Source organism: Schistocerca cancellata, chromosome 6 (assembly GCF_023864275.1).
Source record: "Schistocerca cancellata isolate TAMUIC-IGC-003103 chromosome 6, iqSchCanc2.1, whole genome shotgun sequence".
Taxonomy (NCBI): Eukaryota; Metazoa; Arthropoda; class Insecta; order Orthoptera; family Acrididae; genus Schistocerca; species Schistocerca cancellata.
In genome coordinates, this window is record NC_064631.1 from 687,575,067 (window position 1) to 687,647,155 (window position 72,089).

A 72,089-nucleotide genomic window follows, 5' to 3' on the forward strand; every position below is an offset into this window, starting at 1 on the left:
CGGTTCGACCCCTTGAAAAAAGGCGGTATACACGCGACGGATTTCATTAAGAATTGTGAGAGTTTTACCCAGATCATGGACTAATGAGAGAAAAATTAATGCGGTTATTGATGTGCTGGCTGGTGATGCCAAGCGTTGGGGCTTAAACCTCAACATTACGAACATGACTTTTGACGAGTTTAAAAATTTGTTTCTCGCTGAATACTGGTCAGAGCAAAAACAGCAAAGTGTCTGGCGCGAATTTGTCGTATCGAGGCCTTTCGATGCGAGTTCGCGCGGCTCGATGAAGGAGTTTTGTGAGGGCTGGATCCGCAAGTTGGAATATTTGCGTGATTGCCGCACGGAATCCGAAATAGTCTGGGAACTCTACAGGAAGCTTCCAGATGACACAAAACGCTACGTAGGAAGCAATCACAGGACAATCAATGATTTCCTGGAAAGAGTTGAGGACGAGGACAATTGGCGCAATAATCGCGACAGTGGTAGAGCCGTGGTAACAACAACGGGTACCACAGCAACCACAACAATGATAACTATGGGAATAATGCATACCGCAATCTTGGCAGCAATAACAATAGTGATTGGGGCCGTAATGACAATCGGTACAATGCAAATAATAACAGGAATGACGGAAACCAGTATCACACTAGCGTGATACGGGCTTCGCAGAATAGTAATAACGCCAGAGGGTGTGATCAGCCGCCTCAGCAGCATCCGGGGAGCATATCTGCTGGGACGAGACAGGGAAACCATTAGCCGCGCCGGTGAGGGGCCGACTGGGCGTGGAGAAATTTTGGCGGCCCAATAACAGGAGAAAACCCAGGTGTCGTCATTATGAAAATTCCGTATGGAATAATCAACGGTGGGAGAGTGTGCCAGTGTTAGGAGAAAGGAGTGCGCCCACAAGTAGTAGATCAGCTGTATACACGGCAGTAGAAAATACATTCACTGTCAGTGAGAACAATTTAAGTAGTGTTCCGGAAATCGATCATAAAGTGGCAGCTGTAATACCCACAGCGGAACTGGAGATTGAGTTTAATAATGATTCACAAGTGTTGAGAGAAGATCAGATGTCGGGTAAAACGTCCGTCATCGAGCGAGGGGATGCAGAGAGGGATGAGGTCTGGTTAAGGCAGTTCGGTCGCTTATACGACGAACTAAGAGATTATAGGGGCCTGTATGGGAGAAGTGTTTATGGGGAGCGCGTGCAGGATTTTCCGCGTCTCGTCCCGCAGGAAGATAGTGTTTGTGAAATGATAGAAAGTTCTGGCCCTAACCGGCAGACTTTACTAGAAGTAGTTGATGTTAATGGGGAGCACGAGCAAGATTCGTCGTATTTCGTGCCGCAGGAGTTAGATGTTGAAGTAGTAACGGAAAGTTCTGGCCCTAACCGGCAGACCTTACCGAAAGTTCCAGTGGTAGAAGTAGCCGACCCATCCGACGCAAACCTCCAGTTTAAACATTGCGAGAGTATTAAGGAGAAAGATTGCGAAAATTTTAGTGATAGCCGGACACGATTGGTAGAAAAGCACATAGATTACAGCGTGTATGAGGTTAGAGCTGACATTATACAGTCAGACGATAGCAGTGTGGGTTGGGCAGATCTAGCGGAAGTAATTGCAGAAACTACTGGGCACATTCCTCCAGGTAAATTGGCGGATGAGATCAATCTGGCCAAAGAGGAATCAACGAAGGTGACAATTAGTGAAATGATAGCAGGGCAACACTCACTAGGTGACGAGTTAAAGGAAAAGGTTTCGGTATTGGAGGCGAAGCTACAGACTAAGCCTCAGGACAAAAGTGTTGAAATTAACACTGTATGTGAACAGAGGCTGAAAAAGCCGCCAGATAAGCCGGATTTAGGATCAAAGCCGGATGGTTTTTTCTGGAATGACCTGGATATAGACGAGGATTTACTGTGGGAAAATAAAGAAACAGTCGAGGACATGTGTAGACAGATAGTAGTGTCTGTTAATATGCATGACCTACAACTAAACGTGTTGATTGACACCGGTGCAGAATTGAGTGCTGTATCTGGTAAAATATTTGAGTTACTGAAAGACAGACCTGGCATCGTAGTTATGCCAGTAACAGGAGTGAAAATTATCGGTGCTACTGGGAAGGCCAGTAAACCGGTGACAAAACAGATTTTTGTCAACTTCGAGATATGTGGGGCACGATTTCAACAAGAGTTTGTCGTCGTGCCAGACTTGACTACGGAAGTAATTATCGGGTTAGATTGGCTATTAAAGTACGGTGCAGTGATTAATTGCGAAAGTAAAACTTTGACATGTACGTCACAAGATAAAACAATAGTAGTTAGTTTTGACGAGGCAGGAGACGGTGTGCATAGGCAATACCAGCCTATACACATTGTTAACTGGCCGGATGCTATTGACGTAGGTATGAATTTGAACTACTGTAATGTAAGGAATCTCGGAATTGACAATAGTGTAGAAAGTGAATTGGAAAGTATTGTAGGCGGTGTGTCAAACGTAATACACGAACAAAGACGAGGCCTGTATGAAGTAATAATGAGGAATAAGAGTGTGTTTTCAGACAAACCGGGACTTGTGGAAGGATATAAATGCAAGTTGCATGTAATTTCGCATGAACCATTCTTCGTGAGACCGTATGCTATACCGCTGTCCAAAAAGGAAGCAGTGCAACGGGAGATAGATAAGATGATCGAATGGGGAGTGATTGAAAGAAGTACGAGTCCATACAATAACGGTTTGGTCATTGTAGCAAAACGGGATGGTAGTGTGCGTATTGTGATTGACGCACGCACGTTGAATAGGGTCGTTCAATGCGAAACAGACAGACCAGAGAGTATGGAGGAGATTTTGCAACGTTTTCATGACGTTAAGTTCATGACTAGCCTCGATCTGACGGCTAGTTACTGGCAAATAGAACTCGAAGAAGAATCTAGGCCATACACCGCCTTTTATTTTGCGGGCAGCTGTTATCAGTATAGAGTACTGCCGTTTGGACTTAATATATCTGTGTCCGTATTCATCAGGGCCCTAGATAAAGTGCTAGGACCGGCTTTGAGTTCAAGATTAACTGTATATGTTGACGACCTATTGTTGGCCCATGCCACTTGGCATGACCATTGTGACCTGTTAGATGAAGTTTTTAGAGCATTGCGCCGTGGCGGAATGACTCTAAAGCTAAAGAAATGCGAATTTGTGAAGCAGGAACTGAAATTTTTAGGGCATGTAATTACTACTGCTGGTATTACGAAGGACCCAGAGAAACTAGAGGCAATAAGGAATTGTCCTCCACCCAAGTCTAGGAAACAGTTAAAAAGTTTTCTAGGGTTAACAGGATTTTACCGCAAATTTGTAAAAGGACAAGTGTTTAATGATGAAAATTTGAATAACCTCTTACGCAAAAACGTTCCGTTTGTGTGGACTGGCGGGTGTCAGGCCGCTTTCGAGAGATTAAAAGACGAGTTGTTAAGATCTAACATACTATTTCATCCTGATTTATCGCTACCCTTCCATCTGGGAACGGATTCGTCGAATTACGGGGTAGGGGTAGAACTGTTCCAAGAAGTTGGTGAAGGAGAGGATAAGGAACACTGGACGATAGAGTTCGCGAGTCGAACTTTTTCAAAAAGTGAGCGAAATTACACGATTTCTGAGAAAGAGTGTCTCGCTATCGTGTGGGGATTCAAGAAGTTCAAGGGTTACCTATGGGATCGTAAGGTGATTATTCATACGGACCATAAGGCGCTCACTTATCTGAAGGATTGTAAACTACTTCACGAAAGACTGACTAGGTGGTCGCTGTATTTACAGCAATTTAACTATGACATCTGTTACGTAAAAGGGACCGACAATTGCGTAGCGGATGCGCTGTCGCGGTTGCCCGAGTCTAATCAAGATGTATTGAGAGATGAGTCAGATGGATTGGTCAAATTATACTATTTTAAAGAAGCTTATGGACGTAAATTAGTAGTGAACATCTGTAAGAATCTACGTCGTCATCAGAACGAGGACGGTTGTTTAAATATGGTGAAAACCCGATATGACGAAAGGAGTCCAGAAGGAGAGAAATTAAGAAAGTATTACAAGATATGCGATCATATCTTGTACATACGTAAGGGTGAAGATAGTAATATTTGGCGGGTATGCTGGCCCACCAAATACGTCACGGAAATAATAGACTACTACCATTTGGCGTATTGTCACTGTGGACCGAAGAAATGTACGGAAAAGCTGAGTGAAGTAGTGCATTTTAACAACATGTTAAAACGCGTTACTGACAGAGTGAAAACTTGCGATTTATGTCAGAAGGTGAAGGTTACCAACTGTACGAGTCGTGGTCCTATGCAAAGTATAAGGCCTAACGACACCTTTGAATTACTGTGCGTGGACTTGTACGGACCTTTGCCCAAGTCATCAGGAAACTTTGCCTACATTTTAGTAGTCCTAGAAGCTTTTCCCAAGTTCATCAAACTATACTCGATTAGGAAAGCTACAGCCAAAGCGGTCTATAGTAAGCTTGTGAACGATTATTTTGTTCATATTGGCAAGCCCAAGGCGATTCTATCAGATAATGGGGCACAATTTACTTCTAAGTTGTGGAATGAAGGCATGGAAAGTAACGGGGTCGAGGTGATCCATATTTCAGCTTATTGTCCGGCTGGGAATTCCGCTGAGAGGTATATGCGCGAGCTAGGCCGACTTTGCCGTACCTATTGCCATCACAATCATAGGGCATGGCGCAAATATGTAGCAGTATTTGAGAGAATTATGAACACCTTGAGACATGAATCGACGGGATTTTCTCCAGAGGAAATCCTGTTGGATGACAGAAGTAAAAGTTTAGTGGAAGAGATAATCAAATTCCCTCCACGGATTGACATTAGTATTGGTGTGAAAAAAGATCGTTTGCGAGAAGTAATGAAGCTAAAAGCCGATGCTCGCATACGTCGTCATGACGCTAAAGTGCGTTTTGCTAAGTTTGCAATCGGAGACTTAGTACTTGTAAAAGCTCATGAGAAATTGAGCGAGATAGACCATGAAATCTCTAAATTTAAGTTTGTTTATAATGGACCATATAAAGTCATTGGTATACCTCTCACAAATGCTTATTGCTTAGAGTATCCAAGCTCTGGAAAACTATTAGGTATACGGAACATTGTAGACTTGAAATTGTACCAACCTAGGATCGATTAATACCACACAATGGGTAATTTGTACAGTAAGTAAAATAGAGTGTAAGATTTAACGATTTGCTAGATTGCCATGCTTTTGACTGACCAAGGTCATTAAAGAAGTTGTAATTAATAAGTAATTAATTTTGATTAATCAATTTAATCATGATCTAATCAACTGAAAAATCCAAGCTGCTAGTTTAAGTTTTTAGCTGAGTCACAGTAGATTAAGGAATGTAAATATGATTTTGTAAATAGCTGTAAGATTTCATGAATGTGTGTTTTACTAGTCATTGCCGATGTACTTAGACGCTGTTTTAAGTTTCAGGCTAGTACATGCGTGTGATGATGGACAGTGTTGAGTTATCCACTGTGATAGTATTGAGGGACTCCTTGAGATTACTCGGGAGTGAGTTTTTCCTAAAGAATTCAGTGAAACGGACGTTCTGGAAATGCCGTTACACAGGCGAGTGAGATCAAGCGTGCCGCACAGGCGGGCGCAACAATAGTGGCGAGGCGGAGCCGCTGTCGGCTCTTGTGCCGCTGTCGGCTCTTGTGCCGCTGTCGGCATTCTTTGTACTTGCGAGTACGGAAGGCGGAGTTGTTTTTCTTCCCAGACAGCGGATGTGAAAGAATTCTGCTGTCAATATTTATGTTTTTGTCGATCTACTGTATATTATTTCTTGTTTAGCGTGAACTTTCATGGCGAGAGTATTAATTATGAAAAGGTTATATAAAATGTGTATTCTATGTAATTAATAATTAATTTGCATATTTTGATCTACCTGTTTTTATGACCATGTACTCTGATTAATTTTGTAAATAGTATTCCATTTCTTGATAGTGTTACGGATGTTGACGATTTTGGAATAGCTAAACCATTTTCTATATTTTCTATGAATTTTAATATGTTGTCAACCTGTTTTATTTTGATCAAGATGACAGAGTGGAATAAGATTAGGAGTGTCTCCGCTCAATTATTATCGTCTAAAAATTGGTTTAAGGTTAATTAGGCGAATGCTAAATTTTGTTGATGTTTTGAGCATATGCATTTCTGCTGTTTCTTTTTTGGGACATTTTCTGAGTCTGTTTAGGTTACACGAACATCCTCAGACAATGTGGGGCACGTGTAACGCCGGAAATGCATATCCTCCTATTTCCATCTATTGTACTGTAAATTTGTTTTCCTTATTTTTGTTACCTGAATATATAACATTTCTGTGTTTTCGTATATTGTAATTGTTTTACTATTTGTATATATATATTTATGCATTTATGTCGATGTATAATTGGTTTGTTTCGTAAATATTATTTGTATTTTTGCGCTGGGTCTTGCCTAGGGAAAACTGCTATCGAACGATTACATCGATAGGTTGTGTGAAGAATCAAAGTGTGTAGGATCTTTGGGAGTGTTAACTCTGGCGCGTGGAGCGCGGGCAGAGAGAGTCTGGCTGGAGTAGCGAGTGGAGCAGGTGTGTTGTGTGATGCTCCCGCGAGTTGCCGCGATTTCGGGGTTTGGCAGCATGTAACTGCACTCGACTCGCGATGATAGTTTCTGACACGGTGTCGCGGACGGGAAGCATTAGCTGGCACACATCAAGAGCCCGTTTCGCCTGGTGACCGTGTCGAGAAGAAGGCGCGCATACATCCAGCTTCTGCAACAGCGACGGCCGACAATGAGTGACTGTCGCCACCTCCTCGATCGACGGCTTCAAACCTTCAACCAACCAACAAGGAAGACTGGAAGCACGTAAAGTTTTAGAACTGTATGGCACACCTCAGCTTTTCAAACTGTACCATTTTCGTAACTATAATTACAGCAACTTAGCATGAACCTTTGTTGCTCATTGTCCCAATTGCATTGCCAAGCAGGGTCCCTTCCTTTTCCAGAATGAACCCGAGTGTCGTTGAAATTCAAATGCCAGCATTAAACTAATAATATAGCATTTCACTGCTTTAATTTCAAAATTCAGTTAAAGTATTTATAGCTGGCTACAATATTTAGATTACACAAGCACGAATTAAGAGTGCAAATTTTGTTACCGTATTTTAGCTTACCTGTGACTGCAGCTCAGCTTGGTATGTACTAAATTTTACTATTGTTAATTGTTCAGAATCATTTAATTCAAGTTTAAAGTTAAATCTCTTCTTTCTAAATTGTGTAGATTCAAGTAGCTTTTGAAATGATTGTTGAGGTCGTCCAAGACTAACTGTGTTTTACTGAATTTCGATGTGCTTCAGAAAGAAAGCTCACTATTAACTTCAGTCACTAAATAAACTTTCGATTTTCCTGTTTTATTAATTCTTTTGCTAAGTTAAGTCAGAGTGTAGCGAAATTTATTACTTCTGACAAACTTTCAGTTTTCACACTGCACGTGTCAACCTTCAGTTGCCACGCTTCTAGTGCTAATTATATGTGTAATAACCTTTTTTTTCAGTTACTATAGTAATTGTCGTTAGGACTGGCGACCGTAATTTCCCCCAAATCTCAAATATCTAATTACCGCTAGTTGATTGTTAACGTAACAGCCGTACATTTACTTTCTTTATTAACTTTACCCCTTTTCCAAAATTAATTTCCACCAGTTTCATTTGCATTTTTCCTTTCATTTAGATGTAACCCTTTCCTCCCTCTTTACCGACAGGTTAACTTCGGTGACGATTGCTTTTCCAAAATTCCCATTAGGTACACGCGGTTTCATTTTTCACTGTCATTAAGGTCGATAAGTGAGGGGGAGGTTACAACCCCTATCTCTAGACTGTTGCCTGGTCTGCTTGCTGCGCGTGGTAGCCGCGCGGTCTGAGGGGCCTTGTCACGGTCCGTGCGGCTCCCCACGTCGGAGGTTCGAGTCCTCCCTCGAGCATGGGTGAGTGTGTTGTCCATAGCGTAAGTTAGTGTAAGTTAGATTAGGTAGTGTGTAGGCTTAGGGACCGATGACCTCAGCAGTTTGGTCCCGGAGGCCCTACCATAAATTTCCAAATTTTCCGGGTCTCCTTGCCTACGGTGCATTTTCCGTTGTATTAGGCTAGTACGTAAGTTAGTAGCATTTGTCTATAAGTTTAATAAACACGACAGAGACACATAACAGAGACCTTAATAATCAGTAATATAGTCTCCTTCACTGTTTGCAATTGTCCGCCAACTCGGGGCTAACTTTTTGGTTCTGCGGCTGTGAAATCATTTGGTTGTGAGGCGAAGAACTAGTCGAGCCATGTTCGGAGTACATTTTCATCCGGAAAGGAAGTTCCTTGAAGCCTGTTCGATAGAGAGCGGAAAAGGTGAGCCGGCCGCGGTGGTCTAGCGGTTCTAGGCGTGCAGTCCGGAACCGCGCGACTGCTACGGTCGCAGGTTCGAAACCTGCCTCGGGCATGGATGTGTGTGTGATTTCCTTGGGTTAGTTAGGTTTAAGTAGTTCTAAGTTCTAGGGGACTGGTGGCCATAGATGTTAAGTCCCATAGTGCTCAGAGCCATTTGAACCATTTTTTTGGTAAAGGTGAATATCTGATGGCGCAAGATCAAGCGAATAAGGTCGGTGCGGAATGATTTCCCAACCTAACTCCTGTATAGTGTTTATCGTCAGTTTAGCATATTGCAAGCGGGCGTTATCTTGGAACAGCATCACTTCACGCAGTCGTCCTGCTCGTTGTTCTTTGACTGTGTCTGCAAGACGTCTCAGTTGCTGACAAATGTCAGCAGTGATGTTACACATCTGGGAAGTAATTCGTAGTACCCAACACCGTCGCTTTTCCACCCGATGCATAAAATTATCTTTCGTGTACGCGCGCATGTCTCTGTACGTGGAGTTGCTGCTTAGTTTGGGCCCAGCCACTCGTTTCTTTTCCTTATGTTAGCATAGAGACACCATTTGTCGTCACCAGTAACGACACAGGATAGCAATGGTCGGTGTTGTTCACGAGCCAGTTGACGGCCAGCAAGTAGAGATGCACGAATGGTCACCCACTGATTTGTGTGACTTTGGCCTAGAGATTTTGGTACCCATACACCAGATTTTTGAACCTTTCCCATTACATGTAAATCTCCCACGGTGCTAAAACGATCTCAGTTCATCCCACTTGCTAGTTCTCGAGCGCACTTTCGTGGATCACTGTGGATTAATGCGTTTAAACGATCTTCATCAAACCCCGAAGATCTTCCTGAGCGTGGATAGCCACTAATGTCAAAACGAAGCTCCTTCAAATGATAAAACCATCTTCTTGCCGTGCCCTGCCCAATGGGATTACCCCATACAAGGCGAAAATGTTTCTGGCTGCCTCTGCCGCTGTCACTCCTCTATTTAACTCAAAGAGAAGAATATATCGGAAATGTTCCGATTTCCCCTCTTGGCACTCCATTTTCTACCGTGCAAAGCTCCGCTCACTATCTGCAAAAGACAAAATGTCAATACGTGAACTCAGTGAACAACAAATAGAAAACGACATTCTACAACTAAAACCACAGCAACCGGATGGCAACATGTAAAACAAAAACGCTGCGAACTTATGCACCATCCTAACAGAGAAGGCGTTCAACAAACGTAGCTATAAAGGTAGAAACTGAGCCTTCCTCAGGTTTAATGACTTCCTTCCTCTTCTGACAAAATTTTTCACTTTTCCTAATAATAAATGATATCTAGTTAAGGATGCGCTTAGACCATATAGAAATGATTTGTTTTATGTACTCAGTTATAGAACAATAAAATAGTTGTGCTTTTCTCATTCTAATCAATCTTTTACAGAATCATCAAATAAATACATCAGGCCTCTCTAACACTCTATGCGCATGGAAATTAACAATGTTCGTTTGTAAAAGTCATTCCATAGTCATTATATTTGGACTTAACACAATTCAGTTGCATCGCTACTCACGAACGCAGGTGTAGCCACAGCAATTCGTATTATAACTGTGCCACACTTTCCTTAAAGTGCATGTTTTTAACTGTCAAATATTTCCATTTAATTCCCGATAAATTACTGTTACTTCTGCTTGCCTACTGAGTTAAACACTTGTTGAGATATCGCCTATGGCTGAGAATATTCAAACGTGAACGAATTAAAGAATGCAAAGACATTTTTAACAACAGAATGTAGTACCTCGCCGTGGATTAAAACTTACTGAACCTGTAAATATTCCTCACGGGTCACCAGTGATCTGCAGCAATTAGAAATTATACAGAACTTTAGACCACGAAAAAGAATAAACCGACAAGAAATCAAACTGCAAAAAAATTCAATAAATGAGTAAAAACGAAATATGCTTATGGTTTAACATTAAAGTGTTTCAAGACTACTGAATGAACATGGAGTAGCAGGAAAATTGAAATTTCATACACTCGTAATGGGCTGGCATTAGAGTTGTATGTTTTTTACACCCATGTAAAAAAAGTTTTTTTTAAATAAAGACTAAGTTTCTTACCAAAATCGATAGTGGTGTTTATCGACGAGTGGCGCTTTAATACACGGGATCACCAGCTCGTCATTCGTGAAACACGTTTATCAGCGGTTGTTCTATTGACTTTGCTGTAGGAATAACTGATTTCTTTAGTTGTGAATACAGAAATTACAGTTTGCACATTTTGATTCTTTATTGCAGTTACATGTTAAGGTGACCAACGTTGCTTGTGTCATGTGAAGTTGTCCATGTGAAGTTTTATAATGAGAACTCCGAACGTGAGTGGGTGGCTCTGCCTTTCAGTGTTATGTTTTACAAGTGCGAACTGGTTGAGGTCTTGTTAGACACTGAAAACTATTACGAAAAATTGTGAAAGTGTTTGGAAGCACCCACAACAAACAGGCGAAAACATTCATCTGCTGGAGCTGAAGACACGAGTCTAGAGGTTGCGGGAAACCTGAACTTTATAGGGATCATCATCATCATCATTTAAGACTGATTATGCCTTTCAGCGTTCAGTCTGGAGCATAGCCCCCCTTATACAGTTCCTCCATGATCCCCTATTCAGTGCTAACATTGGTGCCTCTTCTGATGTTAAACCTATTACTTCAAAATCATTCTTAACCGAATCCAGGTACCTTCTCCTCGGTCTGCCCCGACTCCTCCTACCCTCTACTGCTGAATCCATGAGTCTCTTGGGTAACCTTGCTTCTCCCATGCGTGTAACATGACCCCACCATCTAAGCCTGTTCGCCCTGACTGCTACATCTACAGAGTTCATTCCCAGTTTTTCTTTGATTTCCTCATTGTGGACACCCTCCTGCCATTATTCCCATCTACTAGTACCTGCAATCATCCTAGCTACTTTCATATCCGTAACCTCAACCTTGTTTATAAGGTAACCTGAATCCACCCAGCTTTCACTCCCATACAACAAAGTTGGTCGAAAGATTGAACGGTGCACAGATAACTTAGTCTTGGTACTGACTTCCTTCTTGCAGAAGAGAGTAGATCGTAGCTGAGCGCTCACTGCATTAGCTTTGCTACACCTCGCTTCCAGTTCTTTCACTATGTTGCCATCCTGTGAGAATATGCATCCTAAATACTTGAAACCATCCACCTGTTCTAACTTTGTTCCTCCTATTTGGCACTCAATCCGTTTATATTTCTTTCCCACTGACATTACTTTTGTTTTGGAGATGCTAATCTTCATACCATAGTCCTTACATTTCTGATCTAGCTCTGAAATATTACTTTGCAAACTTTCAATCGAATCTGCCATCACAACTAAGTCATCCGCATATGCGAGACTGCTTATTTTGTGTTCACCTATCTTAATCTCACCCAGCCAGTCTATTGTTTTCTGGCTTTATAGGGATATATCACCAAAATACAAACATCGCTTATTTTGTTGTGCAAGACAGCAAAATGGTCATTGGTCATTTTTCTAGGAGAACCTTTGTAGTGAAATGCATATTTTAGGTGCTATTAAGCCCAGTAGTTTAGAGAACGATGACTTTACAGTGTTTTGGCACTGTTTTTAGTAGTCTAATTAGTTGTACAACTTGCTGGTCATCGGAATAAGGTTTTTTTTTCCAGAAGTGCTCATGCAGCCAACTCCACACTGGGAAATACAGGACGTTCGTTAGGGCCAAACCGTACCCTAGTAGGGAGTTACATAGGCTTAAACTTATCATGTGACGCCATGTGTCTACTGTGGCGGTACGAAGATAAGGTCAACGGAACACCCACGTCCCGAGCGGAGAAAATGTTCTATCCGGCCCTTTTGGTTATAAATCTGCTGCATTGACCTGGTAGCTAGCGAGGCATACCAGAATATGCTGGATACACTGACTGCACCTGAGAGTACTCCGAGGCGTACAGCGCATCTTTGCGTAGTCGTTTCTTCTCAGCATTACTGTGTAGTTGTGTTGAGGAACGGTATAGTAGCTTTGCTGAGAGCAGTACGATTTGTAACATATACAAGTATTAATAACAGCATGACCAATGCGCTGATGGCACATGACTAAAATGATTTACTGACAGAGATTCTGTACTATGGCAAGCACGTGCGTAATCTAACAGAAATGTTCCACGTCATTCGACGTTCACGGCAATTAAGTAAAGGTACAGTATATTCCGCCTGTAGTTTTTTTCCCCAAAACGTTCGCATCAAAGTGCTGATAAGTCTGTCTGCTTATTAAATATCATTGTACGAACGGTAGCACTATGTGGCACTGGGATTTTTTTTATACATGTGATAGGACTTTTGGATATTCTATAATTTGTTTTTGTTAGATTACAAAAACGAACGGCGGTCGATGAAACGACTCCAGACAAGATCGCAAAAGCGTGGGGCGATATAAACTACAATCTGTATGTTTACCGTATCTCCGGTGTAGGGAACAATGAAAAGCTGTAAAAGGTAGCTAAAACTTTGATATTAAACGTAATTGTAAAAGATATCCCTGGGTTGTGTGTGCATATGTGTAGTAGACGTATCCCTTGTAAAATCGAAGGGTTCTGATGGTTGGTTGGTTTAAAAGAGGGGGGAAGGGACCAACCTACAGGCCATTGGTCCCTTGTTCCTAATAAAACAATGCCACAAGTGTGGGAATGAAACGGTCGAGACGTATAACATCAAACGGAAATAAAGGAAAAACCACAAGAACGAACGAAAGGCAACGAATGGAATACTAAAAGGAACAAAGAGGACAAGAAAACAACAGAGAGACGCTAAAAACAGAAGAGAGTAAAACAAGAAAGCAGATTACAGTGGCTGGCCGACCACGAGAATAAAAAGGAAAAGCCGGCCACTCTGCAACACATTAAAACTTCCACTCTAAAAGCAATAGGGTGGAGGACACAGAGGGACAAAGGACATGGCGCTAAAACCTAGCTAGAAGTATAAAATCCACTTTCACGGATAAAACGTAAAACTAAAGCTGCTGCTGAGGCATCGTCGCCCAACACCGAAGGTAGGGAGCTGGGAAAGTTAGAAATTCGCCGAAGAGTCCGCAGCTCGTGGTCGTGCGGTAGAGTTCTCGCTTCCCGCGCCCGGGCTCCCGGGTTCGATTCCCGGCGGGGTCAGGGATTTTCTCTGTCTCGTGATGACTGGGTGTTGTGTGCTGTCCTTAGGTTAGTTAGGTTTAAGTATTTCTAAGTTCTAGGGGACTGATGACCATAGATGTTAAGTCCCATAGTGCTCAGAGCCATTTTTTTGAATTCGCCGAAGAGCGGCTTAAAGTGTGCAGTCCAGCAAGCGGTGGACGATTGTCATTTGGGAGCCACAGCGACACTGAGGTGGGTCCTCGCGACGGAGAAGGTAACCATGCGTTAGCCACGTATGGCCAATGCGGAGCCGGCAGAGGACAACTGATTCCCTGCGAGAGGACCGCATGGAAGACTTCCACACATTAATAGTCTCATTAATGACAAGCAGTTTGTTATGCGTGCTTTTATACCATTCCATCTCCCAAAGCCGGAAAACCCTGCGGTGTAAGAACGCAGGTCAGCTTCGGAGAAGCCAGTCTTCAGAGTCGGTTTCCGCGTCGCCTGTTTGGCCACCCTGGCGGCAAGTTCGTTGTCTGGGATTCCGTCGTGTCCAGGGCTCCACACAAATACCACTGAACGACGGGACCGTTCCTGGAAATAGATGGACTCCTGGATGGACGCTACCAGAGGATGGCGAGGGTAGCACTAGTTGATAGCTTGTAGTCTGCTCAATGAGTCAGTACGCAGGAGAAATGACTCGCCAGGGCATGACTGGACGTGCTCAAGAGCACGAGATATGGCCGCCAGCACTGCAGTGAAAACACTGCAGCCATCTGGCAAGGACTGCTGTTCAATATGTCCTTCATGAACATACCCAAAGCCTACGTGACCATCAACCATCGAGCCGTCGGTGTAAACCACGTCAGAGCCCCGGAACACGCCAGGAATCGAGAGGAAGTGACAGCGGAGAGCGGCAGGGTTAATGGAGTCCTTAGGCCCATGCAAAAGGCCCAGACGAAGCTGCGGCAGAGGTGTACACCATGGAGGCGTACGTGAACGGACTGCAAGTAGAGGTGGTAAAGAGAAGGACTCCAGTTCGCAGAGAAGGGACCGAACGCAATCGTTAGCCCCGACCTGGGACGCCGGTGCGGGAGATTGACCACCGCGGGCGGGAAAAGGAGACGATAATACGGATGTTGAGGAAAACTACAAATGTGTGCAGCGTAATTGGCGAGCAGTTGTGCACGTCTGATCTGCAGTGGAGGGACACCAGCCTCCACCAGTGCGCTGGTCACCGAACTCGTCCTAAAAGCTCCTGTCGATAGTCGAACACCGCAGTGGTGCACAGGGTCGAGTAAATGCAACGCTGAGGGTGCTGCCGAACCATAAACCGCACTCCCATAGCCAGTTCGGGATTCGACAAGGGCTCTGTAGAGCTGCAGCAGCGTTGAGCGATCTGCACCCCAATTGGTGTTGCTCAGGCAACGGAGGGCATCGAGGTGCTGCTAGCACTTCCGCTTAAGCTGACGAAGATGAGGCGTCGAAAACCAGTCCTAAGAATCGATATGTATCCACTACAGTGAGTGGATCGTCATGAAGGTAAAGTTCTGGATCCGGATGAACGATAAGACGTGGACAGAACTGCATGACACACGACTTTGCGGCTGAAAATTGGAAGCCGTGGGCTAGAGCCCATGACTGCGACTTGTGGATGGCTCTCTGTAGGCGCCGTTCACCAACACCAGTACAGGACCAACGGTACGAAATGCAGAAGTCGTCTGCATACAGAGAAGGTGAGATGGAGGGCCCAACAGCTACTGCTAGACCGTTAATGGCCACTAAAAATAGAGAGACACTCAAACAGAGCCCTGCGTTACTCCATTCTCCTGGATATGTATGGAACTATGGGAGGCACCAACTTCGACACGGGAAATACGAAGCGACAGGAAGTTTTGCATAAAAAACGGGAGCGGGCTCCGGAGACCCCACTCATACAATGTGGCAAGGATATAATCGTCGCCAGGTCGTATACTTTGTTGTTGTTGTTGTAGTCTTCAGTCCTGAGACTGGTTTGATGCAGCTCTCCATGCTACTCTATCCTGTGCAAGCTTCTTCATCTCCCAGTACCTACTGCAACCTACATCCTTCTGAATCTGCTTAGTGTATTGATCTCTTGGTCTCCTTCTACGATTTTTACCCTCCACGCTGCCCTCCAATGCTAAATTTGTGATCCCTCGATGCCTCAGAACATGTCCTACCAACCGATCCCTTCTTCTAGTCAAGTTGTGCCACAAACTTCTCTTCTCCCCAATCCTATTCAATACCTCCTCATTAGTTACGTGATCTACCCACCTTATCTTCAGCATTCTTCTGTAGCACCACATTTCGAAAGCTTCTATTCTCTTCTTGTCCAAACTAGTTATCGTCCATGTCTCACTTCCATACATGGCTACACTCCATACAAATACTTTCAGAAACGACTTCTTGACACCTAAATCTATATTCTTGAGAATCGCTTTCCTTGCCATTGCCAGTCTACATTTTATATCCTCTCTACTTCGACCATCATCGGTTATTTTACTCCCTAAATAGAAAAACTCCTTTACTACTTTAAGTGTCTCATTTCCTAATCTAATTCCCTCAGCATCACCCGACTTAATTTGACTACATTCCATTATCCTCGTTTTGCTTTTGTTGATGTTCATCTTATATCCTCCTTTCAAGACACTGTCCATTCCGTTCAACTGCTCTTCCAAGTCCTTTGCTGTCTCTGACAGAATTACAATGTCATCGGCGAACCTCAAAGTTTTTACTTCTTCTCCATGAATTTTAATACCTACTCCGAATTTTTCTTTTGTTTCCTTTACTGCTTGCTCAATATACAGATTGAATAACATCGGGGAGAGGCTATAACCCTGTCTCACTCCTTTCCCAACCACTGCTTCCCTTTCATGCCCCCCGACTCTTATAACTGCCATCTGGTTTCTGTACAAATTGTAAATAGCCTTTCGCTCCCTGTATTTTACCCCTGCCACCTTCAGAATTTGAAAGAGAGTATTCCAGTCAACATTGTCAAAAGCTTTCTCTAACTCTACAAATGCTAGAAATGTAGGTTTGCCTTTTCTTAATCTTTCTTCCAAGATAAGTCGTAAGGTCAGTATTGCCTCACGTGTTCCAACATTTCTACGGAATCCAAACTGATCTTCCCCGAGGTCGGCTTCTACCAGTTTTTCCATTCGTCTGTAAAGAATTCGCGTTAGTATTTTGCAGCTGTGACTTATTAAACTGATAGTTCGGTAACTTTCACATCTGTCAACACCTGCTTTCTTTGGGATTGGGATTATTGTACTCTTCTTAAAGTCTGAGGGTATTTCGCCTGTCTCATACATCGTGCTCATCAGATGGTAGAGTTTTGTCATGACTGGCTCTCCCGAGGCCATCAGTAGTTCTAATGGAATGTTGTCTACTCCCGGGGCCTTGTTTTGACTCAGGTCTTTCAGTGCTCTGTCGTATACTTTACGTAAGTCAAAAAAGATGGCAATCAGGTGTTGTCGTCTGGAAAAAGTCTGTTCGGGTGGCAGACTCGAGGGACACAAGATTATCAGTGGTAGAGCGGCCCTGGCGGAAGCCGCCACGTGACTCCAGGACCCAACCCAACCGCCGACACACCATAGGTTCTAGCAGCTTACAAAGAACGTTGGTGAGGCTGATGGGCCGACAGCTATCCACCTCAAGCGGGTTTTTACCGGGCTTGAGCACAGATATGGTGGTGCTGTCCCGCCATTGCGATGGAAAGACGCCATTGCATCAGATCCGGTTCAAGATGACAAGGATATGTCCCTTTTAGTCTGAAGAGAGATGTTTAATCATCTGACTGTGGATCCGATCTGGCCCAGGAATAGTGGCGGGGCAATGTGCAAGGGCACTGAGAAGCTCCCACTCTGTAAATGGGGCGTTATAGGATTCACTGTGGCGTGTAGTGAATGAGAGGACTTACCCGTCCAGGAGTCGTTTGAGAGTGCGAAAGGCGGGGGGTAATTGTCCGACGCAGAGGCTCGAGCAAAGTGCTCAGAAAAGTGCTCGGTAATCGCGTTTGCGTCGGTGGATAACACGCCATTTATGGTGGGAACACCTGTTGGAGTCTGGTACCCGAAAAGACGTTTGATCTTTGCTCAGACTTGGGAAGGTGACGTATGGCACCCAATGGTCGAGGCGTATCTCTCCCAACACTTCTGCTTCCGTCGTTTGATAAGTTGGCGAACGTGGGCACGGAGCCGTTTAAAGCCTATGAGGTGCTCCAGGGAAGGGTGCCGCTTATGCTGCTGCAGAGCTCACCGGCGATCCTTAATTGCTTCAGCGACTTCCGGCGACCATCAAGGGGTTTCCTTACGCCGGGGACACACTAAAGACCGAGGGATCACGTTTTCTGTCGCAGAAACAATTGTTGTAGTCACCTGCTCAACCATCATATCGGTGTTACCTTGTGGGGGAGATTCAACGGTGACAGCAGAGATGAAATTTTCCCAGTCCGCCTTGTTTAAAGACCGCAGCCGACACCGGGGCAGTGACAGGTAGATGGGGAAGTGGTCACTACCACACACGTCATCATGTGCTCTCCATTGGATAGATGGGAGGAGTCCTGGGCTGCAAACTAATAAATCAATGGCCGAGTAACTGCCACGAGCCACACTGAAATGTGTGGCGGCCCGAGTATTTGAGAGGCAGAGGTCGAACTGAGACAGTAAAGTTTCGACATCTCTGCCTCGGCCAGCAAGCACGGTGCCACCTCACAAGGGGTATGGGCGTTAAAACCTCCCGAAAGTAGGAAAGGTTAAATCAGTGCAGCTAATACCGTACATTCAGGGGTAACGCACCATCTAGAGGAAGATATATATTGCAGACAGTTATTTCCTGCGTCGTCCTTATTCTGACAGCCACAGCTTCAAGAGGGGTTTGAAAGGGTACAGTGTCACTAAAGACCAGACTGAATTGAGGACATAAAGGCAAACTCCACCTGACATTCGGTTATAATCGCTACGGTTCCTGTGAGATCCCTTATAGCTACGTAGGGCAATGCAGATAGCAGGTGTGAAGCTTAACAGTTGCCTGGTGGACACGCTGGACACAATGTACACCTCGCCACTCTAAATTGGTGTGGAGCTCATCGTCAGACTGCAAAAGAAGGTCCCTGTGAAATATGATACCCTGTACCATATTTAAGCTCTTATGGGGCATGATGGTTATAGAAACATCCCCCAGCTTGTCACAAGCGAGTAACGTCCGTCACTGGCAGAGGATGCTGTTTTGATAAAGTCTGACCCACATCTCATTTTGGACAATACCTCCAACTCCCCGAACTTGTCCTCTAAATGCTTAACAAAAACTGACGCTTCATCGCCATGAAAGATTCCCTACCAGCTCTCGAACATACAAGGTACTGGGGCGAATAAGATCCTGGGTCATACTTCCGTGCGTTGAATTGAGCTCGTGAACGCGTGGAGACTGCTGGTGTTTCACCACCAGCAAGAGATGGTTCAAATGGCTCTGAGCACTATGCGACTTAACATCTGTGGTCATCAGTCCCCTAGAACTTAGAACTACTTAAACCTAACTAACCTAAGGACATCACACACATCCATGCCCGAGGCAGGATTCGAACCTGCGACCGTAGCAGTCGCGCGGTTCCGGACTGCGCGCCTAGAACCGCTAGACCACCGTGGCCGGCCCAGCAAGAGATGATGCACTACACTTCATCGCGTGTCATCTGCCCTGATTCCACCCACTCCGACCAGGGGTCCTCTCCAGGAGCGCCACCCAGCCAGTTCCGATGCCCCGGGGGCATGGGCATCTACCCCTTGTCATACATGGGGAGTTAACGGCGCAGGCATCAGAAGAGCGATCCCTGTGTGGTCAGGGGGCTACAACCAACAGGGTAAATGGCGGCCCCACCGAAACGGACTGGCTACCGTGCTGGATATCAGGTGCAAAGAAGTCCACGTTTATCGAAAGCGACACTGCATAGTGCATGGTGGAAAACGCACCCAGGAAGGTGTCCTCGCCCAAGGGATGGGGAATGAGCGGGACTGCAATGCGACGACGAGCAAGTGGGGTAAAGATGTCAAGGCACGATGGACACGATGCACCGTGTTGTCTTGCTCTTCGGGAAAATTTTGAAGAATGGAGGTCAAACCCTAGGGGGACCATCACATAAAGGCCAAAACGTGTGAAACACCTTTTAGTCGCCTCTTACGACAGGCAGGAGTACCTCGGGCCTATTCTTACCCCTGGACCCACTGAGGGTGGTCCTAAGCGTAAGTTAAAATTCACCCCAAGTTAGACTCCTCGTTCATGTGAAACGTCCCCTGAGAACAATTTATACACGACTGTGCTTAACCTGACACACATTATTATTCAGCGCAACGCAATCTGACTTTCAAAAATCCCTACAAAAGAATGGCCCTGACTAACATTAACCTATACCTTTCACAAATCACTTACCTCACAAAAATCTTCGTTACTGGAACTACTGCAATACAGCGAGCGCCACTACTGCCAGCTAAATAAAAGATTCAAACTACAGAAGGCACTAACTACTAATAGGGATAGTTAGCAAATGAAAGATATTAATAGAGAACAAACAATGTATTTACCTTAATAGTCATAATATATATAGCAGTTCATGACAAATTACAAAACTCCGCCATCTCTCTCCTCACATCCACCACTGCTGGCGGCTCACCTCCAACTGCGCAACGCTACGCGCTGTTCACATCCAGCTGCCGCTGCCCAACACTACAATGGCAGAAAACAATGCAAACTAGCCACAGACTGCACACAGCACAGCCAGTGATTTTCATATAGAGCGCTACGTAACTTTGCCAATAAGAAAACATAAACAGCCTACTTACACATGTAGGTGGTATAGTCCTCTGAAATCGGATGAAAGTTTTCATTATTTTCGAAAGAGACTTTTTTTTGTGGGTCCGTTCCTGATGAAGTGTCTTTCTGCTGCACCAAGAGGCTAGCGTGCAGTAACAGTGGAGCGGCATGTTGTGAACTGACAACTTCCAATTTTTAATGCTATTACTTCCAGCACCAATAGGAAAATATAATTAAAGGTTTATAGCGTCTTCTGTTAGTATCAACATATAATAATAAAATTTCAATCCAATTCAATATATATGGTTCGTCAAAGAGTCGTAATCGCATCAACGAAAATCCTTTAAGACGAGACATGAATTGTAACCTCCGCTGTTCTTAAGTTCAAAACGAACTGATTACGAGAACAGTCCACGTTTGCCAAGCAATTCATGATGCTTTGCTCCGAATGTAGTTCGTTTCACGAGTTTCTCTGCGAATTTTAGACTCATTTTAATACATTCAAAACTAGGCGCCATTGTTACATTCTTGGGTAAGCTGCTACTTTTCGTTACTCCCTTTTAGCTTTGCGTCAATGCCTGGCGTGGGATGGTAATAAGGATCGAAACCGGGCCAAAGACTTTGCAGTCTCCTTCGATGTCATCTACATTATGAAAACAAGTAATACTATTTGTATCTGGCGGCTCGCTTGAATCTCAACTAGCAACAGCTGATTGACTAACTTCAATGCTAACTAAGTCGGAAATGGCGCAACATATCGAATCTCTTCTTAACAATTATTTATCAGCACAACTTACCCTGAAACACCCTTTCAAGCTTTTTAAACTGTTTCTGACCACCCTGTATATCTTCAAGATTCTCTTTCCAGGCTGTGACGTTTCGTCCTCCGGAATATCTACCAGAGATGTTTCTTCGTATTCATGTGAATGTTTTGAATTACGGCTAGCACACATTGTATTACATTTATAACAGCACACTTTTCCTGTCCACTTTCGGCCACCACTGCTGCATCATCAGTCATTCATATTATACTAACTTCCTGTTCTTCATGAATACTAACAGCGCTTCACGTATTCAAAATCCTACTGAAGCTGCCACAATTCATAGCGCCGCAATGAACTCCAAAATACAGCTTCATTTGCATTTTAAATGTGCACCACTCCACGAATGCAATTGTTTCGCAGTATGTTTATAGATTCAGCCGCTTGGTGGCACTGCAGTCGCAAAGTTGCATAAAAACTGTGAGAATTTCATGACTCATTATGGTGAACTCTGGTTCGACTGAAATAGCTTGGGAATGTGATACCCATTGACCAAAGAGTTTACACACTACCACCGCTTGATAGTGTATACACCTATCGTCGGTGAGTATCACATTCCTATGCCAGGTTACCGCACTTGAATTTGCGTTTTTAATCTCCCACTACTGCGAAACAAAATAATTTTTTTTTATTTCCTGAAACATGCTTCAAGATCGATGTTATATCTGTGGATCCAGATTTATTTTTGTGAAATATCGTGCAAAATTTATGATTTTTGTTCTGTTTTAGTGCTAAAAACTATAAGTTCATTTGTTCTGTTCGACTGCTCACCTAGAATTACATTTCTTGTAAAAGTGGATTTCTACAGGTCAGCTTTCTTATGCTTTCGTTTGACAGCGTCTCATCTGCGAAATAGTCACAAACAATTTGCTTATTTTTGAAAATATTTTTTCTTTAGTAGTAGTTGCCTGTGCCTTGTATTTATGCTATTCGCCCAGTTCTTCATCTTCTGTGTGTTTTCTTTTTCTGCTGCAATCGTAAACGAGTACATTATTTTCTACACCTTTCGACACTTCACTCTTGCCTATTTTCAAACGACTTTTACACAGAAACGAGATCTGATAAAACACTTACGTCGCGATACTCATAGAGAGACACTAATGATATTATAGCAATTTTTCGTAAATAAATCGAGACCCACAGATGACGATAATTAGGTGTCTAAACACGTTTATGCTAAAAGAAAAAGAAATACATTGTGTTTTGCAGAAGACAAAGTTTAAGACCCCAAATTTAAATCGCGAAAACCGGAAAGAAAACTGCAACAGGAGCTTCCAATCCTTATATTATTTAATTATTTGAAGTGGATTCGAGCACTGGCTTGGACAAATACAGGGCTATTACAAATGATTGAAGCGATTTCATAAATTCACTGTAGCTCCATTCATTGACATATGGTCACGACACACTACAGATACGTAGAAAAACTCATAAAGTTTTGTTCGGCTGAAGCCGCACTTCAGGTTTCTGCCGCCAGAGCGCTCGAGAGCGCAGGGAGACAAAATGGTGACAGGAGCCGAGAAAGCGTATGTCGTGCTTGAAATGCACTCACGTCAGTCAGTCATAACAGTGCAACGACACTTCAGGACGAAGTTCAACAAAGTTCCACCAACTGCTAACTCCATTCGGCGATGGTATGCGCAGTTTAAAGCTTCTGAATGCCTCTGTAAGGGGAAATCAACGGGTCGGCCTGCAGTGAGCGAAGAAACGGTTGAACGCGTGTGGGTAAGTTTCACGCATAGTGATGTGAAAGATTCAGTGTTTAAACCTCCTCTACCAAGAAACGTGCCAGGACCGAGCTCGCATCAACAATGCTTTCGAACTCATTGATGGGGACATGCTGCGCCGAGTGTGGGAGGAACTTGATTATCGGCTTGATGTCTGCCGAATCACTAAAGGGGCACATATCGAACATTTGTGAATGCCTAAAAGAACTTTTTGAGTTTTTGTATGTGTGTGCAAAGCATTGTAAAAATATCTCAAATAATAAAGTTATTGGAGAGCTGTAAAATCGCTTCAATCATTTGTAATAACCCTGTACTTTAAGTACAAGACTCAAAAACATGAGACAAAATTAAATTGTGCTTGCTTTCTTCATAGTACATGAGTAGTGGGACAAGGTTCATACAACGACACACTGCATTGTTGCCAAATTTATTCAAGATGGCGGCGATGACGTCATCCAAGATGGCAGCATGTAGACTTGGCAACAGTGCATGACGTCATCCAAGGTGGCGGACTTTAGCGGGAAAATAGTCCAATTGTGCTACATCCACTAACCTAACCTCCAGAAAAAATGGCGGGAAGTTTGAATTTTGGGGGGAAAGTAGACCAATTGGGCGACGTCCACTAACCTAAGCCTCCAGAAAAAATAGGCGCAAAATTCAAATTCCAACATGATAATGCATGCAAAACCATACTATTCTTTATTATTATTCAATATTATTCATTATCATTTATTAACATTCATTATCTATTATAATCATTCATTACCATGCATTATCATTTATTATTATTAACCTGCCTCCACTACAAAATTCCCTCCAAATTCAAATTCCAACAGGATAATGCATACAAAACCTTACTTTCCTTTATTATTATTTATTATTGTTCATAATCATTTATTAACATTCATTATCATTCATTATCATTCATTATTATTTATTATTATTGACCTGCCTCCACTAGAAAATTCCCTCCAAGTTCAAATTCCAGCACGATAATGGCTGCAAAACCGTTCTTGTCTTTATTATTATTGATTATTATTCATTATCATTCATCATTTATTATTATTATGATTATTTGTTATTATTGGCTTACCTCCACTATAAAATTGCACCAAATTCCAAAACTATAATGTTTCGAAAACTGTACTTCTACTTATTATTATCATTTATTATTTATTCAAGATGTCCGATTTTCTCGGCGAGAAAGCCATTTGCCTTACATCCATAACAAAAATCTATCGCAAATTCAAATCCCAACACCATAATCGATCACACGTATGAACTTTCCCCGTCACTTATCTTTTTTCATTGGTAACCTATCAGAATCGCATCAAATAATAAAGTACACTTATACTAACCAAAGTCACGTCCTTTGATTTTGCAGGGGGTAAAGGGACTGAAGTCTTTATTTCAAGCAGTATGGTCATCACATGTTCTCCATCACAATCAGTACACATCGTCGAGATCCTAGTGCATTCGTCCCGACGTCCACGCTACAACTGAATTAGTTGAAATCGTCGCTGCCCCTGGGCCCATCCCCAGGCGCCACGGTCGCCGAGCGAGCGGCTACATAGCCCCGCGCGCCACGGGTATACAGGGTGTTACAAAAAAGGTACGGCCAAACTTTCAGGAAACATTCCTCACACACAAATAAAGAAAAGATGTTATGTGGACATGTGTCCGGAAACGCTTAATTTCCATGTTAGAGCTCATTTTAGTTTCGTCAGTATGTACTGTACTTCCTCGATTCACCGCCAGTTGGCCCAACTGAAGGAAGGTAATTCTTCGTGCAGTTGACGATAACCCTAATGTCAGCGTCAGAGAAGTTGCTGCTGTACAAGGTAACGTTGACCACGTCACTGTATGGAGAGTGCTACGGGAGAACGAGTTGTTTCCGTACCATGTACATCGTGTGCAGGCACTATTAGCAGCTGATTGGCCTCCACGGGTACAAATATGCGAATGGTTCATCCAACAATGTGTCAATCCTCATTTCAGTGCAAATGTTCTCTTTACGGATGAGGCTTCATCCCAACGTGATCAAATTGTAAATTTTGACAATCAACATATGTGGGCTGTCGAGAATCCGCACGCAATTGTGTAATCACGTCATCAACACAGATTTTTTGTGAACGTTTGGGCAGGCATTATTGGTGATGTCTCGATTGGGCCCCATGTTCTTCCACCTACGCTCAATGGAGCACGTTATCACGATTTCATACGGGATACTCTACCTGCGCTGCTAGAACATGTGCCTTTACAAGTACGACACAACATGTGGTTCATGCACAATGGAGCTCCTGCACATTTCAGTCGAAGTGTTCGTACGCTTCTCAACAACAGATTCGGTGACCGATGGATTGGTAGAGGAGGACCAATTCCGTGGCCTCCACGCTCTCCTGACCTCAACCCTCTTGACTTTCATTTATGGGGACATTTGAAAGCTCTTGTCTACGCAACCCCGGTACCAAATGTAGAGACTCTTCGTGCTCGTATTGTGGACGGCTGTGACAGAATACGCCATTCTCCAGGGCTGCATCAGCGCATCAGGGATTCCATGCGACGGAGGGTGGATGCATGTATCCTCGCTAACGGAGGACATTTTGAACATTTCCTGTAACAAAGTGTTTGAAGTCACGCTGGTACGTTCTGTTGCTGTGTGTTTCCATTTCATGATTAATGTGATTTGAAGAGAAGTAATAAAATGAGCTCTGTCATGGAAAGTAAGCGTTTCCGGACATATGTCCACATAACATATTTTCTTTATTTGTGTGTGAGGAATGTTTCCTGAAAGTTTGGCCGTACCTTTTTGTAACACCCTGTATAAGGGAGCTCTGGTCCCGTCGGGGAGCGCGCGAGCTGTGGTCTACGGCGATGCGCTGGAGGCGACCCGCGCTAGCCGCTGGACCGCCAATCGCTCCCCAACGTAAACATGTTCTCGCTGGACACGCTGGAACTTGCCGAGTTTGACGTCACAGCGGCCCCTTGTCCGCTCAGGACACGTATTCGTCGCCTCCACACGTTTCCCGCCAAAATTGTTTTCCTCCGAGCTGAATCACACAACGGTTGGCCGTTCCCTGCCACACTTTTGGCGCCAAAGTTGTTTTCCTGGGCACGTTCAAACCTGTGGATGCCGTCCGCTCACCGTCCACCACGTGTCCGTGTGCGAGCGAGAACGCAGTGCTACACTTTTGGCGTCGAAGTTTGCTCGACCGTGGAATCCGCCATCACTATATGACAGCACGTTTCGTTCGCACTAGAACGCTTGCTAATTTATTCTCTCTCGCACCCGTTTTATAACTAGACACTCGCTGCGCCGTCGCCCCGCCTACGTCACACACCCTCCATACACGCGACGGACATAGTGTTCTGTAAATATGCCAACTCCCACATCGCTCATCTAACCTATCAATTACCTAAGTACTTAATTCCATTTCAGTTTTAATCATATTAAATAATTCAATTTACAATTTCATATACGTATGCAAAGGTGTTCAACTACGTAATTTCAACTACTTTTCGAGGACCAGACAGCGACTTCTTCCTAGGAACCAGCGCCAAGTTTGAATTCTGGCAGTAAAGAAAAGTCACTTCCGCTTTCTCTAACAACCTAAGAAAATTGTTGGAAATAAAGGGCACTTGTACTAACCTCAGCCACCCGACCGCCACTTCCTCCTAGGAACCAGCGCCAAGTTTGAAATCTTTCAGTAAAGAAAGCTCACTTGCGCTTCCGCCACCAACCTAAGAAAATTGTTGCAAACGAAGCTCATCACCACTCAACTAACCCACCAGGACTCAACCTCTTCCTACACGTTTCGAGTAAAAGGACTCACCCTGCACTAGGCCCGTGGGTGGAGGAACGAATTTACTTTATTTAGGAATGTAGTATATATGTATCACACCGAAATGTCCCACACCATACAGATCTGCAAAACACTACATAACTCATTTATAATGCTCTAGACACACGCTTGCTAATTGTAAACAATTAAAAATAACGCATAGCGCAGCCTACAGACATGCAAACCGCTCGTAAATAATGCAAATATTTACGTCCAAATAGCCAAACACCTCCTAATTTTCGTAAATAATTTCAGTCCACAGGCTGATGGAAGGAGAAAGGAGTGTACTTTATTTATTTGGGGCATATCTTTTTGAAACTTTTGCATCTCATACGTTTCGATAGGTAAGGCTGACATAAGGCAGGTTCTGAATTACAGTAGTGCACTACACGTGGCAACACAACCACACCCATCAAGATATTCATTCGAATCCAGACCTGTAACTCCTCTACAGATAAATTTGTCCAGTTATTTGTTGACTCACTCACAGTCTGACCAGATTGCGCTGTGCTGCTTGGGGAAGTAAGGAAGGACTGTATTTATTTCGAGCACTTTTATTCAGTCGTGGAGTATATTTGTCACAAAACACCAACACTGATCCGACTGTGGTCATCTGACACAGGCCACAAACACGTAAACAACTCCTAATTTCACCACACAATAGCAAATAGCTCTTAAATAATGCAGCACACAATATCAGCAGACGAGCTCTGTACTCTTAAACTCTCCAAATAAAGCACAGCACAGTGTACAGACATGCTCACGAAATGGTGCAACAGACGCGCCCAAACACCCCCAGCTACCAAACCGACCAAAAGTCTCTGCTCGTCCGCCCCCAAACATGTCCTCAACACAGTTTCATTCGCGCCTAACACTGGAGAAATTGATATCGCCTATGCGCCTTAGATTACCGCACGCGCGTGCGGTCGGCGGGGAAGGGGATTCCAGAGCCTCCAGCCAAGTTCAGTTTCCGAGCGCTCGTGACAGCCGACCAGAAAGGGCACTCGCCTCTGACACATGTGAAAGCTGCATTGTTCTTCTCATGTATACCGCCGGCGTCTCAGGTCTGGACCTGCCTTCACGTCTATTCTCAGAATAGCCCATAGCTCTTTGACACACACACGATTAACATGGCCGGGAAAACATTTACTACTCGCATGCAACCGAGATGGTGACGGATAACCAATCACTCTGATCTGTGCTGCAGGTGCGTGTAATCATTGAGAACATTCTATTTATTTTTTCGAACAACTTATTTAACCATACAGTATATCTATCACGCTATCACAAAACACCCACCCAGATGTGCCTTGGGCCATGTTGCACAGCCCACAGACACGCACCCAATCATAATTTCAGTAGACACTATAGCAAACTGCTACTAAATAATTATTCACACAGATGTGTAGATACGCTCAGTACTCGTAAACTATCCTAATAACGCATAGCAGAGCCTGCAGATCAACTCGCAAAATAACTCAGCAGACGTGCGCAGGTACCCCCACTGTGCACGCTGCCCTCAGGATCGTGAAGTCACCCATCCGTCTGATTTCAAACCTCGCACAGCCCCTGCTCGGCTTCCGAAAGCGTGAGTTGGCGCGGTCAATGCGCTTGTCAGCTGTCAAAGCACACACATACGTCCGCCCAGGACTGCGATCCGTCACAACCCTGAGCTGCAACCATCGAACACATGTGAATGTCAATTTTATATCAACGTAGCATAATTACAAAGCGCAGCCTCCATACGCTAGGCACATCACAGCAGCACATGTCTTTACCTCCTATGACACTGTAGCACACTGCGCATTGCTCCTGACACGACATTACACAGCCCTTTAACTAAACATAACTACACATCCCTGCTCTCGCCTCGTCATGTGACCAGCCATCTAAAATCTTCTCAATATTATTCTTTCTTTACAACATCTTTTTTAAAAATAAGATCTAATTTACTCCTCCCACTGCACCTAACCTCACATCCGTCCCACCATCAACATACACAGACGTCCTCAACCCTATCTTGATGCTCATATATCACCCCACAAACCATGTCCATCAATCAATTTACCATTCTCATCCCCTCTTTTCGAATTACAAACGTAGCCTATATCTAAACACCTATCAACTCATCTTTCTCGCACTTTCAACAGTAAAATTAATTTTACACACTCACCCCAAAATACCGAACGCAATTAAAGAGTCAACCTTTTATACAGAGCATCAAGCACATACGACACTCACACCAATATTCAAAGCCGGGTCCATATTTACCACCTCCAACTTAAATTAAATATGATTACCATTGCCCCAACATTCTGCCAGCGCTCGATTTGGACCTATTTTTCCCCTCTTAACTGTTGTCACTAGCGGTTGAATATCGCTATCTATAGATTGCATAAATTTTCACATTAAAAAAATCTAGTCCAATTATCTATGTCCTCAAGCTTCACCCTCTCAAGATAGCATACAAACTCATCTTCTCTAGTCATTATACAACTATTATCGGCGACACACCTCAGTTGCTATCCCCGATAATGAATGCCCGATCAGCGTGCGTAAGGCCTGTGAAGACATCACCAACGCGGGTTTGTGTACTGTAATCATCATCACATTTCATTGAACAACAAGGAAAGATGCGAATTCCCTCATGTTCTAATGTCTCACTCCTTCCATCATGCATTAAACTTCATCCATTCAACATACACGTTCATTCCCGCCGCCGTTTAGAGACTCCTATATCGGAACACATAGCATCATTCGACAACTATCACTCGCTCTTATCTAATAACTCATCCGTCAGGTCTGGGGGCAAGGTCACCCCTTTCTCTCTTTCTTTCTTTCTTTCTTTCAGCAGCAGACAGCTATTTTTTACAGTGGTAGCCAAATTGCGCCATCAACTTCGTATCACCAATTGCGAAACATATCTTTCAATACGTAAACACTCTTACTCAATTACACAGCGGTCCCGCTGAGGACATGACCTTCAATATTACAGTTCTTAATCCAATAACCACCAAAAAAAGTCTTAAATGCTCAAACTAATCCCATAGTGCCATACAAAGCGAGAGTCCGAGCGCCGTCGGCCACATGTCAAAGCGACATATCTGTTCATCTAAACAGTCGTGCACTAAGCCCCAGGACCAGCACGCTGAAGTGGGCTCTCTCTATATCTGCTCTCCAGCTATTGCCTAACGACATACAGTGCACAACTGGATTCCTGAATAGCGCAGATCTCTATCTCCCCCTTGCATCTCCAACAGGACATGTAAAAAGCGTCTTCCCCAGCCAGCGAACCCGACGTCATTCACTCTTCGCTGACAATTTCCACTCAGAAATCTTAAACACTCACATACATAAAACCAAATTCACTCCTACCAAAACTCACTTAATAATAAAAAAAGCATTCTCCCTTTCTAAGCATAAATGAGTATGCATTTATTTTCACCCCTGGGTGTTGTGTGCTGTCCTTAGGTTAGTTAGGTTTAAGTAGTTCTAAGTTCTAGGGGACTGATGACCATAGATGTTAAGTCTCATAGTGCTCAGAGCCATTTTTATTTTCACCCATCTGATCTCTGTAACTTAAGTCGGAGAAAGACATGTCTATTACCTTCTGTAGCCTGTATAGAAACAGGACGACCTCAGTTACTGCAACAGGACCTTATTTTGACCATTCACCGGAAATGAGCGCAATGTAGTACGTCCCAAACTAGATACAAGTACAACAGATACTCAACACCCTATCATCTTTATCCTCTACCATCAAACAGTGAAAAAAAAAATTACCAGCTATAAAAGCTCATCATATTTACAAGTCACGAAGGCACCAATGCGATCCAACTCCAGCGAGGACAAACAGAATTCACAATAATCTCCCCGAATAACTCAGAGTGCGACCATCCAAGAATTACTAACAGCTCACCAAGTCAGACACCTCAAACTGCAGCTGCCTGTATGAACAAGATCATATTAAATATACAGACGCTGCACAGACCACTTTAAAGTTTGATCACCCATACTCTAAGCGAATGAGAAGCTACCTCTGACCCTTGTTCAAACAGTGTTTTCTAACATGCTTTTGCACACTGCCGAACATTTCGTCTTTCTGCCGCGACTTCGAAGTCAGTGTCTGATTCTAAACAGACATTAACACGGACTGATGCACGGCCTCTCACAGGAAACTATACCTTGCACCTTGTAAATCATATTATTACAATCGATAGCATAACATTGAATGATTTTAAGTAAAGGACAGACACAACACAAGGAAGCTGGAAGAGCCTGGTGGCGACTTCCCTCGAAAGTGATTGACCACCTCTATATTTAAACTCATATGCTGCAGTGACCGAATAGTTTATAACTCTGTGTTCCATTTCTAGTGATTGATCATTTTTGCACGCAAGTACGGGATCACCGTTTTCGGTGCTAGCAACCCTGGAATTTGAGGTCCATCAGCCAAAATTGTCCCCCAACTCAGACAAGCATTGTCAGTCAATCATTATGTCCTACCCAATGCACAGATGCGATGGATAAGACACCAACGATCTACTGTAATATTATCCATCACAGTTGATATCGCGAAACATTTTACAGTAAGTCCAACACTGGCCAATCATGTGTCAGCTTGTTTTCCTAATTTCAGTATCATAGCTAAACCATACATCCTCTACTTTGCAAGTATCATTGCGAACATTCATAGATGACTGCTCAGCATGTCCATTCACACTTAATTCTTGAACACATAAAAACGATCAAAGTATACCAGACAAGGCTATACATGTTTCTAAGACCTCGCGCATGGTGCTCGATCAATCTCTCTGCGTATGGTGGTCACAGAGCTATCTCGCCCTCTTACGTTAAAAGACCATCCTCACCTCGGCATTGACCATCCTACTCTGCAACATCGCTACCCAATTATTCCTCAACCGAGCAGACGAATACAGCTACACTCCACCTCCCTTGACTGAACAGAGCTTTCCTAGTCCTAACCCCTCCAAGTGCACCACATTTCTCGAAATGTAACCAAGTCTTGCAGCTTAGCACACCATATCGATCTATAGTAACAGACCTCAAAGTGCCTTAATTTAATAGCATGCAGTTAAGAAGAACAAGAACGGAGCGATATTTATACACAACGTAGTTCGACACATTTTTAAGTAAATCATCCAATCTATCATGTGTAAAGTATTGTTCTAGAGTCCAGGATCGGTGCATCGAAGGTTCCGCTAAGAGAGAGAGAGAGAGAGAGAGAGAGAGAGAGAGAGAGAGAGAGAACATAAAAACACACATCCCTAAGACTAGAACGTTCAGCACTTAAAAACGGGAGATAACCTTAGATCGCTTACTTTTCCGTCCTGTCAGACATACATCCTTCTCCCCGGTTCCCCTACGCTGAGCTATCTCTCCCCCAATCGTAAAACTTTTCCTTTCTACGATACGAGCGCAATATAGCCCTGCGGACACGTCTAGTGTCCAATGATGACATCCGATCACGAGTCAGAAATTATACTACTACTCCATTAGGTCTATATAAAAATGATAGTTATTAGCAGCCGGTACATCCTACAAGCAAACGGATACGCATAACAGCAGCGTCCAACATGTGAAAATTACAAATCATCCCGTCACCAACTCTGTAAACACCTATCTGTCGGGTAAGTGTGTACACAATGATTACAGCCCCTCACAAATACCCACAGCTAACTTAGTTGTGACGCTGAAGTCTCGATTTTACACTAAGCATGCGACAGGGTGGGGATCGCGTAAATCAAAGTGCGTTTAGAGGAATGTGTCAACTATCATCACACATGAGATGGAAGTCCTCTGATGACCGACGGTTTCACCGTTAACGTTCGCAAGTAGACATTGCTTTAAACCACATAAGGAACACGTAGCCGCATACGACTAGAATGCAGGCTATATCACGTGACTAAAGCATCCAAATAGAATGCTCGGAAAAAAATCGACCTTCAGCAACTTATCCTTCTCTAGAATAAATGAGTCAACGTTTGAATCGTACCTAGCTGCAGCTCTGTCTCAATCGATCATCCCGTACACTCTCAGTTATCATTTAACACAGATGTGAGTAAGTTTAGACGTGAATGATTCTCTGTCCTCCTGAAAAACATCAAATACAGTATTCAACTCGCGTGTATCACTGCTACCTCAGTAGACATACACTATAATACGAACTCAATGAGGGACAATTGACTACCTTCCTTATTCCGCTCGCTTCGATGTCATCGATTTCCTACATTCCTCTCGTTGCCGCATACTTGACTCCACGTACAAATTCCCCCCTGCGAACACTTCACTCTCGCCTATTTTCATACGATTTTTACACATAAACGAGATCTGATAAAACACTTACGTCGCGATACTCATAGAGAGACACTAATGTTATTATAGCAATTTTTCGTAAATAAATCGAGATCCACAGATGACGATAATTAGGTGTTTAAACATGTTTATGCTAAAAGAAAAAGAAATACATTGTGTTTTGCAGAAGACGAAGTTTAAGACCCCAAATTTAATTCGCAAAAAACGGAAAGAAAACTGCAACAGGAGCTTCCAATCCTTATATTATTTATTTATTTGAAGTGGGTTCGAGCACTGGCTTGGGCAAATACTTTAAGTACAAGATTCAAAAATATGAGACAAAATTAAATTGTGCTTGCTTTCTTCATAGTACGTGAGCGTAGTGAACTGTTTAAACATTAATATTTGTACCCTTTGTTTTCGTGAATATAAAGTCACTGAATGTTGTTGCATTCCAAACTGAACGTCTCCATTAACTAATAAATTAAGGAACCAGTGAGGTTCCAAGTACCAACTTACATTACTATTTAAGATATCTGTTACAAAGTATAATGAATCTGTAAATACATTTACGTGTTTGATAGTTCAAGTAACTAAGATTTACTTGATGAAGTAATCAACAGTTTTGAGTTATTTCTACAGTGCTTTCTCCCTTTGTTTTTCTTTTATATTTCACACACGTCAGTAAAAATGCAGGGTCCCTCCGCCAGCTGTAGAGTAACCGCAATTTGAGGGTTTATTAACTTTAACAGCGGCTTTGCTTCCTTACTAGGCATGCGGCGAGCTCTTAGCTGTTAATAGTGACAATTTCCTTCCTCTTAAGAGCACAGTTAGGGAAGCATGGGGCATGAGGCATATGCTGTTAGACCAGTACCAACTTTTTTTGAAGTTAATGCCATCATTACAAAGTGATGACAATTTTTTCGCCATAACTTCACGACGTTGCTAGTATTCACAGAGTGGCAACGATACTGAAGCGAGTGCTAATTGTAGAACGTTTTTAGCAATTTGGTCAGCACGTTCATTGCTCCTCAGGGCGATATGTCTCGCTATCCATTGGAGCAGATCTATTTGTGGATATCTTTCGATCTCGTAAGATGTTTTACGACGTCCTTTCCTAGATATTTAGCAGTCTTCCACAAGGCTACACTTGCAAGTTAGAGCACTCATGGGTTCGGTTTATATCAGGATTCTGTTGCTTCCAGTTCTGCTGAATATTCTAACCCCCCGCCCTATAGTTAGTGATTCAAATTAATTTTTTAAACAGGGTGGAAAGTTCAGAAATGTTGACTGATCAAAATGATTCGTACTTAGCTGAAAAAATTCTTCTTCGTCTTTTATGGTTCACGTCTAGGTATCTTTCTTCTCGCTTTCCTGTAAAATACTGGCAAAATATTTGGATTTTCAGGAGTTGACGGTTCTGATCTTGTATCAGTTGTAATAAAAAATGAACAAGTTTCTGCGAACAGCTTCTGATGTTGCTGAGCTACAGTCATACAATAATTTTTGAATTAACAAACCGCCATTTGACTGTACTGCTGTTTATTTAATTTCGACCCAGTTTTCGGCCTTTCATGTCATTTTTAAGTGATACAGTTTATTTTACTAGCATATATTGAAGGACATCAAGCTACGCCCAATCACTGGAAATTGGCACAAAAGGTCGAAACCTGGGCTGTAATCAAATAAACAGCAATACAGTCAAATAGCGGTGTGTCCACTTAAAAAAAATTAAGAACACGTTTCAGTTTTTACTTTGTTGATACATTCTTGAAATCATTTAACAAATTTGAAATAACACGTTTTCTTGAGGGTCACAATTTTAAAAGATACCTTTTAGCATTGTTATTTAGACGTAATGGCCAACACTCGCCTAACTTTGATCACATGCGGCCTTACACAACCTTTCTCGGTCAACTACTCCACGGCAACTCCCTTGTTTTATCCACTGATAGTCCATATGTTGTTAAATACAAAGATAACAACACATAGGTCAAAGATTATTAAATTTATCCATGCTTACATACCTCTCTGACATTTACATTCATCAAAATAAACGAGACAAATTTTTGTATACATGAAATATTTACAAAATTTATAACAGTTACAAAAGGTTATCGCCAAATGCACGATAAAACATTTTGTATCGGAAATTACACTTCTACATCTACATCTACATCCATACTCCGCACGCCAGCTGACGGTGTGTGGCGGAGGGTACCTTGAGTACCTCTATCGGTTCTCCCTTCTATTCCAGTCTCGTATTGTTCGTGGAAAGAAGGATTGTCGGTATGCTTCTGTGTGGGCTCTAATCTCTCTGATTTTATCCTCATGGTCTCTTCGCGAGATATACGTAGGAGGGAGCAGTATACTGCTTGACTCTTCGGTGAAGCTATGTTCTCGAAACTTTGACAAAAGCCCGTACCGAGCTACTGAGCATCTCTCCTGCAGAGTCTTCCACTGGAGTTTATCTGTCATCTCCGTAACGCTTTCGCGATTACTAAATGATCCTGTAACGAAGCGCGCTGCTCTCCGTTGGATCTTCTCTATATCTTCTATCAACCCTATCTGGTACGGATCCCACACTGCTGAGCAGTATTCAAGCAGTGGGCGAACAAACGTACTGTAACCTACTTCCTTTGTTTTCGGATTGCATTTCCTTAGGATTCTTCCAATGGCATCTGCTTTACCGACGATCAACATTATATGATCATTCCATTTTAAATCACTCCTAATGCGTACTCCCAGATAATTTGTGGTATTAACTGCTTCCAGTTGCTGATCTGCTATTTTGTAGCTAAATGATAAAGAGAACATAGAACTTGATGTAGTCAGACCAGTTTCATTACTATATGCAGTGCATTACAAAACTTGAAGCACGCACGAAATATGGCCGGATTTCAATGTATCTTCACACACGTGTACACCATCTGCAGGTCTGTAAATGATTAGAGTTCCAGTACTCAGAGAAAGGTACAACGGCCAAAGATTCCATTACTTGGGTTTTGAGTCGTTACCATGCCTGGTAAGGTATATAAGCGGCTTATACGACGTCAGATGTTGAGTGATCACTTCACGCACCACAGCATCTCACAGAGGTTGAAAGGGCTTTCAGTGTGGGTCGCCATGCGGGCGGCTGGCCGAATCGTGCAATATCCATATTCGTGGGGCATTCGCTTGTGAGAGTGGTACGATGTTGCACTGCTTATGAGCGTGAGCGCAGGCATACTCGTCATCAAGCTTCCTGTATTGTGCAGCAAGCACATGGTGACCCCTCCCGAGAACAGGTAATGGATGGACTTCTTGCGACATTGTATGCCATCCCACAGTGGTAGGAGACCAGCAACAGGCGCACGAGGGTGTTAGCGTCCCGTGTGTATTCTGTGTTAGCACCACGATGCAAACGGCTGCGTCTCTAGCGGCGCCGTCATTGCGAGGTACGGATTGCTGATGAATGACGTCGCATTGTGTTAGGCTATGAATCGCGGTTATGCATTACCTCGGAGGACCATCGTCGGCGATTGTAGCGGTGATTTTTTGTGGTAAGTTCCTATGGGACCATACCGCTAAGGTCATCGGTCGCTAGGCTTACATACTACTTAAGTAAACTTAAACTAACTTAAACTAAGGACAACACACACACCCATGCCGGAGGGAGTACTCGAACCGCCGACGGGTGGAGCCGCGCGAACCATGGCAAAGCGCCCAAGACCGCGCGGCTACAACTCGTGGCATGGCAGTGACCTTGGCAGAGGTCTCATTCTTCAGAAGTTTTGAAAAGGAAAAGTGGTTTCACTTCTGGCATCATGGAGTGGGGAGACATCGGGTATAACTTCAAGTCACAGCTGGTTGTGATCGAAAGAACACTGACGACACAGCGGTACGTCAGGGATATTTCGCGTCCTCACGCGTTGCCCCTCATGCGACAGTAACATAGTGTCGTTTTTCAACAGGACAACGCTCATCCACACATGACACATGTCTCTAAGAACTTTCAGCTTGATGTTGATACACTCCTGTGGTCAGTAAGTTCCGCACATCTGCCTGCGATAGAAGGTGTGTCGGACAAGGTCGAACATCAAGTCGCTCCCAGCACCATTATCCAGGATCTAAAGGACCGGTTACTGCCGTAGCGAGCCCTTATCAATTAGAGGGCCCGCACAACAGACAAGCAATGTGGGCTGCCGATCTCCCTTGAATAGCTCAGATCGAAACATCCCTAGTGGATGTAAACAACAACAGACTCTTCGCATAAACACGGAACTATTTCGTGAAAAGCCACATTACAGGGATCCACCAATTGGAACTAATGTGACTATGTGTAGCATGCCAGCAGACTCAGATTGGCAGTGTGTACCTACAGCTAGGACAGCTCCGGCCAATACCTACGCCGGCTGTAGCACAGTAGACACTCCCCGTAGTATTCAGTAGAACGTTGCGTCTGTGTAATTGGGGTCTAAGTCTTGTCTATACTGAGTCCTACAGCCTCTTGGAATTGACTTACGAGAGCATTCTTGCACAGCAGTAGTAAAAACATCATATTTCTCTGGGACAGGTTGGATGTCTGCTATCATTTCATCTAAGAATTTTGTGAATTTCGTCCAATCCGCTTTTCTGAAGTTCTATCTTCTCCTAAATGGGACAGATTGTGGGTGTACTGCTGATACAACTTGGCACATTATGGGTCTGTGCTGTGTACTGGGTAAAGGTTCACAGACATTCTTCACACACTGCTGTGATATAGCGACACTGACAAGGATTAAATCCGGATTGCATCCGCGTCTCCATCGGCCGCTGTTGAAAGATGCAGGTAGTATACTGTCGTGTATTAGAGATAGTGCATAAGATTCTGCCCATGTTATCACGGCTTCACCAACTTCGTTGTCTTCATTGGATCCCCACTGGTAGCTGTGGCTGTTGAAGTCGCCCACAATGACACGGATCTTCTCCTCTCTCCCTGCGTCTGGTTTGGTAAAGTGAAAGGGAACTGTCGGTGTTTTGTATACAGATATTATTATACAATTAGATAGTTCAACTGATAATTCGATCTCGCTGTTGTCTGTGTTAGCGGTAGATACTACTTGTAGTTCTGGTTTTATGAAAATAGCACTTTCCTCTTTCCTGAGGACTGCAGGTCACTACGGTTACAATGGTCACGGACCGGATTGCCTCAAGTGAAGATCCAAAAGCTACATGAGTCCCTTCCCAACCAAATCAGTTATCACGGAAGTAACATCAGATATCTTAATGCAATTTTGTCATGACATGATGGAGACCATGGATGTTGTTACAAGACAAATGTTGATGGTGTTAGGACAGCAACCAGCCACAAATTTACTTTCAGTTCCTTTATTCAAAGGGTACCGCTACCGGTTTCGAATAGTTGTGATTCATCCTCGGACGGTTTACATGCTTTCTTTATGACATGTGGTGTGTTTTTCTACAGATTAATTGTCATAAAATATAAATAATACATAATTATAAACATGCCACACACAGATGGTTGCGTTACAGATTTTAGTTGCATGTGACTTACGTGAAACGTCGGTTTCGAATGTTTGTTTTCATAAAATTCGTCCAACAGATGTAAATGCATTCCCACTGCATTCTTATTGTTGCACACGTAAATTTTTCTCACTGAACACTTAAGATTTGTGACTGAGAAGATATCTACCACGCACCACATGGTTTGATACACACAAAGAGCTTACAAACATATGTGTATCACAGATGTTATGATATATCGTAACATTTGACAATGATGTCCTATGTTTGGAAAGGATCATATATTGATTTACGCCTTTTACACTAGTACAGAGACATTGAATTTTTGAGCTGATATTGCTAAATTAATTGAAAGTTTATATATATATATATATATATATATATATATATATATATATATATAAACTTTCAATTAATTTAGCAATATATATATATATATAAACTTTCAATTAATTTAGCAATATCAGCTCAAAACATGTGATGCGTGGTAGAAATCTTCTCAGTCACAAATCTTAAGTGTTCAGTGAGAACAATTTACGTGTACAACAATCAGAATGCAGTGGGAATGCATTTACATCTGTTGGACGAATTTTATGAAAACAAACACACGAAGCCGACGTTGCACGTAAATCACATGCAACGAAAATCTGTAACGCAACCATCTGTGTGTGGCGTGTTTATAATTATGTATTATTTGTATTTTAAGACAATTAATCTGTAAAAAAAAACACACCACATGTCATAAAGAAAGCATGTAAACCGTCTGAAGATGAATTACAACGAAACCGGTAACGGTACTCTTTGAATAAAGGAACTGAAAGTAAATTTGTGGCTGGTTGCTGCCCTAACACCATCAACATTAGATATATTCTCAAACGGTGAGGTTTCATTTCGATTCACTCTCCCTTTCTGGGTGCTTCACTTGGGTTGAGTATAATAGGCTCCCACTTAGATCTTGTGAACGTATGCCGAGTGAATCTACATCTGCATCTACATTTATACTCCGCAAGCCACCCAAAGGTGTGTGGCGGAGGGCATTTTACGTGCCACTGTCATTACCTCCCTTTTCTGTTCCAGTCGCGTATGGTTCGCGGGAAGATTGGTTGGTTGGTTGTTTGGGGAAGAAGACCAGACAGCGTGGTCATCGGTCTCATCGAATTAGGGAAGGATGGGGAAGGAAGTCGGCCGTGCCCTTTCAGAGGAACCATCATGGCATTTGCCTGGAGCGATTTAGGGAAATCACGGAAAACCTAAATCAGGATAGCCGGACGCGGGATTGAACCGTCGTCCTCCCGAATGCGAGTCCAGTGGTTCGCGGGAAGAACGACTGTCTGAAAGCCTCCGTGCGCCCTCGAATCTGTCTAATTTTACATTCGTGATCTCCTCGGGAGGTATAAGTAGGGGGAAGCAATATATTCGATACCTCATCCAGAAACGCACCCTCTCGAAATCTGGCGAGCAAGCTACATCGCGATGCAGAGCGCCTCTCTTGCAGAGTCTGTCACTTGAATTTGCTAAACTTCTCCGTAACGCTATCACGCTTACCAAATAACCCTGTGACGAAACGCGCCGCTCTTCTTTGGATCTCCTCTATCTCCTCCGTCAACCCGACCTGGTACGGATCCCACACTGATGAGCAATACTCAAGTATAGGTCGAACGAGTGTTTTGTAAGCCACCTCCTTTGTTGATGGACTACATTTTCTAAGGTCTCTCCCAATATATCTCAACCTGGTACCCGCCTTACCAACAATTAATTTTATATGATCATTCCACTTCAAATCGTTCCGCACGCATCCTCCCAGATATTTTACAGAAGTAACTGCTACCAGTGTTTGTTCCGCTATCATATAATCATACAATAAAGGATCCTTCTTTCTATGTATTCGCAATACATTACATTTGTCTATGTTAAGTGTCATTTGCCACTCCCTGCACCAAGTGCCTATCCGCTGCAAATCTTCCAGCATTTCGCTGCAATTTTCTAATGCTGCAACTTCTCTGTATACTACAGCATCATCCGCGAAAAGCCGCATGGAACTTCCGACACAATCTGCTAGGTCATTTATATATATTGTGAAAAGCAATGGTCCCATAACACTCCCCTGTGGCACGCCAGAGGTTACTTTAACGTCTGTAGACGTCTCTCCATTGAGAACAACATGCTGTGTTCTGTTTGCTAAAAACTCTTCAATCTAGCCACACAGCTGGTCTGATATTCCGTAGGCTCTTACTTTGCTTATCAGGCGACAGTGCGGAACTGTATCGAACGCCTTCCGGAAGTCAAGGAAATAGCATCTACCTGAGAGCCTCTATCTAATATTTTCTGAGTCTCATGAACAAATAAAGCGAGATGGGTCTCACACGATCGCTGTTTCCGGAATCCATGTTGATTCCTACAGAGTAGATTCTGGGTTTCCAAAAACGACATGATGTTGTTGTTGTTGTGGTCTTCAGTCCTGAGACTGGTTTGATGCAGCTCTCCGTGCAACTCTATCCTGTGCAAGCTTCTTCATCTCCCAGTACCTACTGCAACCTACATCCTTCTGAATCTGCTTAGTGTATCCATCTCTTGGTCTCCCTCTACGATTTTTACCCTCCACGCTGCCCTCCAATACTAAATTGGTGATCCCTTGATGCCTCAGAACATGTCCTACCAACCGATCCCTTCTTCTGGTCAAGTTGTGCCACAAACTTCTCTTCTCACCAATCCTATTCAATACTTCCCCATTACTTATGTGATCTACCCATCTAATCTTCAGAATTCTTCTGTAGCACCACATTTCGAAAGCTTCTATTCTCTTCTTGTCCAAACTATTTATCGTCCATGTTTCACTTCCATACATGGCTACACTCCATACAAATACTTTCAGAAAAGACTTCCTTACACTTAAATCTATACTCGATGTTAACAAATTTCTCTTCTTCAGAAACGCTTTCCTTGCCATTGCCAGTCTACATTTTATATCTTCTCTGCTTCGACCATCATCAGTTACTTTGCTCCCCAAATAGGAAATCTCCTTTACTATTTTAAGTGTCTCATTTCGTAATCTAATTCCCTCAGCATCACCCGACTTAAGTCGACTACATTCCTCGTTTTGCTTTTGTTGATGTTCATCTTATATACTCCTCTCAAGACACTGTCGATTCCATTCAATTGCTCCTCCAAGTCCTTTGCTGTCTCTGACAGAATTACAACGTCATCGGCGAACCTCAAAGTTTTTTATTTCCTACTCTGAATTTTTCTTTTGTTTCCTTTACTGCTTGCTCAATATACAGATTGAATAACATCGGGGATAGGCTACAACCCTGCCTTACTCCCTTCCCAACCACTGCTTCCCTTTCATGTCCCTCGCCTCTTGTAACTGCCATCGGGTTTCTGTACAAATTGTAAATAGCCTTTCGCTCCCTGTATTTTACCCCTGCCACCTTTAGAATTTGAAAGAGAGTATTCCAGTCAACATTGTCAAAAGCTTTCTCTAAGTCTACAAATGCTAGAAACGTAGGTTTGCCTTTCCTTAATCTTTCTTCTAAGATAAGTCGTAAGGTCAGTATTGCCTCACGTGTTCCAGTATTTCTACGGAATCCTAACTGATCTTCCCCGACGTTGGCTTCTACTAGTTTTTCCATTCGTCTGTAAAGAATTCGTGTTAGTATTTTGCAGCTGTGGCACGACATGGTACGCGTGCGAAAAACATGTTCTAAAATTCTAAAACAGATCGACGTCAGAGATATTGGTCTATAGTTTTGCGCATCTGCTCGACGACCCTTCTTGAAGACTGGGACTACCTGCGCTCTTTTCCAATCATTTGAAACCTTCCGTTCCTCTAGAGACTTGCGGTACACGGCTGTTAGAAGGGGGGCAAGTTCTTTCGCGTGCTCTGTGTAGAGTCGAACTGGTATCCCGTCAGGTCCAGTGGACTTTCCTCTGTTGAGTGATTCCAGTTGCTTTTCTATTCCTTCAAGACTTATTTCGATGTCAGCCATTTTTTCGTTCGTGCGAGGATTTAGAGAAGGAACTGCAGTGCGGTCTTCCTCTGTGAAACAGCTTTGGAAAAAGGTGTTTAGTATTTCAGCTTTACGCGTGTCATCCTCTGTTTCAATGCCATTATCATCCCAGAGTGTCTGGATATGCTGTTTCGATCCACTTACTGATTTAACGTAAGACCAGAACTTCCTAGGATTTTCTGTCAAGTCGGTACATAGAATTTTACTTTCGAATTCACTGAACGCTTCACGCTTATCCCTCCTTACGCTAACTTTGACATCGTTTAGCTTCTGTTTGTCTGAGAGGTTTTGGCTGCGTTTAAACTTGGAATGAAGCTCTCTTTGCTTTCGCAGTAGTTTCCTAACTTTGTTGTCGTACCACGGTGGGTTTTTCCCGTCCCTCACTGTTTTACTCGGCACGTACCTGTCTAAAACGCATTTTACGATTGCCTTGAACTTTTTCCATAAACACTCAACATTGTCAGTGTCGGAACAGAAATTTTCGTTTTGATATGTTAGGTAGTCTGAAATCTGCCTTCTATTACTCTTGCTAAACAGATAAACCTTCCTCCCTTTTTTTATATTCCTATTAACTTCCATATTCAGGGATGCTGCAACGGCCTTATGATCACTGATTCCCTGTTCTGCACTTCAGAGTCGAAAAGTTCGGGTCTGTTTGTTATCAGTAGGTCCAAGATGTTATCTCCACGAGTCGGTTCTCTGTTTCATTGCTCGAGGTAATTTTCGGATAGTGCACTCAGTATAATGTCACTCGATGCTCTGTCCCTACCACCCGCCCTAAGCATCTGAGTGTCCCAGTCTATATCTGGTAAATTGAAATCTCCACCTAAGACTATAATATGCTGAGAAAATTTATGTGAAATGTATTCCAAATTTTCTCTCAGTTGTTCTGCCACTAATGCTGTTGAGTCGGGGGGTCGGTAAAAGGAGCCAATTATTAACCTAGCTAGGTTGTTGAGTGTAACGTCCACCCACAATATTTCACAGGAACTATCCACTTCTACTTCACTACAGGATAAACTACTACTAACAGCGACAAACACGCCACCGCCGGTTGCATGCAATCTATCCTTTCTAAACACCGTCTGTGCCTTTGAATAAAGGAACTGAAAGTAAATTTGTGACTGGTTGCTGTCCTAACACCATCAACATCAGGCATCTTCTCAAACGGTGAGGTTTCATTTCGATTCACTCTCTACTTCAGGGTGCTTCACTTGGGTTGCGTGTAATAGGCTCCCACTTAGATGTTGTGAACGAGTGCCGAGTGAATGAGGCCGTCACTGTGCTTCAGACCTCGGCCGTCTGTGACAGGCGCAGGTGGGAGGACCGAGTCACTGCAGGTGCCGTCGCCGGTGGCGCAGCTGCGGGCAGCGCACGTGCCGAGCCCACTGTGTGAGTCACGGCGGCGCTGCGTGGTTTCGCGCCGTTTCGCTAATCGCGCCTCCTGCGCGGCCGTCGCCCAGCCGCCGGTCAGCACGTTCGTCCCAGAAGCCGGCAGCGGCCGGGCACACGCCGACCGGCCGCTACGTGACTCCAGGGGCCGCGACGCGACCGCCACCTGCACAGCTGGGACCACCTGCACCACGGCTACTCGCCTCCGGCCTTGGAACTTAGGCCGCTATTACACTATCAAATTCCTTTGTCAAAGATTTGATCCAAGATGTGATCAAATATTCCGTCAAATATATTTGACAAAGATCTTTGACGTAGCGCTAGAAGGGGTATTACACTGTCATCAAATTTGTCGTCAAAGTTCAAGATGGCTGACAACAACTTTTTATTAACCGCAGCAGTTGCACGTACCGCAATTGCATTGTGTGCACATACGGAAAAGAAGTGGGGGAAAAAAGGAACCATACATACGAGGTTGACAGTCTTAAATTCCTGGGATTACAACTTGATAATAAATTCAGTTGGGAGGAGCGCACCACAGAACTGCAGAAACGCCTTAACAAATCTGTATTTGCAATTCGAGTGTTAGCAGACATAGCAACATAAAAATGAAAAAGCTTGCATACTTTGATTCCATAATGTCATATGGTATAATATTTTGGGGTAACTCTTCAAGTCAAACAAAAGTTTTCAGAGTCCAAAAGCATGTAATACGTATTATTTGTGGAGTAAATTCACGGATGTCCTGCAGAAACCTCTTCAAAGAACTGGGTGTACTAACCACTGCCTCTCAGTATATTTACTCCTTAATGAAATTTGTCCTAAATAATATATCTCTTTTTCCAACAAACAACTCAGTTCATACATACAATACCAGGAACAAAAATGATCTGCACAAGGACTTAAAAGCACTTACTTTAGTTCAAAAAGGAGTCCACTACTCAGGAACACTCATCTTCAATAATTTGCCAACAAAAATAAAAATTTAGTTACAAATAAAGATCAGTTTAAAAGGAGCCTGAAAGACTTACTAGTGGCCAACTCTTTCTACTCCACTGACAAAATTTTTAATAGAAAAAAATGATGCATTGTATTTATTCATACTATTCGTATTGTTACTTCAGCTTAAAAAAAATTGACGTGTTCTTCAGCAAGGATCTATGGAACGAAAAACTAATCTAATCTGGGTGAAGCCGTGGGTTTTACGACGACATGATAAAAGCATTCAACAAAACTTCTTACGTGAGCTTACAGTGGAAGACGTCAAGTCGTACATCAATTACTTAAGAATGGATGAGCAAACATTTCTGTATGTGCTCAGTGAAGTGTATCCTCATATCACAAAGCACAATATTCACTTAAGAACTGCTACATCTTCAGAAGACAGGCTCACTGTAACACTTCGATTCCTTGCTACAGGAGAGGGTTATGTTAGGTTAGGTTAGGTCAGGTCAGGTCTGGTCTCCAATCTTCTTAATCTATTTTTGTATTCAGGGTGCTTCACGTTGTAAAGCACCTCATCAGCTTCATACATCTCTATTAATTTTGTAGTTGTCAGCATACACCAATTGTATTTACCGGCAATGTTTATAAAAACACTATAGACGACAGAACGCTGCAGCGATGCTAGCACTGCATGTGGTAACATGTCACATTGCAGTGAACAGAAGACAAGCGATTTCTTTGATCAAATCTACAGCGAGGTCCTAGATTTGATCAAATATTGAACGGCATTTGACAAAGTCCCTATTACACCATCAAATATCTTTGACAAAGATATTTGACAAAGAAATTTGATAGTGTAATACCGGCCTTAGGAGGCTACTAAAGTGCGCGTCATTTACGATGGCGGCCGAGTTTAGGTTCGTTCTGCGCATCTGACGTCACAAAGCACAGTCAGCCAATGAACAGAGAATGACGTTGCCAGAGCTCGACTGCAGTGCAGAGCACGGAGGAGTGTCTTCAGTTTTAGAAACGTTCAGTCATAAATGAAGTAATTGAACAAAAGCAATATCTTGATAGCTGACTTTCTTTTATAGAAAGTTTGGAAAAAGCATTCTTTATACCAATTGTTTCATATTCAATTAATTAATTAAACCAAACAAACAACAAGCCTCCTAATTCAGGCGATAGCAAGGAAAGGTGTATCATTCTCACTAACCGCTTTTTCGCAATGAAGAACAGTGGTAATTGTTTATTTCCTATTGTACTTCAACGAAACATGAGTAATTCATAGTCATACCAACAGTGTTTGTCGGTATTTTGCATGATATTTTAGAGTTCTCCAGGAGGTCTGTTAATGACGAGCTGCGTTAGCGTGATGGTGAAGGTGTTTGGCTACTAAACGAAGGGCTCCAAGTTTGAACCTTGTTCGGTGTTTAATATTTTCTTTATGTAAATCAATATTGAAGTATCTTACTTCATGAATTTTATTCGTTTGAATGTAATTTTTTGAAATTTCTAGTGGCAACTAAAATCGACCATACGGAAAGTATAAGCTATGGACTTTTACCTCTGCAAACTCTTCAAAATTTCGTGCAATGATTTACAACATCTAATGCTGCACAATAACTGCGTTAAATATCGAAACAAAATTAAGTCATTTATGGGGGGAAGGTATCAGTCAAGAAGATGTGTAAAAATCAAAATTTTGGGCCAAATACTTTTTTTGAAATCGAATGATAAAGTGTGTCAAAGCAGTCGAAACACCATGTGTCTGCACTGGCGAGCGGTGCAATGATGACGAAATCGCGCACATCGCAGAATGCGGGGAGCACGTCTCTGTGGCAGCGAAAGGGTTAATGCGGCCATGGTGGCTATGCTTCATAAAATGCGCGCTCCCCCCTAAACGTAAGTTTGCGAACTATACTATGGCGCTGCTTCTCTTGGCGCGTACAACTGGCAACGCAGCGATCTCCTGCGTCTGGCCGGGCATGCGCGAGCCGCCGAGACAATTGAACTATAGGAGTCTGGTGTCTCGCCAGTGTGACGTCTCGAGGAATACATAGCCAACGCTGGGCTCAATACACCACGCTGACGTCTTCCACACTGGCCGGCGGACTCAACATGCCTGACATTAACCGAAAGTGTACTGCGTTAAACATTAAACGAATCACCCACTTGCTGGACAAGGAACTTCTCAGCGTGGGAGGTGGCATGAGCCCCCTCTCATATTTCTATCTTCTATCTATCTATATCCGAATCCCGCTCCAGCTACTGCCGGATCTGGGTGCTGATGAGTCCTCTCCATTTGGCCCAGTCCTCACACCACTTTTCTTCCTCCACTTGTTGCCAGGTCACACCTCTCCTTTCTACAGATATTCAAACTCCCATTTTCCACCGTATTATTGGGCGCCCTCTAGGTCTTTTCCCATCTATCTCTAGTTCTTCCATAATTTTGGGCAGTCTCTGCCCACGCATCCTCTTAACATGCCCATACCATCTTAATCTCTTTCTTTCAATTTCATCCCTCATACTTTCTTGTTTAAGGTCCTTTCTAATCTCTACATTCCTTACTCTGTCCGTTCTTGTTTTTCCCTTAACTTCTCTGAGAAATTTCATTTCCCCTGCTTGCAGTCTGCTCCAGTCCCTTTCGGTCCTTGTCCATGTTTCTCCACTATAGGTGACAATAGGGATGTAATAATTCTTATACATAAGAAGCTTTGCTCTTTCTGAAACTTCATTATACCCAATCTGGTGTTTTATTGTTTGGTAGAAATTGCCTCCCTTCTGTAACCTCCTATTAATTTCGTTAGTTATTCTTCCATCCCTAGATATTTCACTCCCTAAACAATGACCTGGTGGATGACATTGGAAGTTCACTGAGGCTTTTTGCAGATGATGCTGTGGTGTATCGAGAGGGTTTGTAACAATGGAAAACTGTACTGAAATGCAGGAGGATTTGCAGCGAATTGACGCGTGGTGCAGGGAATGGCAATTGAATCTCAATGTAGACAAGTGTAATGTGCTGCGAATACACAGAAAGATAGATCCTTTATCATTTAGCTACAAAATAGCAGGTCAGCAACTGGAAGCAGTTAATACCATAAATTATCTGGGAGTACGCATTAGGAGTGATTTAAAATGGAATGATTATATAATGTTGATTGTCGGTATAGCAGATGCCAGACTGAGATTCATTGGAAGAATCCTAAGGAAATGCAATCCGAAAACAAAGGAAGTAGGTTACAGTACGCTTGTTCGCCCACTGCTTGAATACTGCTCAGCAGTGTGGGATCCGTACCAGATAGGGTTGATAGAAGAGATAGAGAAGATCCAATGGAGAGCAGCGCGCTTCGTTACAGGATCATTTAGTAATCGCGAAAGCGTTACGGAGATGATAGATAAACTCCAGTGGAAGACTCTGCAGGAGAGACGCTCAGTAGCTCGGTACGGGCTTTTATCAAAGTTTCGAGAACATACCTTCACCAAAGAGTCAAGCAGTATATTGCTCCCTCCTACGTATATCTCGCGAAGAGACCATGAGGATAAAATCAGAGAGATTAGAGCCCACACAGAGGCATACCGACAATCCTTCTTTCCACGAACAATACGAGACTGGAATAGAAGGGAGAACCGTTAGAGGTACTCAAGGTACCCTCCGCCACGCACCGTCAGGTGGCTTGCGGAGTATGGATGTAGATGTAAATGTAGATGTAAATAAGTGAAACTTTCTACCACTTTGAGGGGTTCTCCATTCAAGGTAATATTTCCATTGATCCCTTTCTCTCTTCCGAATACCTTTACTTCACTCTTATCTTTATTTATTTTTAATCAATACCTTTGCATTATTTCCTTCCACGCATCAAGCTGTAACTGGACATCTACCTCTTTATCACCCCATATTACCATATCATCTGCAAAAATCATCTTTTTGTCTTTTTCTTTTACTATAACTTTAACTGCCCTATTCATTCCATCCATCACAACATTAAACAGTGCAGGAGATAGAATACTTCCTTGCTTAAGTCCTTGTCTTATTTCGAAGTATTCAGAGTTCCCCAATGGTGTTCTAATTCTACAATTGTCTCCTCTGTACATTGTCTTTATAAAATTAATGTATCCATCTTCTATATCTATCTTCTTCATTTCTTCCCAGAATCTTTACCTGTCAACTGAGTCATATGCCTTTTCTATGTCTATAAAAACCATTATCACCCTTTTGTTATACTCCCAATTTTTTTCCATCAGTTGACGGAAAGAATATATCAGGTCGATCGTGCTTCTTCCTTTCCTAAACCCATGCTGTTCGTCACTCAGCTCCTTTTCCATCTTTTCACTTATTCGATTTAGTAAAATTCTTTCAAAAATCTTGGCTGTATGACTCATAAGGGTTATTCCTCTGTGTTTTTACAGTCTTTTATTGCCTTTCTTGAAGAGGAGAACAATGTCTCCTGTTCTCCAGTCATCAGGTATTGTACTATTTCTCCATACGCTTGATAGTACTCTATACAGCCACTGCATTTCTATCTTACTCTGAATAATTCGATTTTCCCCTCTAATTGCATGCGGTGAAAAGTCGTTATTCCTTCACATGCAGACTTCCCACGCAGCGTCTCCCGTCACCCAGGTGGTCCGGTGACAAGTGGGTTCTGCTGATCTTGAAAGGGTTAAGCCGATGGGTGTGAGAGAGTCGAGTGGATGCTTTCCAGACGCCGACATTGTCATAAGAGCGGGGGCGACACGCCCATAGGGGCCTGACGAAGCGGCTGGGCTAGAGGTTCCGTTACTTCGCACAAAACTTAGCGAAAACACTTTCTGGTGGGCTACCAGCGAGGCGTGGGAATGACTTGTGTTCCCAGGCAGTCTTGGCGGGCAAATTCCCGCGTTTTCTGAAAAATCATAACTGTGATTGGCTTGCTCAGGGGATAGCTCCGTGACGTAGCAAAATCGGCGCACAAATTGGCGGCAAGTATCTCCATTGGTGGAATAGTAGTGCGTCTGCAATAGAGTGGCATTTTCCGCCGGTTTTCGAGTTGCTGATTGGCACGTTTTAACCGCGGCCACTGTCGTGGGGGCGGAAATGTTCTGTGTTTGGCTTGTACGGGTGCTCTTGATGGAGTCGGCTCTCGCCTTTCGGTCGGAGTAGGTTACAAGACTGAGCTCTCGCTGCTCTGGACAGCCTGCCTTCCGTTCGCTGTCTAATACACTTTTATTTAATAGTAACTGTTGGACGAAGTTGCTGAAGTTTCGACTTCAATGTAACTTTCCGAGTACAATTGGCAATTGAGCGTTCTGCGTACAAGAGGCCTATTTTGTCTGTCTTGAGCAGTTTTGGCTAAAGTTAACTGTATCGGAGTTACTGTGTGACTTCGCTTGTTAAAATCAATCACTGTACCGTCAGTGATTGTGTGGCGAGCCTTCTTCGTCTCCCTCAGAGGCGCATTTGTATTGCTAGGAAGTCTTTAGTCTGGAACAACCAGGCCAGGATAATCTGTTTCGAGCTATACTCGCGACATTATCATCACCACGACGGGATGCCAGATCGTGTCTGTGCAGTTAAGAAGACAGCTTGGTAATGTACGTCCGCAGCACTAGCAAAGCAGGCAATTTTGCTAGGTGATAATCCGAGCTCAGCAGAGCGCGCCTGTTGGTCTTTTCTAACTTTGATCTGTCTTGGGTGTTCATTGTCTGAGTTCTCACTAATGTAGCAGCAATTAATGTTGGGTTAGCTGTGTGTCTCTCTTAAGATTTGAGTTACAAGGAATTGGCTCCACATACCACTTCGTCATAAACGTCACAATCTAGTTTAGGGACAACTTCACCTTCACAGCGTTTATTTGAGTACCCAATTTGAGCCAATTTGATGTATTGTAAATGTTTCATGTGTTTTTGTTTATTATTTTGTGTTTAGTCTTAATAAATCATATTGTTATTTTGGACAGAACTTTCATTATGTTAATCGGTAGAGCAACCCTATCATTTCTCACTACGTTAATGAAACCTTCCTTTATTTAACTTATTTATCAAATTAAATTATTGCAGGTGCCAAACTCTTTTCTACTCCACTTGCAGGGTTGATTACAGTCAGTTCGCTATCTTTTTAATCCATTTGCAACAGCAAAAGTCGGAGTTAGAATGGGGGGGGGGAGGCTTAGAGCATCATTTACGTAGGTAGATTCTAGAAAAATTTAGTGTTAAATACCCTGCTAGCCCCGGCACCTCGCAAGTGTCTGGAATCTGTTCCTCTATGCTTTTCAGCAGTGCATTTGCACCGGCAACATTCACATTTTGACAAGCAGAAAATGTGTCTTGACTTATTTGAGAAAACGGTGAGGACGCAAACCCTGAATCTACAGTATTTGCAAGATTGTGTCCTGTCATTTCGGATTCCTGAGGCGAGCTGTTGCCGACCGATCGATCGATAATGCTTCCCTGTTCACTAATTGTTTCACTGCCTACACCAATATTTGCAGCCCGCTCCATTTCCCTATGCACAATTACCAAATTACTATTTTGAACATTAGTTAATTCATTACTTGGCGGCGCTAACACACTGCTTTCATCTTCACTGTCATTTCTCAGTTTACTTTGGAGCCTAGTATTACGTTTTTCACGCGCCATTATTGTCACAGTATTTCACACGACAACACAGAAAAGCACAATTTGAAGAGCAAAATAAGAAAACACATTAACATAGCATTGAAATTAATATCTCGTTAATTGCAAGCGCAGCTGCGAAATACGTGGTGCAAATCTACATGCATGCCACAACTGTTTTACTGTACAAGAATGAAAAACTACAACTACACAGGAAATTCTCTCTACAATTACGTGCTAGCAATAAACAAAGGCTGCACTAATTACACAAACTACAAGAAAAAATCAGAAGATTCCAGTGAGGTATCCTGGCAGGGTCGCGATATGAAGCGTCCCTTTAGAAAAATTATACATGACTGTGCTTAAACTGACACACAATATTTTTAGCGCAACGCAATCTGACTTTCAATAATCCCTACAAAGGAATGGCCCTGACTAACATTAACCTATACCATTCACGAATCACTTACCTCATAAAAATCTTCGTTACTCGAACTACTGCAATACAGCGAGCGCCACTACTGCCAGCTAAATAAAAGATTCAAACTACTGAAGGCACTAACTACTGATAGGCATAGTTAGCAAATGAAAGATATTGATAGAGAACAATGTATTTACCTTAATAGTGTTCAAAAGTGATAATATATATAGCAGTTCATGACATCCTTTCTTACAAATGTACTGTTTCTGATGGACACACGTCCAGATCATCCACACTCAAAAATCCGCCATCTCACTTCCCCACATCCACCACTGCTGGTGGCTCACCTCCAACTGCGCAACACTACGCGCTGTTAACAGCCAACTGCCCAACACTACAATAGCGAATGTTACAACAATGCCACCCAGCCACAGACTGCACACAGCACAGCCAGTGATTTTCATACAGAGCGCTACGTGGTGTTACCAATATAAAAACCTAAACAGTCTACTTAGACAGTTAACACAGGAGGTGCTCAGGAAATTTACAAGACAATCTGAATATGAAGAATGACGCTCTTCTTGGGAAATAGTGATGGACAGGCTTAAGAAGTATGCAGCTAGTAGAGATCTCTACAGTTCGAGTTTCAAGCAAAGACGGAGTTACTTTGAACACCACTCACTGTGGAAGTTTTATACCCTCTGCTTGCCATTATATGGTAGTTGGATCACGCCACTGTTATGGGCAGCCTGTGATGTTGCGCTTATAGTGTGACAGTCACGATTTTTCGTTTCTGAACTTAACCACAAGGAGTAACGACTCAATTTATTATGAATATTGATAACTGCTGAGGGAACAACGACTGGACGGCATGGCTGGGTGGGAAGGGATTTCATCTTCTAATCAACGTTGACAGTGGTTACAGAAAAGCTGTTTTAAAGAAATGACACGACGCTACTTGTCCGCTCTAAGAAAAAAACCAAAAACGAAAGACTTACCCGAAAATTATGCGAATGAGACGAAAATCGGTAGATATGACTTACATGTACTGCCAAACACATGATTACAGTTTCAACCAAAAATTAATGATTTATTGAAGAGAAAGAGCTTCACAAAATGAGCAAGTCAATAACGCGTCGGTCCACATCTGACCCTCGTGCAAACAGTCATCGGATATGGCATTGATCGATAAGGTTGTTGAGTGTCCTCCTGAGGGATTTAATGCCGAACTCTGTGCAATTCGCGTGTTAGGTTGATAAAATGCCGAAATGTTTGCAAGATCCTGCCCACAATGCTCCAAACGTTGTCAGTTTTGGAGAAATCTGGCGACTTTGCTCTCCAGGATAGGGTTTGGCAAGCACGAAGACAAGCAGTGGACACTTTCGCTGGGTGAAGGCGGGAATTATCTTGCTAACATGTAAGATCAGGATAGCCTGCCATGAAGGGCACCAAAACGGAGCATAGAATATCGTCGGCGAACCGTTGTGCTGTAAGGTTGCAGCGGTTAGCAACCAAAGGAGTCCAGCTAAGAAGTGAAAAGGCACCCCGGACCATTAATCCTAGTTGTTGGGGCGTATGGCAGGTATCCCACCGCCGGCCGCGGTGGCCGAGCGGTTCTAGGAGCTTTAGTCCGGAACTGTGCGACTGCTAAGGTCGCAGGTTCGAATCCTGCCTCGGGCATGGATGTGTGTGATGTTCTTAGGTTAGTTAGGCTGACGTAGTTCTAAGTTCTAGGGGACTGATGACCTCAGATGTTAAGTCCCATAGTGCTCAGAGCCATTTGAGCCAGGTATCCCACCACTGTCCGGGCCGTCTTCTCCAGACACGTCTTCGGTGGTCATTTGGGTTCAGCTCGGAACGGGACTCATCACTGAAGACAATTCTACTCCAGTCGATAAGATTCCAAAAAATGGTTCAAATGGCTCTGAGCCCTATGGGACTCAACTGCTGTGGTCATAAGTCCCCTAGAACTTAGAACTACTTAAACGTTACTAACCTAAGGACAGCACACAACACCCAGCCATCACGAGGCAGAGTAAATCCCTGTCCCCGCCGGGAATCGAACCCGGGAACCCGGGCGTGGGAAGCGAGAACGCTACCGCACGACCACGAGATGCGGGCCGATAAGATTCCAGGCCGAATGTTCCCGACACCACTGATGTTAACTGTGTTAACATACGGAACTTTCGGTCGTGTCAGTATTTTAAGCTGTATAGCAGAGCTGCACTAATCACATTATCAGCCAACAATAAGTGAGTAGAGAAGTGCAGCCACGCAGTCTTCGACCTACGAGAACAATGACGATGATGATGGAGAGGTGATACGACAGTCCAGGGAAATTAATACCCACTTATTCACGGATAAATCAGCGAACTCTTATTATGATTTCCCCAAAACATACCGTCTCTAAATATCTCGTTGTCGACGGTACGTTAAACCTTAATCTTCCTTCCTTCCTTCCGCCGTATGACAGTATGACAGGGAGGGGAAAAGCTTCCGCCGTATGACAGTATGACAGGGAGGGGAAAAAACACGAATTATTTTAAACCAGAGGGAACCAGGAGTGCGGATCGGAAGTTTATCAGAGTCACAATTGGAGAGGTGGGTAGTAAGCTCGGAGTTTCTCAGCCAGCGGGAAGACTTTTCTGTACTGGAGGAGCGGCCATATTCTACACATGGTGTTCTCGAGAAACGTCAGCTGAATCCAGCCCTCCTTTCTCCCCGCCGCGGCGTTGCTAAGTGCGTCCCAGCAGGGAAACTGCGCGTGGGTGGGGGAAGGGAGCGGTGGTCGGGCTAATGCAGACAGGGGTCTGTCTGTGTCTCCCCCTTCCCCCTCAAGCTGTTATCAAAACTTCCCCTGAGGGCGCGGAGCGCTCTAGGGTTAGCTCTGTTTACTTGCGGAACTTTTTTGGGCTTTGTTCCCTGAGATTCACGAAGAAAAGAAAGGAAAACATTCCAGAGACTTTCGATTTTCGACGTAAGCGTCTCTTATTCTGTTCAAAGTACTCCACTAACTCTGCTGTAATGGCCACACACTCGTTTACAAATTGTACCCCACAGCGCTTAGTAGGTTTACGTGTCCCCGTGCATTCGTAACATATCTGCCATTAAAACTCCACCAGATTCTGACGCTCCATCGACTGAGAGACCCGAAACAACGAATGAAGTTACTCCAGATTGTTGACCGACATTCCCCTTAAGCGAGAGATCTTGTGAAATTGCTTTTGTACTTTCCACGGCAATTTGGAAATGGATACAACTCAGTTGATAATCTGGACTCCGGTTTCTTTTATTCGCTTATTAAGCCTAATGCAGTCCGTTGTGGGGTACTTCAATCCAATCCTCAAACACCATCAACTACAACATAGCGCTGTAGTGCCTTAAAAATACATATACGAGAAAATAGGTAGCTAAAAAACGGTCCAAATGGCTCTGAGCACTATAAGACTTAACATCTGAGGTCATCAGTCCCCCAGAACTTAGAACTACTTAAACCTAACTAACCTAAGGACATCATGCACATCCATGCCCGAGGCAGGATTCGAACCTGCGACCGTAGCAGTCGAACGGTTCCGGACTGAAGTGCCTAGAACCGCTCAGCCACTGTGGCCGGCAGATAGCTAAAAACATTAGTTCACTACGTCCTACTGCATGGTCGCGTACAAAGAGAAAAACCTAGTACATAAATTTTGCATAGGAAGCATATTGTGTTTTCCCTGTGTACCTATGTATTACAGTGTCAGTAGGCACTACTCTCAGAACAAACTGGACTAGAGAGCAAGCGCCGACAAGTGCGAATGCGAACACTCTGTCAACAGGTATCTGTATTTTACAGTTTTTGCAACGGAACTGAAATGATAGCAGTGTAAATTGGCCAGACATACTGACCCGTAAAATAATGTGGGCAGTTAGAGAATGGAAGAATCGAGTCTGGATTATTTCCTGCTGTTTGGAAGCGGTCATCTTAAGTTCTTTTGTACTCTAGCTTCGTTTGTCAGATCTGATAGGTTATTTGAATTTAGGTACCTTTGAAACTAAACTTTGACTCCCACGGAAGCGAATTATTTCTAGCTTGAAACACCAATATAAATTTATCAGTCTCGGCAAAAGTAATATCTCATTTTTTTTCAAAATTAAGGAAATATTTACCTCATGCCAAATAATTTTTTTTTTTTCTTCATGGGAAATATTGCTACGGAAACTAAGGAATACGGAAAAGAAAAATTATGTAGCGACCACTGGTCTTCTTGCCACCATGTTAGGTCTTCACGTCGATGCGAAAGACAACACACATAAAAAAAAAAAACAGCAAAGGGCTACTATACTAAGAGAAACGGAAACAAAACTATACAGTCCGAGCCTGTGGCTAAAACTAAGTTGCTCCACAAAACTGTCTCTTCTTAAAGTGAAGCAGACCTTGCGAAAAATTCGCCTTGTCGAGCAAGCAGGCTTTCTGAGCGCGCCTCTGGACCTGATTCATACTTTTACTGTCACTGATGTTTCCTCATAAGCGCATAAGATTTCCTAACTCTACTAACAAACGTTCTCCCACTTCGCATTCAGGAATAGCACGACTAAATTAAATGACTTGATCGGGATTTGCAGCTTACCCTGACACGTTTCTGGAGAGATTTCAAAGACACCATTCCATGTCATTGCATATTCATTAAAAAATCCAACAGAAGAGATCATTTGTTCTATGCATCGCGTAGGGGAACTCCATTTCAGCAACAATAACTGAGTTTTGAAACTTCCTGGCAGATTAAAACTGTGTGGTGACCGGGAATCGGAAATGAGACTTTTGTCTTTCGCTAACATGATCCCTACGTCTGAGCAACACAATCACTACTGACGACCTGCCCAGACAGCCTCACTCCCGACTTCCAAATGTCTCATAATATGTTTGGAAGGTTATAAAAGAGCTACTGGCGAAAGCAAAGCTGTGGGGGTGGACTGTGAGTCCTGCTTGGATAACTGAGTCGCTAGAGTACTTTCACACGAAAGGTAAAGGTCCTTGGGTCGAGTCTCGGTCCGGCACACACTTTTCATCTACCAAGAAGATTCAGATCAGAGCATATTCCACTGCAGAGCGAAAATTCATTCCAAAAACAGTTCCCGCGGCTGTGACCAACCACGTCTCCCAGTCTCCTTTCTTCCTGCAGTGCTTATTGCACGATGTATGGAGGAACGCTTCTGTGAAGTTTGGGATGTAGGAGATGTGGTAATGGCGGAAGTGAAGCCGTGATGGTGAGGCATGAATCCAGCTTGGACAGACAGTGGAGCACTTGAGGCAAATGGCGAAGATTCCTGGTCCAGCATACAGTTTTAATCTACCAGGAAGCCCTACATCGTAACACAATTTGCTGCAGAGTGAAAAACTCATTATACAATGCTGAAACATCCATATTACTAAGTGCTGTGGCCTCCACAGGCATCAGTGAAGGCGCTAACTCTGGCGTCTAGTTGGTAATACAGATGGCGAATTGTTCACGTAATTTTGTAAGAATTGTTGGCTGACGATTCTTGTTCCATTATATCCCACACGTGCTCGATTGGAGACAAGTCCGGTGACTGGGAAGTTGCTGTACGTGTTGCAGAGTACTTTGAGTTTGACAGGTAGTGTGTGGCAGAGTTGGAACAAAATAACGCCTTCCTGCTGCAAGGGCAACAAAAGAGCTGATGTGATAACTTTTTGCACTGGCTGGGCGCTGGTTAGCTTCCTCTCCTGAAACACCAAAGATAAGCGAGAGTCGTAGCTTACTGCACCCCAGACCATAATGCCTGGGGTGACATCGGAGTGTCTTGGATGAATACACTCTACGAGACGGCGCTCGCCAGCTCTGCGCCGTACGCGGAAACAACCATCACTTGCCTGCAGGGAGTACCTGCTTTCACCGCTGAAGACAACGACGCGACATTCCATCTTCAAAGTGATCCACTGACGGCAGCAGTCGAGTCTTTCACGTCGACGCTGTGGCGTGAGTGGCAGACTGCCTAGAGGTGTGCGTGCCCATACTCCCACTGCTAATAAACGGTTCGCAGGAGTTCGTGCTGACACTTTTGGTGTCATAGGCCCTCTTATCGGAGCTGTGGTAGCGGTACGACCCGCCACTGCTGCCCCTACAATAGGATGATCCTGGCGGGCCTCTGTGCTGCCTGGATGTCCAGAACCTCTTGTGGAGGAGTCGTTTATAGTACAGGGCTATTACAAATGATTGAAGCGATTTCATAAATTCACTGCAGGTCCATTCATTGACATACGGTCACGACACACTACAGATACGTAGAAAAACTCATAAAGTTTTGTTCGGCTCAAGCCACACTTCAGGTTTCTGCCGCCAGAGCGCTCGAGAGAGCAGTGAGACAAAATGGCGACAAGAGCCGAGAAAGCGTATGTCGTGCTTGAAATGCACTCACATCAGTCAGTCATAACAGTGCAACGACACTTCAGGACGAAGTTCAACAAAGATCCACCAACTGCTAACTCCATTCGGCGATGGTACGCGCAGTTTAAAGCTTCTGGATGCCTCTGTAAGGGGAAATCAACGGGTCGGCCTGCAGTGAGCGAAGAAACGGTTGAACGCGTGCGGGCAAGTTTCACGCGTAGCCCGCGGAAGTCGACGAATAAAGCAAGCATGGAGCTAAACGTACCACAGCCGACGGTTTGGAAAATCTTACGGAAAAGGCTGAAGCAGAAGCCTTACCGTTTACAATTGTTACAAGCCCTGACACCCGATGACAAAGTCAAACGCTTTGGATTTTCGGCGCGGTTGCAACAGCTCATGGAAGAGGATGCGTTCAGTGCGAAACTTGTTTTCAGTGATGAAGCAACATTTTTTCTTAATGGTGAAGTGAACAGACACAATGTGCGAATCTGGGCGGTAGAGAACCCTCACGCATTCGTGCAGCAAATTCGCAATTCACCAAAAGTTAACGTGTTTTGTGCAATCTCACGGTTTAAAGTTTACGGCCTCTTTTTCTTCTGCGAAAAAACGTTACAGGACACGTGTATCTGGACATGCTGGAAAATTGGCTCATGGCACAACTGGAGACCGACAGCGCCGACTTCATCTTTCAACAGGATGGTGCTCCACCGCACTTCCATCATGATGTTCGGCATTTCTTAAACAGGAGATTGGAAAACCGATGTATCGGTCGTGGTGGAGATCATGATCAGCAATTCATGTCATGACCTCCACGCTCTCCCGACTTAACCCCATGCGATTTCTTTCTGTGGGGTTATGTGAAAGATTCAGTGTTTAAACCTCCTCTACCAAGAAACGTGCCAGAACTGCGAGCTCGCATCAACGATACTTTCGAAGTCATTGATGGGGACATGCTGCGCCGAGTGTGGGAGGAACTTGATTATCGGCTTGATGTCTGCCGAATCACTAAAGGGGCACATATCGAACATTTGTGAATGCCTAAAAAACTTTTTGAGTTTTTGTATGTGTGTGCAAAGCATTGTGAAAATATCTCAAATAATAAAGTTATTGTAGAGCTGTGAAATCGCTTCAATCATTTGTAACAACCCTGTATTTCGCGACTTTAATTATTTATAAATGATATTTGAGATAGATAAAAAATATAAACTCAGTTACCTATCGTCTGCGTAACAATTCGTTTGATCTCAAAAATGATTATCCCGGCTAATATTTGTGACTCTGATAAAGAAATCTCCACTTGACGTTGTGTAGAAATGTTGTCTGTAAAGTCGTGTGGGTGGTACTAAATTGCATATCATTTATCAGATTTTACACAACTGTTACTTAAGATGGAAGCACTTTTCTGTAGCAAAAGGAACATTTAGTCACAAAATACAACCCGCACACTGCACTGACGTATGTCTCCTATTAAAATATTTCATGTAAATCGTCCGAAATAATTAGGCTTCGTACATCACCAAATAAGAAATTGATATTAGGTAACGTGCTGTGAGCACTGTTTTTTAAGATTCAATCTGAGTTGAATTCTGTCTTTTAAAGTAGATTCGGGACCACCGGTGCACATTTATTTCCATTCATTTATATTTAACAACATTTATGTTTGCTGAAATTCTCGATTCAAAACTGCCGCGGAAATATTTTTGCTAAGATAGCGGCAGGCAGACGATAGTCAATTTGTCTATTGTTATTCTCGATACGTTATACAGCGTGAGTCACCTAACGTTACCGGTGGATATATTTCGTACACCACATCAAATACTGACGAACCGATTCCACAGACCGAACGTGAGGAGAGGGGCTAGTGTAATAGTTTAATACAAACCATACAAAAACGCACGGAAGTATGTTTTTTAACACAAACCTACGTTTTTTTAAATGGAACCACGTTAGTTTTGTTAGCACATCTGAACATATAAACAAATACGTAATCAGTGCCGTTTGTTGCATTGTAAAATGTTAATTACATCCGGAGATATTGTAACCTAAAGTTGACGCTTGAGTACCACTCCTCCGCTGTTCGATCGTGTGTGTCGGAGAGCACTGCAACATACATCGCGTTTCTCCAGAATGATATGCCAACGTTGCTCGTAAATGTCTCACTGGAAGCGCGTCGACGTATGTGGTATCAGCATGATGGTGCACCTGCACATTCCGCAATTAACACTAGGCTGACCCTTGACAGGATGTTCGACGGGCGTTTCATAGGACGTGGAGGACGCATAAATTGGCCAGTCCGTTCTCCTGATCTTACACCTCTGGACTTCTTTCTGTGGGGTACGTTAAAGGTAAATGTGTACCGTGATGTGCCTACAACCCCAGAGGATATGAAACAACGTATTGTGGCAGCCTGCGGCGACATTACACCAGATGTACTGCGGCGTGCACGACATTCATATTACGCCAGAGATTGCAATTGTGTGCAGCAAATGATGGCCACCACATTGAACATCTGTTGGCCTGACATGTCGGGACACGCTCTATTCCACTCCGTAATTGAAAACGGAAACCACGTGTGTACGTGTACCTCACCCCTCATGGTAATGTACATGTGCGTCAGTGAAAAAGACCAATAAAAAGGTGTTAGCATGTGGACGTAATGTGCTGTTCCAGTCTCTTCTGTACCTAAGATCCATCACCGTTCCCTTTGGATCCCTACGTAATTCGGTGCTCTCCGATACACACGATCGAACAGCGGAGGAGTGGTACTCAAGCGTCAACTTTAGGTTACAATATCTCCGGATGTAATTAACATTTTACAATGCAACAAACGGCACTGATTACGTATTTGTTTATATGTTCAGATGTGCTAACAAAACTAACGGGGTTCCATTTAAAAAAAAACGTAGGTTTGTGTTAAAAAACATACTTCCGTGCATTTTTGTATGGTTTGTATTAACCAATTACACTAGCCCCTGTCCTCACGTTCGGTCTGTGGAATCGGTTCTTCAGTATTTGATGTGGTTTACGAAATATATCCAACGGTAATGTTAGGTGACTCACCCTGTATATCAAGTTAATATACTCCGATAAATGTACTTAAACCTTTTGTTCTCTACGCTTTGGCATTTAAAATTATTCTCAATGAAAAATATGAAACATTTTTTATACGAGCTACTAGTAAACTCCGCTGTAAGTTACTAGCGCTAATGGATGCCCTCCTAATTGCGGAGGCGAAAATTAACACTTAAAACATTAATTAGATTGAATTACAATTGAAATAAATACAAATCCACGTCTAGACAATAGCGACTCTATTTTTCACAATAATAATTAACAATATAGTTACAGGCTTTCTCTTTACAGACCTCACACGTCTCACGTCCCAACAGTTCATCGGTTAGCACAGGAAGAACAACTGGACCACAACTATCACAGATAACAAAAAAAATTATAACTGTCGTTGTCTATGAATGTAGTTCTCTGATAATAGTCGTAATTCACACGGAAATTAAATTATTACATAAATAATGAAATAATTGTCGTCATTTTTACACGATACAGTCTTTTTTATACATAGTATCGATAATATTTGTTTGAAGTTTGTACACTATCAGAATCGTTGCACAACTGACCATCTCATGCGGCAGTTCCCCAGAAGGACCATCCCGCCACTCGGTAGGCCACAATTTGACCCTGAGCACTGGCGACTGGCGCTAGTTATGTTCCACTTGCGTCGCTGATATTGATGCTCATCTGGTCTTGTATCTCTGACTGTGTCCGCCTTTGGTTTTCGGGCTTGGCGTGTGGCCAGGAGTGGTCGGAGTTCGACGAAGCAACATTGTTTTGAAAGGAAGCCTTCGTCTCCATCGGCGATGACTGGACTTCGCCGTCCTCGCCGTTTGGCCGCGCGCCGGGTGTATGATGCTGATTAGTCGCGGCGCTTGAGCGCGAAACGGTGGCGGATTCGACGTCTCATGCTGGACATCATCTCATCGACTGACTGCAAGCATTAAGTTACGTATGATTCATATTCTGATCTTAACCGGTGAATATGTGTGAGACTTATTGTGGCATGTGGTATCTGCCGGAGATTAGTTATGGATAGTTCTGAACTTAAAACAAATAGGGGTAATGCAGGAGTAGGTTTAATAATGAATAAAAAAATAGGAGTGCGGGTAAGCTACTACAAACAGCATAGTGAACGCATTATTGTGGCCAAGATAGACACGAAGCCCACGCCTACTACAGTAGTACAAGTTTATTCGCCAACTAGCTCCGTAGATGATGAAGAAATTGAAGAAATGTATGATGAGATAAAAGAAATTATTCAGGTAGTGAAGGGAGACGAAAATTTAATAGTCATGGGTGACTGGAATTCGAGAGAAGGAAAAGGGAGAGAAGGAAACATAGTAGGTGAATATGGATTGGGGCTAAGAAATGAAAGAGGAAGCCGCCTGGTAGAGTTTTGCACAGAGCATAACTTAATCATAGCTAACACTTGGTTCAAGAATCATGAAAGAAGGTTGTATACATGGAAGAATCCTGGAGATACTCGGGGAAGATCTGTTTGGATTCCGTAGAAATGTTGGAACACGTGAGGCAGTACTGACCTTCCGACTTATCTTAGAAGAAAGATTAAGGAAAGGCAAACCTACGTTTCTAGCATTTTTAGACTTAGAGAAAGCTTTTGACAATGTTGACTGGAATCCTCTCTTTCATATTCTAAAGGTGGCAGGGGTAAAATACAGGGAGCAAAAGGCTATTTACAATTTGTACAGAAACCAGATGGCAGTTATTAGAGTCGAGGGGCATGAAAGGGAAGCAGTGGTTGGGAAGGGAGTGAGACAGGGTTGTAGCCTCTCCCCAATGTTATTCAATCTGTATATTGAGCAAGCAGTAAAGGAAACAAAAGAAAAATTCGGAGTAGGTATTACAATCCATGGAGAAGAAATAAAAACTTTGAGGTTCGAAGATGACATTGTAATTCTGTCAGAGACAGCAAAGGACTTGGAAGAGCAGTTGAACGGAATGGACAGTGTCTTGAAAGGAGGATATAAGATGAACATCAACAAAAGCAAAACGAGGATAATGGAATGTGGTCGAATTAAGTCGGGTGATGCTGAGGGAATTAGATTAGGAAATGAGACACTTAAAGTAGTAAAGGAGTTTTGCTATTTGGGGACCAAAATAACTGATGATGGTCGAAGTAGAGAAGATATAAAATGTAGACTGGCAATGGGAAGGAAAGCTTTTCTGAAGAAGAGAAATTTGTTAACATCGAGTATAGATTTAAGTGTCAGGAAGTCGTTTCTGAAAGTATTTGTATGGAGTGTAGCCATGTATGGAAGTGAAACATGGGCGATTCATAGTTTGGACAAGAAGAGAATAGAAGCTTTCGAAATGTGGTGCTACAGAAGAATGCTGAAGAATAGATGAGTAGATCACATAACTAATGATGAAGTATTGAATAGAATTGGGGAGAAGAGGAGTATGTGGCACAACTTGACAAAAAGAAGGGACTGGTTAGTAGGACATGTTCTGAGGCATCAAGGGATCACCAATTTAGTATTGGAGGGCAGCGTGGAGGGTAAAAATCGTAGGGGGAGACCAAGAGATGAATACACAGAAGGATGTGAGTTGCAGTAAGTACTGGGAGATGAAGAAGCTTGCACAGGATAGGGTAGCATGGAGATCTGCATCAAACCAGTCTCAGGACTGAAGACCACAACAACAGTTCTGAACTTGGTTCCACAGTGTCTTATTCATTGAGGCTAATGTACTGCATATTCTGCTTCGGGGCATGAACAGCGTGTGTTATTGTCAGTGGAAATTTTAGTCTGTTTTAGAATTTACTGTCCGGTCTGAGCTTGGCCGGGACTGTGTACGTGTCTAGCAGCCATAGAATTCAACACAATTGGCTCGGGGTTGATTTAATCACTTTTTCCACCAGCATTTGGTATAATTATTTAATGCAGGGAATTTCCTTAAGCCTACTGTAAGTGGTGTCTTAAATTGTTGCCAACTTTTTACAACTCTGTTAACTTTTCAGGATCACTCCGTAAGAATTTGCATTAACTGTTGGGAGCATAATTATTATTAATTATAACCTTGGCTGTTACTGGAGCTTTCACTTACTGGAATTTATCTGTGCTGCAGGGAATTTGGTTAAGATTACTTGTGCTCCGGTATTGGTGCTGTTTACAAATCCTTGTCAGGGGTACTTATGTTGGGCCCAGTCGTATTACGTATCCACCAGTTTATGTGATCCTGTACACGAGTTTTGGGCAGTGAAAGCTCGCACTGTCTGTCTTCCGCTGTCTGTCTTATCCAAGCGCCGCTATGGCCTTAAATTCTGTTGTTTAAAGTTAAGTTGCAATTTTAGAGCCATTTTAAGTCATTCCATTTGTTAAATTAAGAGTGGCTACTCGTTTACAACCTTATTTATTCTGAAAGTTATTTAAACATTATACTAGTGGGTGAGATAACAACCGTCATTCTTATTTAATGTAAATTTTACTTATTTGCATACTGTTGGGGAACGCTGTAACCCATGATATCATTCTGGTTTGGGGAGGTTATCAACTCCAGATTCTTCTTCTTTGGCCACCTTGTGTTTTAGCATAAGAATTTTTGGATGTGGACTATTATATGGCCGGCTCAGTTTTATTAAATTTTTATTCTTTCTTGTGCCCATGAAGTTTTGGGAATTTTATGGCTGTTTACATTTGGCTTGAAGATATCATTAGTATCTTATCTTGTGGTCACGCAAAGAATGATTGCGTGCGAGGTATAATTGACATTTCCTGCCATCGCTGATTATGGTTCAGTATTCAGATTAATTGTTTAATTAAAATCTTAACTGTGTTTAACGTAATTCAGTCTGTGGAAAATAAATTTATATGTTGTACTAGTAGAAAAACGAGACAAGGGTATTAATTAAATTTTTATGTTGCCATTTTCTTGATTCTGTAATTTGTAATAATGAAAGTTGTTCTCTAGTCAAAATTAAAATTATGTACCAACCACAAGTTTGCCCGTCGGCGAAGATCCCTAGCTTCCTATTTCCTTGAGTAGCTATGTAATTCGAGCAGTAAACAGCTCAGACACCTTTCAAACTCACTCACTTGGCTCTGGGAAGCACTGCTTCGTTTCAGCGCCGTAGTTCATGCTGCTTTCTTCACGCGTTAGCACCATACTGTGCCTTCTGGCTGCGAGAATTCCCTATTAAAGGTTACACACAGGTGGTGGTAGCTATGCCACTACGCTATCTGTTGGCGGAAGACGCTGAAACCATTATCAGAACATTTACTATCCCCGTCATCGGATCAAATAAGAACTTTGTCTTTCCAGGTGCACTAATTTTTTCCGGCAATGTATAAAGAATTAAGTTGTCTGAAAAGAAGGAAAACGAGTACTATGAAAATTAGGGAACGGGAAAGCATTCACATTCTTGGCCGAAGGACGACGCCAGTGAAACCAATTGCTGGACAGAGTGAATGTACAAGGTGCATTCAAGTTCTAAGGCCTCTGATTTTTTTTCTCCGGGCAGGAAAGAGATAGAAACGTGCGCATTGTTTTAAAATGAGGCCGCGTTCATTGACAATACGTCCCAGAGATGGCAGCACCGTACGGCAGATGGAATTTTACCGCCAGCGGCGAGAATGAGAACTGTTTTAAATACTTAAAATGGCGACGTTTTCCTTACTTGAACAGCGTGCAATCATTCGTTTTCTGAATTTGCGTGGTGTGAATCCAATTGAAATTCATCGACAGTTGAAGGAGACATGTGGTGATGGAGTTATGGATGTGTCGAAAGTGCGTTCGTGGGTATGACAGTTTAATGAAGGCAGAACATCGTGTGACAACAAACCGAAACAACCTCGGGCTCGCACAAGCCGATCTGACGACACGATCGAGAAAGTGGAGAGAATTTTTTGGGGCATCGCCGAATGACTGTTGAACAGATCGCCTCCAGAGTTGGCATTTCTGTGGGTTCTGTGCACACAATCCTGCATGACGACCTGAAAATGCGAAAAGTGTCATCCAGGTGGGTGCCACGAATGCTGACGGACGACCACACGGCTGCCCGTGTGGCATGTTGCCAAGCAATGTTGACGCGCAACGACAGCACGAATGGGACTTTCTTTTCGTCGGTTGTGACAATGGATGAGACGTGGATGCCATTTTTCAATCCAGAAACAAAGCGCCAGTCAGCTCAATGGAAGCACACAGATTCACCGCCACCAGAAAAATTTCGGGTAACCGCCAGTGCTGAAAAAATGATGGTGTCCATGTTCTGGGACAGCGAGGGCGTAATCCTTACCCATTGCGTTCCAAAGGGCACTAAGGTAACAGGTGCATCCTACGAAAATGTTTTGAAGAACAAATTCCTTCCTGCACTGCAACAAAAACGTCCGGGAAGGGCTGCGCGTGTGCTGTTTCACCAAGACAACGCACCTGCACATCGACCTAACGTTACGCAACAGTTTCTTCGTGATAACAACTTTGAAGTGATTCCTGATGCTCCCTACTCACCTGACCTGGCTCCTAGTGACTTTTGGCTTTTTCCAACAATGAAAGACACTCTCTGTGGCCGCACATTCACCAGCCATGCTGCTATTGCCTCAGCGATTTTCCAGTGGTGAAAACGGATTCCTAAAGGAGCCTTCGCCACTGCCATGGAATCATGGCGTCAGCGTTGTGAAAAATGTGTACGTCTGCAGGGCGATTACGTCGAGAAGTAACGCCAGTTTCATCGATTTCGGGTGAGTAGTTAATTAGAAAAAAAAAATCGGAGGCCTTAGAACTTGAATGCACCTCGCACAACCTTAAGGGCAGACTGGCGACCGAAACAAACTAAGCGTAAGGCGCCTGCTCGCAGTAAGCAGTATATCCAAGGTTGAATCCCAGCGTGGCACAAGTTTTCATTTGCCGCATCCGTAAAGTCGTTCTTTCCCAGGCAGCTTCCGATGTGGACACCCCTTCTGCGAGGCCATTTACAAGGAGCGCCAGGCCTTCACGTGCTGGGACGCATTAAAGTAATTGATAGAAGTCGTGTAGGACACAGGTCAGACGGGCTGGGCTATTGTGCCGCAGCCCGTGCCCCACCCCCCCCCTCCCTCTCCCCCCCCCCCTCCCAACCACCACCTACCACCATTGGGCCGGGCTGGGGCAAATTGGACTGGACCGCCTTCAACGAGACTCGCGCAGCACTTGTACCTGCGGTTTGGGTACGATACGTCACGCTGGAACAATTCTGTAACACGACCTGGCTCATGAATTATGCAAGCGGGCTGGCCCGAGGCGCATTATGAACCGGGTTGTTCGAAGCGAGATTTTGAGCAGCAACAAGACGTGACTTCTTTCTTTTGGAGCGAGCACTGTATGTATTGTGTCCGGCTGGCATGTGACGTCGCGGCTCCTTGCTTACACTGGGCGGACCGCTGGTCTCCTGTACTGTGTGTGGCTGTCATTCAGTGACACCTCCAGCTTGCGGCCTGTACCTGACTCAACGTTCAACCGGTTTGTGCGCTCACAGCACTGCACTCTTAGCCACGCTGACGAGTGGATATAGCATGAAGTATGCGAAGCGAGGCGAAGTAGTGGCTGATTGAAAGCCAGCTGTAGTTTATGACGCACTGTGGTCGCGACTCGGTAAAGCAGTTGACGGATCGTCATACAGCAGCTGCGATTCTGTCTGGAAGATGTTAGGATCCATCCAGAGTGCGCTCGTGCTGACTGGACACTACAGCAGACGTCAGCCTTCCCAGTATCAGACGCGTACAAAATACGTAAAACGATTCAGGTCAGATTAGTTCAGAATTCTGTAATTTTGTTCTTCGGACACTTAAATAGCCAATTTTTGCGTAGTGTTCTTCCTCCTCCATCGTATCAATGTTCCAGGTCTCCGGCGCCTAGACTAGCATCCCGTTCCTTTCCTGTTTTGATTCAATATAGGTAAAAGAATATATAAGTGAAGCAAAGTAAATCATTTATTAGGTCTATTAGGTACTTTACGTATGTAGATTGTGGACAGTTGGTAATGTGGGTCTCACTGGAAGCGTGCAAGAGATAAGTCCCTGCAGTCGCGTTATTCACCTGTGTCCTCGGTGGTTTATATGGACAGAGCGTCTGCCATGTAAGCAGGAGACCCCGGGTTCGAGTCCCGGTCCATGCACACATTTTCGGCTGTCCCCATCCAGGTATATCAACAAAGCCTGTCAGCAGCTGAGGGTTTCAATTAATTATCATTTATTGTATACAAGTTGCAGGGTCATTGATGCTATCTGTTCTTTCGAGAACAGTTACTATCTTCATATATATAGTTAAAGGCTACCCAGCCATAGACCTTCATCTGTGCGAATGCACACTGGTTGCCCGAACTCTTACAGGCATCGTCACCTTAGTGTGCGCGATTAATGAGTGGATGGGCAAATATCTATTAGGTACATTACGTATGTATATTGTGGATAGTTGGGAATGTGGGTCTCACGGAAAGCGTGCAAGGTATAAGTCCCTGCAGTCGCGCTATTCATCAGTGTTCTCGGTGACTCAGATGGATAAATCGTCTGCCATGTAAGCAGAAGATCATGGTTTCGAGTCCCGGTAGGGGCACACATTTTCAGCTGTCCCCATCGTGGTATATCAATAACACCTGTCGGCAGCTGAGGGTTTCAATTAATTATATTAATTCTCAGATTGCTTCAACCGGCTTTTTTGAGTCGACTGTACGTCCTCTCTCAAATGCGGGCATCTGAGTGTGTTGTTCACGCACCTTTCTGTGAGATATATTGCTGTCCAACGGAGTACACGGAATGAAATCCACAAATACTTTATGTCCTGATACCGACATATTCCCTGCTTACTATCCTTGCCAGCCACGGGATGAAATTGTGCTGCAGCGTCGCATATTCATCCATCGGTCGCCAAAGTCTACAGTTTTGCATTTTCCGTCGATACCTGTACGAACATCAGTTTGTGACCAATTGCATAACTCCACTTTTATTTCATTTTATTTTAGTTCACATCGCTAGCTGCGACGAATAGGTACACATGTGACATTTGTGAAGAGATCAAGTAGTCGGTGGGAAAAATTAGTAAAATAATGGTTCTTTCTCTTGGTATGCAGCAGGTAATGTAGCTGAAAGAATGAAGAGATGTAAAAAATAATTTTTTTAACTGACGAAAATGGAAGAGTCAGAAAATTGATTTATGAAGTTGTTCGCCAGCATTCCATACCCCTTCATGTCGATAGTCCATTGCTTGCTGGCCTTGTAAGCCAGAAACAGATTACCATAATAAATTAATAGTGCAGAACACCCCCAGCTTGTTTTCTCCTTTTGTGGTCGTGAATCTGTTGTATCTAGCGGCGACAGAGGAATCCACTAACAAGATACAGAGCTCATAATGACGAAATCTTGGTGAAATTAAATTAGTAGACTACTTTCAAGAAGTGAAGCATTTGTACTATGTGACGCTTTTGAAACAGCTAGGCATAGTGCTGTTCAGCGGATAACACAAGACAACGCAAGCTGTCCAAGGTTGTTCCTCGTACCCTGCAGTAAATGACAAAAAATACTGTAAATAGTCTTGAAACCCCTACCTCCGACCACTTGAGATCTTGTCTTATGGGCTTGCCTTTGCTACACGTGTTTACTATAGTACTTTGTTTCCCGCAGCATGTAACTGATACCCGTAATGTATTCAGAAAAAAATAGTATTGACACAAGAAGCAAGTGTATGGACTGTTAACATGTTGAACGGATGGTGCCGTATATTTTGTATCTGTCCTGTCATTTTTAGCACAAGGTTTTCCCCAAGGTATGTTTTTGTTATCAACAATATTAACAAGTAGTCAAGCTCCATAGGTGTAATAGTACAGAAAAGTCCATTTACAACTTATATATTATGAATTCGTTTTAGTATTTTCTACGTGCAGTAGTTTCATAGTTTCCCAGTCCGATGTCAAATTCAGCGTACACTTTCTCTCTGCAATTATCTCCTATCATTTATCTGACGCCGGCCGGAGTGGTTGAGCGGTTCTAGGCGCTACAGTCTGGAACCGCGGGATCGCTACGGTCGCAGGTTCGAATCCTGCCTCGGGTATGGATGTGTGTGATGTCCTTTGGTTAGCTAGGTTTAAGTAGTTCTAAGTCCTAGCGGGTTGATGACCTCAGAAGTTAAGTCCCATAGTGCTCAGAGCCATTTGAACCATTTATCTGTCAGCAAGCTACATTTTTGTTAAATTTCCTGTCAACAACTGCACGCGTCTTAAGCACATATCATGTACATTCTAATTAAATGATATTGTTGTCGATGTGTAATCACGCCCCTGTCCGCAGTTCCAGAGAACATATTTTCTGTATTTATCATTTTACGTCTGTAGCTTCTAAATTACTTTTGGTGTTCTGTATCCCATCGCATTTTAAGACGATAGTCAGCTATTGTTCAATGACTTACTGTTAGGAGAACAACAAAAATAATTTCTCCACTACTAATAAAAACCAAATGGGCTTCTCTTTTGTATAAAGTCATAATACAGATTCACGGGTCATTATGATGTTTTGTCTTTCATATTTTCTAAGAATAATACGAAACATGTCAACTGACTAATTCTTCAAGCGCTTTGAAGCGGTTCGGTGAATGTGAGAGCGTTGCTAAGCAGATCGCCATCAACACCAGCAGAGACTGTTAGTACAAAGAATGCTATTCGTTACTGTCACCAGCAGTTTTCCTTTTTTTCGATCTGGATAAGTTTCCATATTTCGTCGCTATGACGTTTAATTGTATCATTATCTGACGGAAAACAGTGATCATCCTACGCTCCTTGTTCAAAAGGAATGTTCTGAAATGGTGCCTTTCTTCGGATAGCTTTCGTGTTTTACTGCCAAAAAAGTTGTCTACAACAAACTGAAATAATAATGAATGTGAAAATAAAGCAAAGTATAGGACGCCTCTACCAAAATTTTTCATTTTGAACGCATATGTGGCTTGTAAATGTACATTTCAGTTTACAAGAGCTGCTGCGTGTTGAAAAACAAAGGGAAAAGTACAGTTGAAGAAATACGATAAAGAAATATTTGAATTACGTCACAGAAGGCCCCTGGCCGGTTTATTTCATCTTTAAGTGGACGCAGAATCAGTTAACGAACATCACTGCTATGTTTGCCACTGAATTCCATTTGATATCGTACCCCTTTTGCAAGAGCATCAAGCAATTTTTGCATGAAATTCTGTATCGCAGTTTTATTCGGCGCACACATAAATGACGGTTTTATGCGCGTCGCAACGTTCACAGAATCCACCGAATTTATTCAGCTTTTTAAAACGTTTTTTCGTTACGATACTTTAGTGATCGATTGAAGTGCAGAGATTGGGACTTTAATAGCCCACAGATACGATTCAGAATCCACAGAGCGCGTAATTTCATTTCCGACCGCACCCCTATACACAGAGAGATCCCCGGGTATCGCTGGACATGTAAAACAGTATTCTGAAACCATTGGTCTGCCAAATACAGTTATCTCGCTGATTAACATCTTCAGAAAATCCTTTCCTTTTTTGACCGTGCATAATGCGTTTATCACTCGGCTTTTTCAACTCCATTCCTTCCTCCTGCTCAATTTCCCATCTTCTTCATTGCATGCCCTGTGCCTGTCTGCTGTTTCTCCTCAGACAAATCACATCTTCTTCTGGCCTGTACTTT